The sequence below is a fragment of the Varroa destructor genome, unplaced genomic scaffold (assembly GCF_002443255.2).
Source record: "Varroa destructor unplaced genomic scaffold, Vdes_3.0 BEIS01000007.1, whole genome shotgun sequence".
Lineage (NCBI taxonomy): Eukaryota > Metazoa > Arthropoda > Arachnida > Mesostigmata > Varroidae > Varroa > Varroa destructor.
Window position 1 is genome coordinate 18,125,169 of NW_019211460.1, and position 72,089 is coordinate 18,197,257.

Sequence of the window (72,089 nt, forward strand, 5' to 3'; positions counted from 1 at the left end):
TATTGTAGACTGAACGCCTATTATGGAACTATCGTTGAAGCTACCGACAACCAGACATTTGGGCAAAAAATCGGACTCAATGAGACTTAACTACGCGTCGAGTTCGAGATCTCAATACTAACTAATAAGGTAGCATTCAACCCACTAAATCAGCGGCACAGCAAGTCTTATCCCTAAGAAATATTTCTGTTTGTATATTTCAGCAGTAATAATTACTCTGGTTCTACTGTTCTCGTACTACTCCGCCAGTGGATCACTCCGCCATTACACGCTGGCTAACCAGACCCGGTGGGTTTGCCCATTCGCGATTATACTCCATAGACCTTCTATGCATTCTGCTCGGGCTGCAAGCGGACTCCCTTTAGTAAATAAGCTTAAATAAATTGCCGAATTAAATTAATGGACGATAGCTGGCCATTCGATAGGAAAAGAAGTCTTTTCTATGGTATTATTCACTAAATGCCCGCAGTGAATGCTCGAAAACGTTCACTATTCATACTTATGCCATACGACTTACCTTCGGAATAGAGTCATATACTGGACGAAGTTTGTTCTCACGTACTTTTACTCTATGTATTTTATTTCACTGACCTGTTACATTTGCTCGCCTCAATTAGGTATTCACCTCTGTACTGACGAGCAGTACATCGGCTCTTCGAATGTTTGTTGTTGGCAATGGCAAAAAACAAACATCTTTATATTGAATGTAAATGCCCTCAGATTGATGACCATTAACATATTGCTTGCGGTCTGCCAGCTGAAACTTGGATCCTGTTGTCATCGAACACTTCTGAATAACCTGAACATGAGGTCTGGATGCTGAGGCGCAGCCGGAATCAGAAACAATTTTATCGGACATCGCTGCGTGGTTTCGCAGTCAGGTTCCTATCATGTCCAACTTGCTTTGACCGTTTCTGTCACTGGGCATCTAGAGCGAATGCTTATCTCTGTGATCAATTCACCGGGCTCCCCTACGAGCAAGAGGAATAACACTGGTGATGAACGACACGCATGCTGGGGATCGGCCGTAGCAAACGTCAATGTCGACGCGTTATACTATAGCGGATTCCCAATTGTGAGCCATGTTAATGACGCTGTCCAGTATGGGCAAACGCATCGACTTCTCGTTAAAGCGTTTATCCTTTCTAACTGTAGCTGGAAACGAAGGAATGGTTTTTGCATCTCAATTGAACCCTTCCACCTCTAGTATAAAGCAGAAAACAAGGATTGTTCCTGAAGCAGCTCAGTAATTTCACGCTGTTACATAACAGTAATCAGGTTCAAAGATATCCAGATATTGCTTGAGAAATTCGAAATGAAAGTTACCATCATTACGACGAAAGAGCATTACAATGTTGTTTTTGTCGCTTGTTATTAGAACCTAACCTAACCTAATTTAACCTACCTACCCCATCGCTGTAGCTTGAAATGATTAGCGGCTAAGGTAAGAGAAGTCAAATTGAGTTTGCTGAAAGGCCTGCAACCGGAACAACGCAGTGTTACGACAGGATAAAGCTGAAGCCTTTGGATAATAAGGATTCAGACTCGTTAAAGTACGCTACTGCGTTGGCCGTCTCGCGAAAACGTAAGCCTTATACATAAACTGAAGATCGTTGTAATCCACATGTCGTAGCTCTGGCCTCACCTTACTAACGTTAGAGATCGCATAAGGTGGCTACCTCTTTAAATTCGTTTTACACAGATATGAGAATTCGCTTATTTGCGAATGCTTCACCAAAAAGACTTAACATTGTGATCGATGAAAGATCGAAAAGAACACTCGTATAGTAATTTGAAACAACATTCTGTTGGGGAAAACAGAATGAGACCGATATTTCCCCCTGGGTTATTCCTGAAGCGAGCTCAAGCTCATAACGAACCTCTTCCCATTGTCGCCGGTAATACATACAACATAGACGGAAAAAACACAGCCAATGAGGACGTCGGCCTGTGTATTTCACCTGCATACTTATAGAATACAGTATATACACACGGATACGTGACGAGCAGTGTAATGTACCGACTATAACTCGCACCGTGGCCGAACCAATAAAAGTAACCAGTAAAAATCATCATAGAGACCTATTCGTTAGAAAGGTATACATGTCATGCGTGTGTGATTTACGTTTGTTCACTGTGTTAGAATGCATCAATATCCTCTTATGGCATTTCGTGTAGATTGTCGTATCTTTGAAGATTACGAGAACTCCTTCAGCCATTTCTACGCTGAATCATTACTACCAGCAAGCATATAGCCATTATTAACTAGGTTATCATATATAGACATCTTTCACTTGGAAGGTTCCTCTCGCTCTGTTCATAAAATGCCGCGTCGACAGGATTCTGGCGGTGTGGCTGAGTATTCCACTCCTATGTACATACGCATGAAATGATGCCTCATCTTTCCTTCAAGATATCCCGTCACCGAAAATTGTTCGGGCTCTCTAATTCGATGCAAATTGTGAAAGGCGTTCGTCTGAATATGCTTAAATATACCTGTTACACAGTACGGTCCGATGTGCTCAGTGAGAGGCACTGATCGTAGACTTGCCGCTGCACAAGACATTGTATCAAGGACACGGTTTTGCCTTTGTTGTTCCCACCACTAATTGATCAACCGGCACTATTTTCTGAAAATAATTGTACGGACAGACGGATTATTTCACAATTTATTTCGGCATGACCACATTTAGATTTGAAGTGACCCCTGCCCAACGTACAGGCTGGCACCGTCGAACGATTAACGCCGTATTTCAAAGCGGCTGTTGCTTATAAGGATTTTTTTCTGGGCACGCGACCCGCAAGAGACTTCAGAGATACCCTCCTCGTTAACTTTAATTTTCGCCAACTTCATTGTAATCCCTTTCTGTCGCCTTCGGCAAACCTGCAATGCAGTTGGCCTGATTATAACAGCAGAACCTGTGGCTTCTTCATCGTCTTATATAGTCAATCAAGAAAGTTTTGGACAACTGATTTGATCGCAGAAAGTACGCTTTCAATCACCACTAACGCCATTATCTGTTATTATCAAATTAATCTGTTTGGAATTCTGCGCGTGATCAATGTGAACATTTTCGGCGAACGGGAACACCATTATGGAAAAGGGCATTGACAGGAATGAAAACTCATCTTGTGAGAATAACATTGATGATCCAAAATGGAAAATACATCGATCACTAGAAGCGTCAACCTCAACTCATGTTAATGATTTGATCGAGTATAAAACGTGTGCACTTGAGTTTTATTGGTCGAAGTGGATATTGAAACTAGTAGTTTTTTTCTCGAGTGAAAACATCAGCTTTATAAAAATTTCAATCTGAGTATTTACTATAAATATGATCGGTGGCGCACACACGAGGCGCGACCTATACGGGTAATTCCTGGCTGTGTAAAGCTTAGTCTGTAATACCTGAACTGAATATAATCTTCCTCTAATTTTCCTTCGACAACCTACGTAATGTTTGTAAAATGCCTCTCAAACGTTGTCGCACTAGATAAAAACGCTATTCTACATGAACTTTTTTTGCTTCTGAAGAAGAATAAGATTAACTTTAATGTACAGCCTGTAATGAGCGTCGGTTGGCTACTTCCAGCTAGCATTTCCGTGATCTGTCACTATTGCAACAAGTCTAAATCGCTCAACTTTGAACTCTACGGCAACTATATTTCAGACAACTGGGTTACAGACGAACGACACGAACTCCTCATTCTCAGCGAGGTGCTTCTTTTTCATTACTGGTGATTAAATGGGGGCATCATAGTATCATTATTTTTCCTACTTACTTGGGATTCGCGAATATGCTACAAACAATTTCATAAGTTTTTATCAAGTTTGGTCATCGTTACCCTCTGACAATACTCATGAAGTGAACATGGGTTGATTTGTACGCAGGTTTTTTTCGTTGACCAAGTAGATAATACTTCATTTTCAAACGTAGTTAGTATATTCATGTAAGAAGGGTAATAGAGGGACGAGGAAATAAAACGATCTTCACCGTTGATTGTAAGTCAGCTAGCTACCTTTGAAAGGTATAACTGATATGAAAACAGTTAGTTAGCTCAAGCGGTAAGTCTGGCTTCAAGAAATTATTCTGTAATATTTTCCGTATTTATATTAGCAAAAACGGATAGGATTTATAATTACGACAATTGGCACTTTCTAGTATCCAATCAGAATATAAAATGTGACGCCCGATTAAAACACACCAGGTCACAAATCATAGCTACTTTATAAAATTTAATATGAATTTTGTAAAGAGAAAACACTTTTTTGTATACTTCTTTGCCGTAGTTAGATATCATAGTCAACGGTCTTTTTTTTTTTTTTTTTTTTAATTTACACCTGTACGAGTAATTTCTTAGTTTTTTTAAATCGCCATCCACTGGCGTCATCGTCTGCAACAGGCCTTGTAGATATTTGCTGTAAGGCTGCCAGTTAGTTTGCACTGTTTTTAAGTAGAAGTTGTTGACTAAACCTTGCCTGAGCTGATTGAATTCATCTCCTCTTAAGTCGCCAAAATACAAAAAACACCTATTGACGCCTTGCAAATCATTGCCGCTTCCGAGCACGATAATATTCCATGTAAAATTGAGGTCGCGTACTGTGCGCATATGTTAATCAATATAAACAATAGGTCAACATATTAGGTCACTCCACGGCCTTCTGTTATCGATTGATTCAGAAATTAGATCTATGAGCCTGTGTTGCGATACCTTATCCCTTATTGCTCCTTACAATCGTCACTGTCTACGCGACACATGACTCTTAACAAAGGTTTTGAACTAACGTGGCCTGTCAACAAATTTTTTAGTGTTTTAAGGGTGTTAAAAAACCTGTTTTGCCGAGCCGTGCCTATCCTATTTAAAGTTGATGGCATTACGCAGGCCTGTTATACACTATCTGCAGTATTTCTCTGTTCTTAGCCAATACTAGGGCTTTCTACAATTCTCGATATTACGGGACCTTGTCGTTAAATGGGGCTAGACCACTATTGAACCAACCGGCGTCCGCAGCACGACGATGTCGCTTGCAAATCTGACGTTTTGTAACTGCTACATCTTCGTTTAGCATAAATACTTACTAATTGAAACAACGGTATTTTTACTTTCTCTGAGGCTAATATGCTTTTAGGCAAAGCAAGAAATTCGACTTTTTCTTCAGTTTAGAGGATGTATCGATTTATCGAAGCCGAAGTAGGACCAACTGGCACGTGTCCTTTGGGCATTCTGACGTTTTCTGGCCATGTCATTGCAACTAGTAACGTTAACGGGATGAAGCCCCTCATAAAGCGTGAGGATACTCATTACCTACACGAGATTAAAAATAACTTTTTTTTTTTATAGTATGTTGAGATTTTACAAAACCTCGACTTTCGAACTTGATGTTCAATGTTGCAGAGTTTTCATGGTATGCTTTAAGTAAAGCTCTCCGACTTCACGGAGCAGCAAACGTTTGTACTTTTAATATTATTAGTTTGAGAGATCGTTTGCGTCCGTTCCTAAGCAACTGCTCATCCCGCCCGATCAAAACGATGCCAACGGAATACACTGGCTTTAGCCTTCAAGCACGCTACCAAATGACCGTCTCTTCTAATCAGTCTTTAATTAAAGTAGAACGAGTAAAGCATAAAATAGGGATTTCACGCCGCCTGCTCACGATATATATTCGGCTGTATCACCATATTATGTCGCCATAATAGTCAATAGAGATTGGCGTGTGTCTGCCGTTACTATTCCTGCTTTGTTCCCGGTATTTCGTTAAAACAGCTTGCATTTCTTAAGCATATATGTGAGTTAGGTAACCTTCATCGACCTAGAAAAATATGCCTGTAACCATATTCATGCACATACTTAGGGTGGTACAAGATTGTGTAGAGTTCATAATACTCTGTATTAGATGATGGTTCACAAACGAGCATAAATATTGTGAATAGTCCTAAAGGATTTTCTCATACTAATCCTTCCCGCAATGGGTCAAAAAAGCACGGGCAGCTCTCAGAGTTTTGAGCAAATCAACAATAACGAACTTTTTCTTTCATATAACGAAATCATAAACATTCACTGATTTTAAAATTCAATGACCCTTGAATCTGGGTGAAGGTTTTTTGGCATTGCCCAGAGTGATGATGCTCTTCTTTCCATCTTGTTTCCTCCGCAACTCATTTAGCTATTATTCTGCCTTGGCATGCGAATACTTAGATCTAGTTTTTGCTCTGCCGTTGCTTTAGCGTGCCCTCCCTTTTAAAAATTTTGAACGACTTCCCGGAGAAAACCGTATGGACTTTATCTTAGAAATATAAAAAATTGGTTTTTCCAGATTCAAAATTGTCTTCTTATTGCATAAAAGAACGAACTGACGTTTAAATTGATAAGATCTATAGCTTCTAATAATCTAGTGAGAGAATATTTCGTAAATGTCGTCTACTTGATTGTTTTTTTAATGTTTTACCCTGAAGTCAAGACAAATTGGCTGCACGACAGCGTTGACCTACGTACAAATTTACAATATTTGTCAAAGTTGTTTTCAAGAAGGTGTGTAATGTGTAGAATAATTACCCTATTTACTATATTATATTTGCGCACATGAAGTAGCATATATATATATATATATATATATATATATATATATATATATGCTGATAGCACTCTTACCTCACACTGAGTGTCTTTTGTCACAAATTTCTAGTGGTTAAAAGCTGCTTGAAGCAGCATACCGGTACAATTTGTGTGCTAAACAAGTTACGTTTAATTCTACGAAAACATGGTAGTACCTAGGGGTTGTTTATCTGCTGGTCTTCTCTAATCGTGGAATTCTCCTAACTGTCAGTTGCAATCACTGGGCATAAGGCAGTGATATGAACTTCTATTGAACAGATCCTTCGAAGACTTTCGACGGGTTATATATTTGATGCTGTTTGGGCAGGCACGTAAGAAACCACTTCAGGGGCAAACGTAGTAAATCAACAAAATGGATCAGTCTTAGATGGGCTTCGTAATTAAGAAAAATAATTTTTGAGCTATTGATTAATCGAACTAAAATACGATTTTAAAGAAATTAAAACTTTTAGCTGTATTATATTTTGTACAAATCGACAACCTACCTATACAAACTAGGACAATTGTGTCGCTTTCGTAGGTTTACTGATAACGTCAGATAGCTAGGAGGTAGGTCTATCAATAACAATTCAAAATAACAAATTATTTGTCTTTTTGTTTTCCTTGATTGTAACGGTTCATTTGAGTAGCTCTATATACGTATAGTCTTTCCTTAAATAGCTCAAATTGAGTCCCTTATCCATATATTTCCCTATTAAGATATATTTTTAAATAAACGCTGTGTAAGTGAGAGCACATTATTAGAGTCTCTTTTCGGGGTCCATTTATTGTTCGCGCCACGGCAGAGCCTTGCAAACATTTTATCCGGTGCCGATCTCTGAGAAAACAAAATTGGTATCATGAAAACGAAGACACGCTTCATATTTCAAAATAATTGTCTCTGCGTACTTTGACCGGAGCAGTAATACGTTTTATGCCCTGTTACAAAAAGGCAAATTCCTATTGCTAGTTAGATTACAGATTTTGTGCTGATACCTATGTTACAGAAAATGGTTCCGGATCTGGAAACTGGCATCGATATGTTCAATTTAGGTAACGTTTTTTTTACAAAGTCAGTGGTTATCATTGTGAGGCAAACACAGCGGGACGAAGTACCCCAGCCAGCCAGCCAGCCAGCCAGGAATAAGTTGTTGAAGTCAGCTTCTAGCTCGACATTTATGGGGCACCGCTGTTGGAGAAGCAACGGTTAAATATTTACAATCCCATCTTCACTCTGTCGTGGACTTCGACCTGGTTGCAGGGTCAAGCCAGGTCACAAGAGGGTGAACACTTAAAAGCACATCTTCGCCTCGGACTATAACAACGACAACTTCAGATCACGCAACTTTTAAACTTGCAACGCAAGTCGTATAAGGTGCATGCATGTTGGACGAAGATAAAAGCAGACGCTGCGGACCTTTCAACCACGCAATATTCGTAATAAGTCACGGAACATTAGGCTTTCTTTTTACGCCCAAAGAACTCGTTGAATGTTTGCCCATTATGTTAAACTCTCAAGATAAATGTTTAAATTTGAAATACAAACGCCTTTGACAAACGTTTGCAAACTTAGTAAGAGTATAACCGCTAACGAGAATAAATCAGATACGAAGTTTCATCAGATAAAATTCATTAGGTGACAAAAACATTAGGATGTTTAAGAAATGGAACTCAGTATCATCTGGCATCAACTATGGTTAGTAAAATATGCCGATTATTCTCTATAAAAAGAACTTTGTCTCACTTTTTACGATGAATTTAATGTATCTCCATTCGAAGAGTTCTGAATACGTCGTAAGATAGACCATTGGGTTAAATGGCAACATGGCACAGTGCGTTACTTCATCACTCTCATTCATTAAAAAGTAACTCATAGATGTCCCCTACCTGTTGCTGAACATTGGCTCTTCCAAATGGCAAAACGGCATCACACCTTCGTGTCGTTTTAAGCCGATTTGTCGGTTTCAATGCAGGCTCCGCATTTGCGAAAGGGGTCCGTGATCTTTTAAACCTAGCTGGTTTGCTTTATAGACTGAAGAATAGTTTTTCAAGGTATTCAGTATTTTGGCCTGAAACGGGCTACCGAGATGAGTTGAAGCTCCCTATTCTACTGGATTCCTATTGCTGCCAAGGTAGTTATTTGGTGCATCCTATTCGACCTTCTGGCTGGTTTGTATGAACAGTAAGTGTACTTCTGGCGAGCCTTAGTACTGGTAGAAGGTTAAAATTGGTCAGCTGTTCTATTTTAATTATGAGCCAACCTAATATGAGATTTTGTTTGCAATATCTGCGAAAAATGCTTAAATCCTGCACGAATATTCCTAAAATATCGGTGTTTGGAGTTCTTATAATACTAACTGAATTTTCTCCGTATCTTGTGTCTGTGTCCAATGCTGGTATTCCAGTGATAATGGCATTTTTGAATTATGGCTTAAGGCCGGGAAACGATAGAAGCAAGACGAGGGCACAAACAATGCTTGCGATCGGCTGAAGGACTCATAAAATGAGAAGTCTAAGCAGATCTGCTGCTAACGTAAAGGGAACAAACGCCAATTTTGCTAACCATTCGGAACAAGAAGATTCCTATTCTGTTGAACAGGTTTTTCTTTCAAAGCGTTCAAATATTATGATCAAATAATATGATTTGACTAATTTCATGTGACATAAGCTTAATAGGGTATATGCACGATCTTATGTATTATTATTACTAGTATAAGTAATGGCGTGTTTTCCTAACGACGTCCTTTTTTCAATTCTTCATTTGTTGTTGGTCAACTGTGATAGCTTTGTAATGAGCACCATTATGATTTTCAAATAGCAGGTGTTTATGTTGGGTAGTGTGTTGGGTGACAACAAAGAGAGTATTTCCTTTGATTTTCCCAGAAACCCAGAGAAAACTGTGTGGCAGGTGTGGCGTGTACAACCAGGCCTCTGCACGTTACGTTTATTACGTAAGGTTCGTTACATTTAGAAATGGTAGTAAATTTAGAAGATAACTTTGAACCATTTTTGAAAGACTAGTGTTGTTAGATAATACTGTATTTTTGAACTATAGGACCGTATTGAGCACGAAATGATTAGCCTGGGCTGATTCTTCAGCTCTTTTACACTAAAAAAGATCGTGAAATAAAGCAGATATCACGATGTTTTTTCTTTGGTCACCTGACGCACCGTTCTGAAACTCGGACCCAAAACAAAACCTCCTGATCTAGGCAAAACGATAAAAATCGCCCTGAGCAACACTTTCCAATTCGCGATTGTTGGGACGTAGGAAATTCAAGACAAAAAGCAATGTACAAAAACACACACTGATGGTACATCCAAATAATGTTACTATTTTAAAAGGGAACATCAATTAACATAGTGCATGCGTTCTTAAACGGCCAAGATTGCCGGTTCTAAGTTATTAAGCAGCCATCGAAAACACAACGTTGCATTTAATGTCTTTTTTTTCTTTCTCTGTGTGGACTACAGGATAATCTCAGGTCTTGAATCAAGTGTGATTGACTCTCGATGCTGATTCATACATGACATCTGAGGCCTGACACTAGGTGGGTGACTTGTCCCATCAAGTAGAACGCTGCTGCCATCCGTCTCGCAACATCTGTTTTACTGCTTTTTTTTGTGTTCTCCCGCTTTAGTAGACCCCTTTTTTTCTTCACTGTCCCTCCAACCCTGACCGTGACCGAGCAAGCAAACAACCAACGTGCTTATTTATATATTCTTTTCTTTCTTGCAAACGACAGCAGTACCGTACACATAAGTTTGGTAACACGCTGACCTGCTTCCGATGTCCCGACGACATGGACAGCCACTTCAGTGCTAATGCGGAACCTGCCACTCACGCAGAGTTGCGGCGGCGGCTTCTGCACATATGTAGTTTGGAAGCCGTATGACTGGTGTGCATGGTGAACGATGAAATATCTTTGGAAAGCTTGCCAGCGACAGTACTGAGGCATCACGAGCACATCTACTTGCGAGGGGCGTCGCAGAGCAACAGAGCGGCTGCGAACGACAAAAGGCTGCAAGACGGATCGGGCGCAAACAAAAGACTCGTTTCTTCCTCGTTCCCGATTCTAACTGTAGGTAGAAAAAGAGGATCGAAAAATAGACACACGGAAGGAAAGCGGATAAGAAAGAACTAGAGAGGAATTAGGAGGTTTGGAGCATCCTTACCACCCCCATGGCGAAAAAGGTACTGCAAAAAACAAAACATCCGAAGAAGTCCTATCCACAAACGAGAACAGAAAAGTATAGCCAGTGAACAGTTGGCAGCTAGCAGCTAGAGAGAGAAAAAGGGACAACGAAAAAAGAAGGAGATTTGTTGGTGGTTGAATAAGCGGAATAGCAGATGGGTGGCAGTTTGACAGAGCCCCTGTAACGACGACTGCGACCAAAGAGAAAAACGAGCAGAAAGAAACACCTCTCAGCAGTAGCAACAATATTTCAACAATCCAAAACGAAAAACACCAAGGGATCGGTCGGGTCAGACATCGAAAGGAACAGGACGTCGAGTCACATTGTCCAATGCGTCGTACACGTCCTGGACGTTTCTATACTTCACTAAAGCAAGTAGCGGAAAGCCGAGAGAGAGCCGGTATGGACCGTCAGAATACCCATGGAGCTGCGTACCACGTTCTAAACTCCTCGTGCGCTTGTCATGTCCGCATTGGCATCTACGGTAGCAAACGACGAAGAAGAGAATAGCGAGAATGCATTCTGCTCGGTCAGCTGGAGGTAGCTGTCGCTGCATCCGGAACTGTCCGACGCTCGGACGATGTCGAGGTGACGGTGCGGAACCAAGCTGAGACAGTTGTCATCCCTGCGTGTCTGAGTTTTGTGAGAGGCATCATGGTCTATCCTACTGATAATTCTATAACAATTCACGTCACAGAAAATAAGGCCGTAAAATGCGTCCACCGACCACTGCTGTAACAGGGATGCGGTTGTTTTGGAGGATTTGCATGGAGTGGAGGCATTTTTCAGACGAAGTGAGAGTCGAGGGCCATACACAAGCGTCCGTCCAGCTTTATTCGTTTAGCTTCGTTCCTATGGCTAAGAGTCTGAGTAGGTTTGTTGGGGTTTGAGAAAAAGCGGAAACGAGGGCGGTGGAATTGAACCACTCAAGTACGCAAAGACTTACGTCCTGTCAGTCGCGTAAGCAAAAATACAGGAAAAAGACAGGAATTATTTTCAGAGAGGCGTAACAGTTAGTGCGGAGCGGGTGTTACGTCCGGGAGTTGCAAGGGCGATCTCGAGCAACGTTCAAAGCTCTCATTCAGAACGAAAAAGAGTAATAAAGGGCTGACCCCACAAGCAAAGAGTAATCGAAAAGTGAGCTTAGAACTATAGTGATGCTACTTGTTTTGTACAACACACAGCGTACTATGATATCGAAAAATACGTAGGAGATTTTCTTTTCTAGCGGTGTGAATGTGTTTTTTTCCTGTTTCTACTACTTTAATTCGTTTTGAAGTTAATATGAGCTGTAATAGCGAAATGTAGATACGCGATTTTGCCGTCAAGCAAAAATCGTGTGCGTTTTGGAAGCTTTCTTTTGGAAGGTTTCCAAAGCTTTTCTCTGAAACTGATAATCTTAAGGCAGTCAATCTATCTACTGCGTTTCGATAGCAAGCTATTGGCAGCTGAAGAAGCATGTGTACTAGATAAAAATGTTTCCTGTTCATATAATAGGCCCATTTTCACACCCTACTTTAACAGGGCTTGCCTCTAAAGCATGGAAAACTACATCATACTCGAGGCTATGCCGACACCGTGTGAGCAATGCTGTCAGTAAGAACTTCTCCTAATTGTTTTAGGTACGGAGGCTTCTCCATGAATGCAATAAATTTTATGCGCGTATAGCTATAACATGCAAGATATTGATAAAGAGATATAATCTATTTGCAGCAACATGTTAAACAATAGCGGTGAGGCTGAGTTTAAAAAATAAGCTTCAACCAACGAAAAGTATTAGACTTTCAATATGTCTATGCCCAGGAAATTATAATACACCGGATTTGAAGCTGGCAGATGCGGCAAGTTTTAAAACATGTTTAGAAATCATCTTAGGATATTTAAAGTTAGCACTTGCTTACGGAAAAGGTCAACTAAGCAGAATACTTCCCTTCGTCACAATCAGATCTAACAATAACTCGCAGACATGTTGAATCTACAAAAACATAGCAGTTATGTGAAAACAGGCCTTCACTGAGATAGTTAGCATATTGTTTTAACAGCAATATACCTTTTGCAATAGGAAATTCTCTGCTTTCTAACGACACTTGGGATTTAGCTATAACGAATTATATTGCAGGACACCTGTTTGAAAGGTGTCGCGAGACATTTGAAGGACCTGAGAGCGCCGTGAGGATATTTACTTAGATAGTCGGTAAAAGAAATTGGCTTTTTTGCTATTGATTTTAGTAGGATGTTTTCCCGACGAAAACACTGACAATGTCCGTTATAAAGATCGTTCAAAAGTAGATACAATAATTTTTACAGTATTCAGAAAAGTGGTCCTGCCACTGCGTGTCCTAAGGACACGCTACTGCAGGTTTGTCGAATTAATGGTGCAACCAAATCTTTTTTAGGCCAACTTTTTTCTGCGACACGAAAAGTTCAGTTACTTATTTTTATTAAAAGTACATTTATGTAGCAGATTACATACGTTTTGATTGTAGGAGACCCAAACGATCCCTGACGCTGAATTCGTAAACAGGTTATGCTTTAACAAATGGTGTGATTATGATGGATTCTTCTCACCAAAATCACTTTCTTCTATACAATGTGATTTTAAAATTATATGTAAACCCTCTATATGTTCGGTCCAAATAAGCAATACCTGGCATCTATCAGACCTAATATATTATATAGTTTGTGACGTTTAAACGATTCGAGACGTACAAAAACAGCATAGGTCCTCGAGTAAATATTCGAACCTTTAAAAATATGCTGTGCTTTCCACAGTTTATACTTGCCCTGTCATCATTAAGTGCTCCTGCCTTTAGCCAGTGAGTATGCAAGTAAATTTTTCTTGAATGAACGCACTGCGTTGCCCGGTACCAGTGAAGACTTGCCCACGTTCCAACCTTCACTGGTGAGCCCCATCTGTCAGCACCGCATTCCGGCCGTTGCGTGTCCCTTTGGCGACCCGGGACCATGCAGGCCGCACTCTCTACAGCGTTTGAGTGTAGACAAGAACCATTAACGACGCCGCATGGGAATGCGGTTGTTACCAATGCTGCAACGATGGCAATACTGCTGGTCAAACGCTCTCGGTAGAAGGCTGCCCCCAGCGCCACATCATGATTATAAACGAGGAAGAAACTTGTTCAACATTAGGCTCCTACCTAAGCATTGCATGCCCTACTGACAGGGGTGAAACCTTTTTGTTAAACGAGAGCGACTGTCACCAGAAGGCAAAAATCCATGAGGCGTCTGGTAAATGCTCTGGTGGGGTCTTTTTAAAATGAACATAAATGAGAAAAAAACAATTCATTTTTTTATATATTCAGGAAATCGATCGATTGCGAACAATTTGTTTTTCAAGTATTTCAGTTTAATCCTGTTCATCAGGGGGTGGCGTACGACCGAAGTCATTATCATATTAATCTTATGTCATTTATGAATTTTACGTCTCAAGATTCACTCAACGGACAGAAAGGTCTAATATCCAAAGAGCGAAACTTGAAGGAATTAACTCCATATTTTAATTAAAGAAACTGAATTGAGTTAGACACACGCACACATATGAATCAAGCGGACAACCAGTAAACGTCACGGTGCGTGACGGTTTGAGCTGAAGATGATTCTAATCTTGTTCCTATTTTTTATTGTTGTTTAATATGTTTGGATATTACTAGGGTTTATTTTGCAAGCGTCCCCCAGCGCATTGGGCGTAATACAGGCACAAAGAGCTTTTGTGAGAAAGATTATGTGCATTGCAAGTTCACAACCTCGGTGTATGTAGATCTATTAAATGCTTCTCTCGTCTTTCGTTCTGATCTGTTAAATTGTTCAATCTCTTCCACTTCATCCACACCCAATCGATTGTCCACGTGTCAATGTCTCTTCCTGCTTGCTTCGCCTCAGTCTCTTTTGAGTTCTATTACTTCCAGTCAGCCCTTCCGGCTTGAACTACGATAACAACTACTACTAGTTGTACCACTAGCAGCAGCGTAGAAGCCACTTGAGCCTACACAGATTATTACTGGCCGCTTCCTATAGCAATTTCGATCCGTATCGTGTACATGTACAGTACCATGGCCGTTTCCTAGCAATGGCACTCGTGTCTCAAGTTCTTCGTCCCCACTTCCTGCTCAATGTCCTCTTCGATCCGTCAATTCCGTCCCGTCACATCAGTACTGTCATACAGCCAGTGACGCCCTTTCAGACAACTGCTCATCTCCCAGCAGCCCATTCAACATTTTCTGGCGTTGGTCAATTCGATCGTGAGCAAACTAAGTACGGTGACAATACGAACCCACAGACGCCGCGGCCTATGAAGTGTACGACTCTTTTCCAATTCGGAGGTATGAGATGCCGCTCGATCAAACTGTTCTCTCCAGCCTAAAGTCAGCTCAAAGCATTAGCCACATTGACGAGTCCGAAGAAGACACATATAGGATAACTATGTCGAGTGGTACTTAGGTCAGTATGAGGTTAGGTGGAGTTAGGTAGGTTTAGTTGGATCTTGACAGACAGATCACCCGTTTGTTCCCAGAGGCTGCTCCGTCTCCTGGCGTTGCGTCTCGTAACCTAACCTAAGGTTAGACAAGAACCAAAGAGCAGAGCCGAAAAACTGATCCGATCCCTGAGGACAGAATCCGGGATTCTATTCCTGCCTCTTGAGTGTTTTGCCTTTCTCTGTCCTTCTACCCCGATTGGGTCAGGTCTGATCTTACAGTGAATCTGACAGCAGCGTCAAATAACTTCCCGTCCTACTGTCGGTCTCTTCTTGTTCCTTTACTAAACCTAACCAACGTCCAACGACAGCTATCGATCCAGATCGTGTGCTAGTAGACCTAGCGCAAGAAAACGTAAACCATCCAGCGTTCAGCCTTATTTGTGAAGAGCGCAATAGATAAGAATAACCACTACGAGAGAAAAGGGGGTCACCCGACCGTAGTTAAGTTGTTTTGATAGGAGATGGGGTTCATTTAGAACCATTCATAGCACTCTTAATCAGCTAACTCTCTTTAGCGGCTATATAAGCGGTTGTAAGCAGGTATTTATTGGATGACAGTAAACGATCAGTGTTTTTCTATATCTCCTTACGACCCAGAACATTCAAATCGCACCGCAACTATTCGATAATCAAACAAATTCAGTAGAAAAACATGTAGCAACTGGTAAACCCGGGATTTTTTATTATTTTCATGTTTGGCTCTTTTTCTCTGTGATTTGAACAATCTGTTTACAGTTACATACATTAACAACAATTATAATTACCCACAAAACGCAACACAGCTTTTACTTCCTTTACATCAGTATATATTAGACATTACAATATACGATACCTGGATTAAACATCTACCCATCGTTTTAGTTTGAATGTCAATGCCAATATAAACTGCACCTTTGGGGCAGTTTAAAAGGACCATTGATAATAAGCACCAGGATATTGATAACCCATATATCTCTACAGTAACAAGTTTATATAGGGGCGTTAGGGCAAAATTTGTCTATATGTAATTCGCATAGGCGTATCACGTATTCATTTTCTGTGTTGGGTTTATCTGAAAGAAAGGTAACTAACACCGCTTGAAGCAAGTTTGTCGCAGTTGCTGCCGTTTTGCCCGATCAGACGCTTCAAGCGAGCAAAGCTCCTACCTACCTCAACCTTTATAAGGTACAATGATAGTTTTACAAATCGCTCCTATGGCGACATTTTTCAAATTGTTACATCAGTACGCAGCTAACAGAATTGTAAATTATTACATGGTAGCAACTTGACATGATGCGACCGTCACCCACCCGAATCTGCATCTGTAGTTGCAGCCTAAGAACACTGGTTTCGATATTGACAACAGCTATAGCAATAACACTAATAACAATGGAAATAAAAGTATCGGGCTATGGCGTCACACATTAACCGACGTATATATAAGTAACAGCTATCTAGAGCAAATCGTGTATAGAAGATATAAGTTAATAGTAGCAAAAAAGAGATTATTGAGAGATCACTGGTCTCCGGGAGCTTGTCTTGCCATTACATTTAGCCAGACTGGTCGTCATCATATTATTGTTTTTGTTACCACTACTGACAAAACTACCGGCGAAAATAAGGAACCCAGACTCCACTCTTTCTCCTACTGATTTTTCTGTCTGCATTTGAAAGAAGTGCCTTTCTAACGTCTGCCGCATGCCGCCCAGCGTTGCGGCTTGGCGCTCTGAAATGCAGTGAGTCGATGGCCATATCCCTAAGGTCACCATCGTCAGTCAGCGTGACTATTTCCTTCACCTGAACAGAGAAAGTGACGCTGCAGTGGGAGCACTATTCCTTTCATTCTTCCATTCTCGTTGTCTTTCCGTATAGCAGATCGTGCTGCAGGAAGAGCAACGAGAGAGCGTTCAGTGCCCTCGCTAGCACTGCCACCAAAAGCACGGTTGAAAAAAGGCGAACATTATTTATCATTATTAGTTCGAAACCTGCGTGCAAATAGAATGACAATTGGCCTATTCATTTAGCAGCTAACATACATGCTTTTGCCTTCTATATGCTTCGTCTTTTTCGGTAAGGGCTGTAAGCGCCACCAGTGGCGCTACTACTTGACGTCTTGTGCCCCCAACTTCTGCCTTCCCGCCTCTGGTGCCTCCTCCTTTTTCTTTCTCGCAGATCTTTTTTTACAGACAGTTTCAGCGGTAGCACTACCTTGGATCAAGCTGTGCCCCATTCTGTTGGGTTGGAATTACTAGTGCCTGAGCGGACCAGGAACCAACGGTCTTACTTTGGAACTTTAAGCATGGGAACAAAGAAAGACCCTTCTTGCTTCGGTCGTCTCTGTTGCTAAATAAAATTGCAACGAATGATTGCAACTCTTGGTACTGAAAAGCCATCGTTTGGTTTTAGGCCTTCCGTCTCGGCTGCGAGTCTTTTCGGCATTTTCAGTATTGTTATGGCCGCTATTGCCGCTCGTGCTTTTACTTCTGCTGCTTTTGCTATTGTGTTTTTAATATGATATTTGGTTAACATAGCTTTACTCGTCTTATACACTTTTTTGAAACCACATAATGCAGATGGTTGGGAACAGAAAACGAAAAGAAAAAATCTCGAAACCAATCACTGCTCTGACAATAGGAGAACTGACAGCTTCAGCGGTCGCAAGGATTTCCGTAACATAGATATATATGCGACATGGACTGGAAGCAGTGGGTAGTAATACGTGACCAACTGAATAAAACACCTTTTCGAACAAGGGGCGTGCTTGTGCGCCCATTAGTGCAAATAAAATCTCTTAATTTCAATAATAATAAATCAGACATTTCGCTATCAGACCGGTGGACAGATTCAATATCTATACAGAAACGAATGTCCTTTTTTACCACAAAAATTATTAATCCATTTTGTACTTTAAGTAAATATCACATTTAATTCAAATTGATATTAGTGTTTGGGACAAAACTTCGAAGTTGTCACGTATTTGAATAAAGGTAAACTTAATAGGACCAGTTACAAATAGGGAGTAAATACTTGTGCTGGACACCGTGACAGGGTTCTAATTATTTTTGCTCATCTAACCATAAAAAATTCTATCGATGTCCATACCGTTCGTGATCCTATTTCAACGTAACCCGTTACAACCTGACAGTTCCCAAACGAGCGTAATACAAAAGAGTTCTGTCTGATTTCTTTCAATATGTTGGTCCCACAATGGTCCTGAGCTCAAGCTTTCCCAAGAGACTTGTTTGCCAAATCGCTGCCTTCATCGCTAGCTCTTGAAATTGTAACGAAGATATGTGTCCCTGTTGAACTGGGATCGTTTTCCCCTAAACGTCTTTTTTAAAGAATTAAAGAACAAAACAGAATGTGTAGCGAAGAAACGCAGGATATTGAGAACGGATCCTACCCTTTGTACAGAAACCTTCTAACCGAGAACAATGTCCAGCAACAACGAACAAACTCTTTAAACGTCTTTACGGTAGCAAATCGGCCTTACAGCCGGCCAAGTTATTCTGTATGGGAAGCTCTCTAGAAATGCTGTTCCGAAAACTCTCCCGAAAAATTGTGTCACGCCACCGTGCAACTGGAACAACTAAATATCAACCAGGCCCTCGACTCTTTTTTGCCAGTTGTATGGCTTCTCAGTTCCGAGCGGCAGGTCTTTCTCTTCTTCCTGCCTTTTTTTTTCTGCCTGTAGGGTTCACATACGTACACGCTCTCAGTTCGATGGCGTCTTCTCCAACTGTTTCATCCATCGCTTCCGAGTTGCTGATTGCTCAACCACTTCCCGTCTTCCCAGATACCCAATCCGCTTCGCTGCTTGTTTCTTTGTTTTTGCGGCACTGCAATGCTTACTCTATCTCCCTCTTCGTGGAATCCTTGGAAACAGCCAGAACCGTCGACGGTGGACTGTTTCGTTGAAGTAGAACAGTGGCGTCCTGCACGACCAAAAGACGTAAGAAACGAAGAGGTTTTAACTAGCTACGACTGGGCAGACCTTTTCTATGGACGGGACTGGACGCTGAGAAAACAGGGTAAGGGAGAAAAGAGAGTCCTCTTTCTAGGAATAGAATCGAACAGGCTGTCCCTTTACCGTCGCCTGCCGAAAAGCTAAAGCTGAGGAATGACGGCAAGGAACACGAAAACGGAAACGACATCGAACCAAGTGGGAGGATTATTTATTTCCATTACTAGTTCTATTACTGCCACTACAGAAGTCAAACAAAGCTACGGCCAAGGACAGGACCAAAGGAGCCCAACGTCGAGTGCCAGAGGCTGATCCGTGGCATACTGACCTCCTTAAAGGAAAAATACATCGCCATTGGTGCATGGGACGTTAGATAAGCGCATTTGCTAACGAGACCTCGTGGTGTTGGGTAACCGATTGGCGGCTGTCATAACTGAGGCTTGGCTTGCTACAACAGAACAACAGCTGTAATGTTATTATTGTACATAGTTTAGAACAGGGAGGAGAGGGTCAAGCAAGAGAATGTGATAGCAGATGCTTAGTTTGAAATGAGAACTTCAAGCAAAAAGAAATACTTGGAGCATTAATTGTATGCAAAATGAGGCGGTAACTTTTTGACGGTGGCCGCGGAAAATGTAGTTAAAGAAGAGGAAGAAAGATGTCACATCTACCGGGGCAAAAAGTTGAGGGGTGTATGGAAGAACGCGTAGCGAGACGGATTTCAAATACTGAAGAGAAACGCTACGGCTAATTAACTTCCGTCTAGACCTATTTGGCAAGGATTTCAACAATGCTGAACATTAGCAGGTCAGTGTATTTGTGCCAGTCGTGAAAACTGACGACAGTGCACTTTGACAAAGATGGGCAAGTAACTATGGGGCCGCCATTTGTTCAGATAATCTATATGGTTCCTGCTGAATCAGCTACTTACGATCAGATGCATTTTTATTTGTTAATGTATATTCATCTTGACAACTTGGGCGAATCCGAAATTTAATATTCAGGATTATACTTAATGGTCAATATTTGTTGCGGATATTCAAAAACTTGAAAAACACAATTTTGTTAACAACTGTTTGATGTAGTAATGATTAAACGTGACATATCAACACTTGGCGCGACTTACAGGCGTCCTGCATAGATTACAAAAAATCATGATATGCAGTTTAGGGTAGTTTAGTATGGCAGCTTAAAAACGCAGGTTTATTTTTGACTGTAAAACCGAGAACTAGAATCCAAGCCCTTCATATAACACTTAAACCAACGTACACGGCTGCAGTTCATCGCTGAAGTAATTACTCTACAAGGATAACTGCAAAATAGGCTGCAAAAAGATCTAGCTCGCTCGTTCTTTACACTGACTACCTACGGGAGCCTTTCTTACCAAACTGTGGAGCTATTAATTTCTGTGTAAATATTCTATAGCAAAGTTTACATCATCTTTAAATGGGGAGAACATTCAACGCATTGTCCTGCTTCTTGTCGCTACTCGATATCTTATCAGTTGTAGTGACTAATGGCAGTACGCGTATACTTTGATTACTAACAGATTTAATAATAATAATAATAGATCATTTCTGCGTCCTTTCGGATGTTTTTACGTCTCAATAAGTTCTTTCATTAGATTAACATCGTCGTTGTAAGGCTGCGTTTCGAAAGGACACGTGGAAGCATAGCAAGCTATGGACTAACCCTGGCCGAGCTAAACTTCTACAGCCACAAAGTAGCTAAGTCCTGAACTTGCGCCGACTCACGCAAAGGGGGACATTGTCCGACCAGCGACAATGCACCGTTTCTGGCGCTCTTGGCCTTGGAAGAGTCTGCTGTGCAGCTGTGGGCATTAAAGCATTACCAAACGGCCACAAGGGCGAGCACAAGATTGGGGTGATGCAGATCAATAGCAATCCTATCTCTGTGTCTGTATATGTCCATATCGTATGCCGCTAAGAACAAAATATAGGTGTGCCTCTATAAACGGACGAACCTCTGTATAAGTACATTTTTCCGTTAGTGTTTTGTGTGCGAGTAGGCGTATAAAAGAAATAGCTATTATAAAAGCAGATATCTGATTCGGAATCTCATTCCCCAACTTGCGGCTACCTCGGTCCTGATAGTATGCACTTTCGTCTTTTTTGTATAGAGTCGTTGGATCTCCGTCGGCATGAAGTCGACAATACCTATCAAAAAGGTCGCAAACGACCAATAAGAATGAGTGATGGGTGAACAGAGTGGGCGGCTGGTAAAGGGGCTTTTCTGAGACGGCTCAAAAGCATAGGGCGTCTTTTCACGAAGTCTGGAAGACATAGAAGGAGGCTGTCGGCGACGCATAACGGCCGCAGCGTGTATACTGACTGCTGTTTTTAAAGTTAAGACGAGATGAAAGTGGTAAACTATGCGAATATGTATATTTTATTCAGTCATTACCTGTGATAGGGCAGTGGGTAACGTGTTTACTCACAAAACTTAAAGATATGTACTGGACAGGGTTTGAATCTGGGTGTAGAGACATTCTCGTTTCGTACTTGCAGGAAGCTGAATTGCAGGACGGAAGGGACGAAAAACATGTGTTCTTTTTGCAGATGAACAGGCATGGTTAATCGCGATGGTCTGCGCTTGTGCTCATCATGATTGTGCTGGGACTACAGCAACCTCTATTATTTGACGGCTCGTCTGGTTGGCAATACAACGGTTTATAATTGTTTATCTTAATTTCATCGTACTGATTAAAAGGGACAATATAAACAAGTGTTGTTATCCAGATAGTGGATGAAAACGTGTGAGCTTTTTATACACGTATATCAAAAACAAGTATGTTTTTTCGAACAATAATAATCACAATAAGTTCCCGTAAGACTAACTCGTTTAAGCACACTTTTGAACTTATAAGCTGGACAGTAGCCTAGGAAAATCTCTTAGTCACACCACTTAATCACACAATATTCTATGAAATGTACGTGATAATACACAATTTAGTCTCGTACCGGTTTTTTTTTTTATTATTATAGTGTTTCTCTAGATAGTTGAAGCTAGCCCTCCGGCCAAGTAGCAGCTTGTGCTGTTGAAAGAGGCCTCTTTTTTTTTTTGATTTCGCCGGTAGCTCACCGCCATTGAGGAAGACGATAGCGTCGAGAATTGATCACCAGTGCAGCTTAACTTGCCTTAAGTCGCACTATCAATCAGGATCAATTGTTGGGAATAACGCCCTCTCGATACTTGCACAGCTGTTGTTCAAAGGAAGAACACATAAGGCGCGTCTTTATGTAGTCTTAGTGGCCGAATGCTGGATGGATAAGGATTGCAAAGCGGACCGTACGCCAGGAATAATCTCTGCACTGTCGCATAAAAGCAGAGTCAGTTCACCTTCAAGGACTAAGCTCGTTCGCCCTTATGACTGCGTATCATACATTCATCTGAACATTGGCTTCTCTACTATACCTACACAAGTGATGCCCACGAGGTGACTGTTGAAGACATTTTACGCTCAATTGGGTAAGTTAAGACTGTTAATTCGTTTCCTTTTACGCTCGCTAGCCATACCCAAAATGATATTCAAGCTCCTCGTTTCCCTGAGGGTCATGGCTAGTCCTCTTATTGTATTAGGATGAATAGGCAAATGTCTGGCAAGCAGTTTGAACTGCTTGACTAGCCTAAGGACGTTTTTAGGGAAAGCGCCCGTCAAGTTTAATGCTCCCTAACTTGTCTTTGAAAAAATAAATTTTTCCTTTTTTCCTTACATCAGAGTAACGCCGAAATGTTCTTGAGATTACTATTTGTTCGTAGCCGAACGTAATTCAAGGAAGATCGTATAATAGCGTTAAAATTGATCTAGAATTCACTAGATACTCAAAATATGAAAAGGTCCTGACCCAGCTCACCCATGCTTTACTACCTAAGCTCCTGTTCACAATCCGACGTTCGGAATTACTGCTAACATTAGTTTATAGAAGATGTTATACATCACAAATAAAAGCTACACGATGATTACTTACCTTAAACGCGGTTTTTTGGCGGAACGATTAAAGAAGATTAAATTCGTGACGTAAGTTTTGCTAATACTAAAATGAATGCATAGCATTGGGTTAGGATTATCGGTGACGGGGCCCGGGTCTTGTCAAAAGTCTTGGGTCACTAGTAGTAGTGTGATGACGATGATGATAATGATGATGATGTAATACTTAACGCCCAATTATCGAGAAGACTCGGGACGGGAACATTGACCGCATCATTGCTTAATATGCCTTCTCATATTAGATGTATTCCAGTACAAAAGGATAACAATCTAACAATGTACTATAATTTTGTATCTTTTATTTGTATGACCTTTATTTATTAATCACTAAAGAACTGTGTTCAGATAATGTAATAAGGACTTGGATAGTAACTGATAATTTTCGTTGAGAGACTTCGGTCAAAAGTAGCTTTAATGAGAACTACACTGATTTATATTAATATATATATATATATATGTTAGTTATATAAAATTCTGATAATCCGGTTGGATTTCTGCTCAGCGCCAAAATTTAATTAAAGGTGACCTGAGTTTCATAAAAATGTGACACCAGAAACAGTCATCCGTAGGCTATAGCTGCTATGTTATAAAGAAGCAAACCGAGCTGATTTCATATTGGACTACTTACATAACTGTACAGCGTTCTATATCTGCATATATAACAGCAATGTATGTAGAGACGTCGGTGTGCAACGCTTACGGTAAAAAAGACAAGAGGTCAATAGGTTGGTGCCTCATGTCTACTTAACGAAATAAACACCCTATAATGCTCCCAAGTACATACAGTCGGTGTTGATTACTTCGTATGCTTAAGTTTGGGTTTGTTTCTGAATGACAAAAATTTACGGAAGCTTTAGAAAGAAGCTAGATAATTTTTAATTTTGATCATACTCATGTCATACTTCCGTTTTTTTTTAAGTACGTTAAGTTTATAAATGTGCTTCTCCATATAGATATAGCCAAATTGCGTGCATGAATAAGAATGTAAGGGTCTTAGTGAAATACACGTTTTCATCGTCGTTGAATTACTATTCCCAGTATTGTTGTCCTCCCTTCTTGACAATGCATTTCCATATGCCTGAATAGGACTTAATTATGCAGTTATGCCTAATTATGCTACACACTCATTAAATTATACAAGAAAGATGAGCTGTCTTACAAAGCACGAGGTAGGCGTACAGTTATTCAATTGGATAAAATGCTGTTTTTTCAAATCTCTTCCTTACGTTCCCTAACTGCTAAGGGCAGCTTTCGCGAGGTAGACTGTATTGTTTGCTCGTAGAATACTGCGCCGAGTTCCTCGTCGAATTCATTAGGTAACTCATAATGAAATCGTAGCAGAAGGGGGTGAAAGCGGATAATACTAAATTTGGAAAAGTAAGGGACCCTCTTGCAAAAACAGAAGCAGCACAAGGCTAAAATCCAGTTTATGGTAATATGGAAATCTATAGTATTATTATTATTATTATTATTCAAAACGCATCCTGTAAATGTCCTGAGCACGAATCGACTTGCTTATAAAACTCAATTGAAACCTGCTACAGACTAATTGAATCTTAATTGAAACTTTGACTTTATCATAGCGCATTAATATTTCCTATGTATGAACGTATTTTGGTTCAATCTTCTGTTACTTTTGTGTCGAGTCATCATAGCAACTAGATACGTTGTACAATGTTAATTGTAATATCAGTAACTAACACTTCCGACGTGATTTCCTGCTTTCAAACGTTAAACGATCACGCATTTAATCATTAACGAAAAAAGGAATAAACATATGTTACTCAAACTTTACCGCTACGGTGAAGCTAGCAACTTGTCTTCTCAATGAATATTAAAATGACGGTTAACTTAACAATGATCTTCCACCCTGATTGCATAAACAATCACCAGCCCAGCTAACAAAAGCGGATTCTTATTTAATCCACTCCAACCCCAAGCAGTGATAAACATTTACACAGTTTAACTGAGGTGATTCGATCATGAAATTAAAACGTAGTTCACCGGCACTTTTTATCCCACGTCCACCCTCAATGAAACAAGCTCACGTACACATGCCCAATCAGCACGTAACGATCGATAATGCTCGATGTACGTACATGTTCGAATCATTTGTCAGGGTAATACGGTACGTATATTCAATTGTATTGTATCATAAGCAAAGTATATTGTGCACTCTAACTGATATCCAATGCAAAACCTTGTGGACCTGCAACGTTTCACTGTTGGACAAGAGCAGGTTTGATCATAGAGTACGCCTAACTCCAAGTAGTTTATTGACTGTCTCCCTCTGTCTCAAACGATTCGCTTGCTTGCTGTCCTCTACCATCGTTGTGATACATCACCGTCAGGCCACCACCCTGTGTTGTTTATATAATTTCGACATTTCAAAGTGCATCGGTTGCAAAGAAGGATCACAGGCGTTGTTAGAGGAAGCACAAAATAGATTCGAGCGAACCACTGTGGTGGCGTTGCCTGCTTTAGGCATCCACGCTGACTCCACGTTAACACTAGAACGCTTTCATCAGGTACCACGGCGGCAGAAGGAAGGACAGTAGCTCAAGCGGTTCAGATCGATGGCACGCAGCACCGATGGTTTTCAAGAGGGGTCCGGCAAGAAACGATTTCACCTCGTCGTCCGTCGAGACCGGTTTGTTCATCGAAGCAAATAGCGCGGCTTGAATAACCGATCAAGAGTGTATCTTTAATTAGATTAAGTAAGGAATAATGGTATAGGATTTTGTGCTGAGTTTTACACTTGTTTAGAATGAACAACAGAGATTAACAATAGAATAGTGTCCGTACAAAAGATATCTTCTTATAGCGGTATTATGTTATGGTATTATGTAACTTCGTTACGAAGATTTAAATGGGCTTTCTCTAGTATCAGCTTATCTGTATTCCAGCATAAAGTCGATTTTGTCATCGGACTATATGTAAAAAGGAGGTTTTTGACTGCCATCATCACATGGCATCTACCGCTGATCGATGATCATAACTATTTAGTTCGACAGCTTATCGTATGACCCTGTTTTAACCCCACGATGTCGAGCGTTTACCGAAATCGTTAAACAGGAACCCTAGGCGAAATTTTTAAGGCTGTCATAAAGCCTCCCCAGACCAAATATAAACTGATTTAGTTTCTTGTTAGTATACCTTTCCGAGGGTTACTTAGTGTATCATTTTACAAACAATTCAGGCCGGATAAATTGTAGTAGTAAACTGCATAGTAAAATCTATGCGACAACTCAAACGGAAGGAAACAAGTTTCGGATGTCACGAGATTGCAGTATATTCATTTAGCACGAGCCTCAAGGTGTAAGCGAGATTACCTATCGTAGATTGCCTTTTTGTCTACTTGCAGAACTTCTATTGATACCCATTCGATTTGCTCCTCAATTGGATAATTATTTGGATAATCTACAACCCGCCTCGTAAGTGAACACGGTAATAGGCCACCAAGACGAACTGTAACTAATCTAACGTATCTTAGGCACTCAAAGGGACCTGGCCTATATTTACTTGCGGCTCGTACCCCGTGCGCATGTTTACACACTTTGTAGATTACACTTAGTAGGTGGTGGCAGGCTCATTGTAGATTGTTCTTATGTTTATAATAATAGAACCGTTCGTTATTGTCAGCCCTTGGCGAACACATCGGTGCTGTCCTCGAAACAGTGTCTCACTGTTCACCGGCAACGAAAGAAGCCTTAGTCTGCGCACTTTAGAGGAAAACTTCTCGCGGTTTTCTCGAAGCCAACTTAATGACGGGCCACAGAAGATCAAGAAAAACTCTTTCGAACCAGTCCGACCGACTTGCTATTGAAGCAGCTGGCCAAAAGCAGGCCATTGGATAGACAACGATTAGCTATTGTAAACCTAAAGGATAGATGACGAAACTATAGGTGTCCGCGTTGCTCAAAAGTCGAGGACTGTCAGGCGCACGTCGTCAAAAGAAGGAACTGGCGTGCGTTGTGTTATTTTAGAAGAGCGACAGATGAGGGTTGGTCAAGGACCGCTAAAGCCCCTAGTCCCTATGATACCTTATGAAGGGCAGTAGGTCATCATTGAACTATTAGAGAAGTGTACCAAACGTGTAGTAGGAAAGCTGCCCGTCGGGTCTGTGGTGAAGGGCAGAACGACAGTCCTCACTGCACCCCTCAACGCTACTCCTGCAAAACTGCCTTGGCTCGCAGGAGAGGCTGGCCTCTCATCTGTCGCCAAAGTACAAATGACTGTTGGCCACCTTCAAAGCGACCAGAGCCACACTATGCTGGGCAGAACGGGGCCAGGACCAGCTTGAACCAGAGTCCCAGTTCAGCCGGGTAACTACAGCGACTGCTGGTTGTGCAGACTTTTGAAAACTTTTTTCCATTCCTCGGCCATCTGTGAGTACCTGCACCAGGCCGTAAGAAGCTATAAGTATGGCTGTTTTACTAATACTCCGGTTGCAGCAGAACCGTACAACCATGCCCACGGGTGAAACTAGACAAGAAGATTTGATCTACGTGTGAGCAAAAGTTTGACTTCTGCGAGCCCTGTCTCAGCAGGAACTGAAAGGAAAAAAGTCGTGCACACGTCGGAAGTGGATTCGCAGACTGAAGCAGCGGCTTGACGCAACGATGCTTCGAAAGTGGGCTACTCTTTACATAGGTATTGATGTATTGGAAAAAACTGGTAGACGGAGCGGCGATAAAAATTAAAGACGCTGGTGAAAATATTAGCGCCCGTAGGCGAAGAACATGTAGCTATAACGCCTAGAGTAATGTGAAGAGATTAATGGAAGGTTAAATAAATATAGGTGTGAAGAATTGTACAGTAGAAAGCCGGTGCACCGTCTTCTACTATTTGTAAGTGACTGTGGTTCATTGCTTTAAAGTTGAATACCCTTGTAGGATAGCAGATAGCGGTAAGAATGCACCTCGTTTGTAGCTTCAGCCTAGCTTGATCGAAACGAAAATGTCTCTTTATAATGTTTGTATATTATTATAGAAAGGCGGTATTTTATGTATCCAGGCCCGTCTGTAATGTTTTTACGGTGAATTACATATTTATACTTTTTTTTTTTTCCTATTTATATTATTATTCTGTACTATTGAGATAAGTAGCGTTTTGATCGATTAACATGCTGCAAAATGATTCGAGTAAGCTTTCCAAGCATTCGTGAATCAGAATGGGATGCATTTTAGTTTATTTAATTCTAGAAAAAAATAACTATAACTTGTTATATATTTGGTACTAGAAAATAACTAAATAGGGAATAAGCCAAACGGTCCATTGTCACCGAATATAGGATACATAACCTAAATATGACGCTCCTTAATACAAGACAGGACATCTATAGTACTGCCTAAACGACCGTATCACTGTCTATTTCTCTCAGACAGAATAATAAATGAGAAGAAACTAAATTAATATAAACTTATCCGCGGATAAAATCAGGATAGATTTTTGCGCTTATAGCATTTGACCACGTAAGGCTCGCCCAACGGATTGACGTCGTGTCATCCTGCTAGGAACAGGATTATGCAAATGAGATATTGCTCCACATTCATATATCTAGCATCAAGTGAAGTTCCTTACCGATGGCCTCGTTGTGAAAAACTACTGCGGTCTCTTGGCCACGTTCGTATTCTGTATCGGCTCGTTATGGGCATCTGGCACGAAGCAACCGATAGCAGACAATCTGCAGTACTCGCTGTTTTGGTCCTGCAGTATCTCCGGCACTAAAGGATGCCTTTACCAGTTATGGTCTTGTTAGTCAGTTAGTCTATGTTGACAGGGTTACTGCGGCGATACAGAGATTTTTTGAAATCGAACGGCTTAAACAGGCCAAAAAGTGCCTCTGCTTTCGTTGTATGCACACACAGCATGCCCAGCTATAGCGGAGTCGTAACACGAAAAAGCTACAATGCAACGACATCCATTGGAAATTCGTCGAATATACTATAGACAGGAATCGTGGTCATGCGTAGCCGTATATCCGAAATATATATCAGAAATAGCCGTATACCAGCGACAATAATCTGCCGAGTGGACGACGATATGAAAAGTAACGAAAACGCGAGATGTTGAGAGAAAAAAATACGTGAATTCGAATTCGTAAGTTTCTTAACTTTACGACGTCTATCGTTGATCAAAGCCAGTGACAATTCGAACAACGACGGACGAGCACTGCACAAACAGTCAAGCAATGGGAAATCAAATATAGATTTGTTAGAATGAAATTTTTTTTTAGAATGTTCTTTTATTATACCTGCAGTGTCGCTTCACTGGTTTCATGGCCCGTTAGCTAGTTGTTGAGCAGGGTTAACATGGTTTCTTTATGTGCGCCACTGTAGATTTTGACAATATGAAATGATATTAGTTTCGTTAGGTAGACCGGCTATATGTATTCGGCCGACCGATTTTGTATAGGACACATTTTTCGTGTGTAAATTAGGAGACAGGGTAAAAGAAGAAGGTATGTTTTTCCTTACGCTATTTCTATGGCAGCGTCTACATATGTATGTACGTATGTGTATAATATATAGCTTATTGCAAATAAATTGTGGCAGGCTTTCTGTTTATCCTAGCAGACTTCGTTTATCAGCTATATTTGGTACTCGAAAACGCCAGTTTTTTTTGGACGAAACCGCAAACTATCTTCTCCTCACTACGGCGCAGGCAGGAGGTTTCCCACAATGTTTCATGTTAGACAAGCACTCCTCTAAGGTAAGAAAATCCGTTACTTGCTTATCTGAAATCGACGATTAAGGTTGAGCGCGTCTGCTAAATAGGTAGGTGAAAGTTTGTACATGCCATAATAGAAAATCAGGAGTAACTTCGCATCTACTTTTTTATAAGGAAATTACGAATTGTTCACGGAGATTCCAGGTACAAGTTGTATGCGCCAACCAAAAAGATTTGATCGGCGTCATCGAAATGTGTCGTTTAGAATGATAGCGGAAGCCTTCAGGCAAGCACACGAGCACGAAGCAGAACGAGAATCAAACTACAGGCAATTAGGACGGGTCTGGCTGGCTGAAATAAGTACTTACGGCCGCCTTGCAGCCCAGGTCTAAGTCTATATACTAAATATATTTAGTGACCTTGTCAACTCGTTACACACTACCGATACTAAGGCTTTCAAAAGCGGCATAAGCGCGTTATGATTTAAAGTTGCGAATGGTTTAAGCCCCAAATTGGGAAAATCTCAAAATAAATGGCAGCTGCTTTAATTAAATGCGCCTGCAGGGATGTTTCCGTAGTCGTATGTAAAAATGTTTTAGCCCAATGTCTGTTTATATATAAAAGCTAAGCGATTTTGCGCCAGGTCATCGCGACCATTTTACATCACTTTGACGCAAATCAATATTGGATCTGCTGTGACCCTCTAAGCTGCCTACAGTTAAACGGTTTTCTTTTTAAGAAAAGAAATCAATGCACTGACGCATTTAGCTGAGGCCAAATGGCACGTGGACACTTCGTATAAAATCGGACTCAACCGAAGGCTGAACTTAGTTCCGCTGAAACTATTACTGGTTAATACGTCCCCCTCCTCACACTTCACCTTCTGCAACCTCATTGAACAGTACTATGGTTAAATAAGTGCCTCGATGCCTACGGATCAATTGACCGTGGCCGCCTCACTATAATTAAAGTATTCTATGTAACTAAAGTCCCCGTGATAGCCCAGTGGGTAAGGTATTCACCCTAATATTAGGGATACGTTGCATTCTAGGTTCTAACGCGGGCATAGCATACCTCGTTTCGTGCTTGGGGGCAGCCGTGGCGATACCGTACGTAAAACTCGTCACGTGGAGAGACGTACCTCATCTATAAATGCTTGAAAGTCTCTATTTGTTAAAGAAAATCTACTTATATCACAGAATTCATTGAATTGTTTACTAATGTATTCAAGCAAAAATTTCTAAAATTTAAAACTAGATAACTAAAACAGCCGCAAAAACTGCTGCAGATTTATTATGATACGAATAAAGTTATTTTTGCTTTACGAAATAAGAAATTTTTGCTACATCATCTAGTACATTTAGCTAGCTAAGTGGACGAAGCAAAAAAGTACAGGATACAGAATTTTATCATTGTCACTTTTCTCACCCATTTTAACAGGAACCTTACAACCTCGCTGACAACCTTTCCGACAACACACGACTGAGCTGAGCCAGCCAGCCAGCCAGCCAGCCACCTAAAATTGTGCTGCAAACTAAAATACCTTAGCTACAAATTATTTAGGAAGCTATACGTACAATTGTTAGGAAACGCTAAATCCAGACCGAACAATTTGCTTCCTTATAGCAATTATCGGCGCGAAATCATACAACATACTTTTGCATCATATATGGCCATTAAACATAGATCCAAATGGCTGTTTTCCAGCACGGAGCAAAAAAACACGTACTCACGCCGAGATTCAAATTTAAACCATAAGACCGTAAGTACAATCGGAAAATACGTTATTAGCGCACAATGATGACGACGAGAACTTTGAAGTTAGGCACGTTGTTGAAAACGAACGTGTGTCGTTAACAATATAAGTTACTGGCTGGTGTCGAACAATTTCTGCTATTAGCTTGGTTCACTCAAGCAAATCGATTGATGGCCATTACGCTTTCGATTAACGGTGTTCAAGAACATCGCGCGTATTTTGCCCCCTTTTCTGCTTCGACAAACAACATCTTATACTCTTCGTTGTTATGTTAATTGAACTTCATAGGAAAATAATTTCGAGGCAGTGTTTCTCACGTGGGTTTGTTTGTATCGCCTGTGCGGTTTTTTCTTTACTTGTTACTTTAGTTGTGACATTTTCTTCAATGTCCGACGGCGCTAACAGGTTTTTGCTCTAGACCTGGCTGCCGATTTGAGATAAGCTCAACGACTCAATAATAACGCACAATTACCATTTGGCATCCTATTGACGCATATTGCCTTTGGAGAATTGGTGTTATGATATTGTATGTAAGTAAGATAACACATTTATTGCGTGAATTTCTCGTGTCTGCATTTCCTTCCTTAGTGTTAAGGCAAGCACCAGCGCCAGATATAAACCAAATTGAAGCCACGTAGTATTCAAGCGTAAATAAGTTTCCAGGACACAGTTTAGCTGTATGCACACGCACTCTCGTACGTAAGGCAGCAGGCTTATACGTGTTATAGCAGCGACGAATGACGCTATAGGAACGCGCATGGAAATTATTACGTTCATTATACGCATTGCATACGTGCATCAGTTCATGCACGTGTGATTACATAGCTACGCAATCGTGCAATAATTATAATAATGCTGCATCTCGAGCTCTTACAGCGTTGCACAGACGAACGGTCCCATCGCAGAGGCTTTGGGCCGTCGCCCGCGGTCCCGTCAATAAAAGTTCCTCTGCCGCTTCGGCTATTCAGCTTAAACACATCTATATATTTTATCCAATTATAAGATCAGACAGAGCGATCCATTCTGTTAGGTGGATAAAGTCAAACTACTGGTGATATAAACTGAGTATACCCGCAAAAAGCTCACGTTTAATTAGGAGTGTAACACATTATAATTTGTATGCTTAATCATACTTGGTGGACGTGTGAAGCTATGCTTTGTTTAGAAAAAGGCATCTGCACTTTAGGGGCAGGCGAATGTGCGAGACTTCACGAGCGATGCACGTCTGTAAGTGGACGGCAATGCTGTCCTTTTTATTGCTCCGTGAACCTTTTTGAGAGGGGGAAAAGAGATTACGTTCTAAGAAGGAACAAACTCTTATAATTACACTTATTTCTAAGAAAGATCGTACGTACCTTACGGCCCGTGTACCAGTTTTAGAGCACCCAGCTTTCGATCCGTCGCACTAATCCCATGTATACGTACATAAGATGCGTATCGCTTTACATTAGTTACCAGTGTAAGCTCCTAATACAATTTGTTCGAAATAACAAAAAAAAAGCGAACACGATTTAGCAATTTTCCAAAGGAAAATAGCCACCAATCGTCTGAACGCCTGAAAATTGCCCTTTGTTAATGGATCGCGCTAGAGGCTATGCGAACCTATTAGCCGGCAGCGTGACACAATATCCGTGTCGTGGCAACTTCCACGTCGACTTTGTGGGGCGGAAAGTAAATCAGTACTTGCACCATCTTCACAGTGTACTTGATTGCAGTCTATCTAATGAACAATCGAGCCAACGAATATATTAGCTATCCTCTAACTATTTCCGAAGCTAGCAATTCACTAGTGATGCGCAAAAGGCGGACGGCAAGGTACGGTCGAAGAATGGAGTCTCGTGGCCCTCTATATATAAAAAATTAGCGAACTTTCTTTCCGTGCTCATTGGGGAGATTTTACTGAAAACAAAAAAATGCTAATGACAATATTGCTATGCGATAATGGCTCCGTAATGGAAGCATGCACTATCAGAACTAAAAACTTACCTTCTTACTAGATATATCTTCTCTCTCTCAGCAAAAAAAATAAAACAGAAATAGAATCTTATGACTGTTAAAGAACTATGGAAACCATGGGCAGCGTATGCTGCCGACTGGAGCAGACGCGACTGGTGTTCAGCGGTCGACGTACAAAATGCCCACGAGGCACTTGAAGACGCCTCTAAGCGTCCCTATTTCGACAGCAGGCATTGTGTATGATGTAAAGCAGAGTGCTGAATAGCCCGTATGTTTGGGTATATGTGTTATTATTGATTCTAAAGCAGCAGTAACATGAGTCCATCAATAATATTAGCTTACAGTTTTTCCCATACAGGTGTTATAGGGTAACTAAGCTAATTGAAGAAATTTTTCGAAGCAATTAAAAGACGGCAATGTCGAAAACCGGCTACAAGAGACCTTTTCGTCTCATCTTGATCAAGTTTTAACTTTATGTTAACAATATAATCTGTATGGGCCGTAAGCATTGAAATGAAACAGTTTGCCCTGGTGCGCTGCGCAGGTGACACAGGCTAGTTGTGTTTCTATGGATTAACCTTACCTATGGATTAATGGTGGAACCTTTGACCAAACAAGCGTGATGAAAAATGGGGCATTTGAAAATCATCAAGGATCCATTCGAATCTACTCCTAGCACGTTAACACGTTTCCCACAAATGTCCAGGTGACAAAAAGTTCATTGGCCATTTTTCATTGCCGGCTAGAGCTTGTATAACTGCACGCGACTATATTTCTTCGAAGATTTCCAAAAATGCTTTTGTTTGGCTATGCAGAAGCGGATATGTATAGGGATCGGCATACGTCCATATGATATGGATAGATGGGGACAACTGCGCTCTCATTGGCTCAGATCGACATTGCCCTACAGTGCAGAACATTCTTGACCAAAATCGCGACCGTCATTTGGCAATTCGATGGTTGGTACTTGACGCGTCCATCGGAATTATAGGTCCTGAAAAGAAGGCTGCATGTCAATGCGCTGATCACAGACGTTGCGATGAAGATGCCCAGACATTACGCTCGGGTAAATAGTCACCGATTGTTGTCTAGGTAATATGCATGTTTAAGTAGCTGATTATGATAATGGTGATCATTTTTTCAGTGGGTAACGTTGTAAACAAGATGGTGTGCATCTTTAGAAGCGTTTACGTTTCGAACCATAGCGCCGAGCAATAATAATGACCACTTTGACCCGTAACTAGGCTCAGTAGGAGCAAACAAGAGAGGCCGCAGTGGTGAACAAGGCTTAATACGCGTGACGTTGAAGACTGTGTCCAATATAAGGCTCATAGAGACGTGCTTGGTCTGATGAGACGCTTATATTAAATATCATAAGGCGGCTCGCTTCGTGTACTACACACATAGTCAATATTCTGGGAGTTCTCATAAATTCGCTTTGGAACGTAACAGGCATTGTTCCGCCTCCAATTCAGCCACTGACGGTCGTTTTCATGTAAAGCCCCTCTGCAACGCCTTATTTCGTTGGCTTTCCTTGCTTTAAGTATAATACCATATTCAATGAGAATTTCTAAAAGATGTGTATCATAAAGTATTATCGTTGTACCAAAAACGTAGCGGCAGAGAACGCAAGAAGGCCGTTCTCCACTATGTAAAGGAAGTTACCACAATGAAAGTCAAAACTTATGCAGACAGACTAAAAAGTGTTCCTGACCCCAGTCGACCATGACTGTACTTTCTACACGAAATCAAGAATATACAAATTATACGTGTGTACCTTTAACGCGGTACCTTGTACAGTTAAGCCTCTGGCCGAAGGAGACAGGGGATCGCTGTTCTAAGATTTGCCATCGATACATACTATACAACCTGAGTGAATAAAAGTACATACTGTAAAATACTAACGGAGTCTGCCCACCCACTTTTTGCTGTGTGATCAATCCTTATGCTGTTTTTAATTGATCACGTATTTCGGAAACAACGGGTTCAACTGCATTATTATGGACATGAGTAACATGGTCATTTTGTCACATCCTTACGTATATTTATAAACAGCAACTGGCCTTCAAGTAAGCCAACGAGATCAGACCAAATAGCCGTTGCTATCGAAGGATTTCACTTAAATAAATTTCTATAAAGAGGGCAGTTGTGCGCGGATGTATTGGAGAGACAGTGTTGTCGTATGGTATATGAGAAAATCAGTACCAATAACGAACATCGCCTCGGTATCCTGCATCTCTCAGCGTTATAAATAATAAAAGGTAATAGCTTCGAGCGTTACTAAGTTGTCTATCCCGTGAAATAATGAGCACGTTTAAGTATAGTGATAAAACGGTAGTAATAAAAATCATCATCTGTTTTATTTTTTTGCGTAGAAGTAATTATCAGCATACGTATTGCCGTCTACGTTTCACTTGGAGGTCTATTTTTACTATGTGACGAGCAGACTACTGACAGATTTTGGAGAGAAGAGTTTAATAGCATATTGATATGAACGTGGATAAGCAATCATCATGCTTCCATTCGAGCTTACCTGGAAGAAAGATTCTTCCGTCGACGGTATTGCGCCGGCCGAACGATTGTGACTATTATAAATGCCTGATTCCGTTCTCAAGGTCGTCGAAGTACAACAACCGATAGGACGCGGATTACTCGAGAATGACTCAATCTTGAGATACGAACCATAATTGTATGTAAATTAGAGTTTGTGCTATTTCTTTTTTTATCTATGTATGCACTCATTACCTACAGAATGTCTGATCTCCTTAATGGAGTTCGCAGTGCAATTGCAGAATATGGCTGCAGAGATAACATTTGTTGTTCATCGTCGGCGTCTACTCTGGGCCTGTTTTCCCTGAATTACCATTATGCAGCAGTACACCTTGTGTAACGCCAACACTCGCAATCTGAAGTCACCGACTGGTCCTCGGAATCAATCTTATAGAAAAGTAGGCATGGAGTTTCTAATTGGTGATCGAAGCTCCTTCTTTACCTTAAACATAATGATCGCCCCGTCCACAGCGAAATCGATATATAAAAAAAAACTAGAATTTACATTAAAACGTAAAAGCGGGTATCTTTCGAACGAATGGGCACTTTTTATTACTAAAGACTGACACCAAAAGTTCGAGCCACGAAAAAACCACAGGGAAAAATAATTCAACTATAGCCTTAACCTTTGTCTCCGTTCAAATACAACGAGCGAACGGTATGAAAGTACGTGCCGCCACACCTTCATGGCTATCCATAACGTTAACGACAACACTGCCTAAATCGTTGATCATTCCCTTACAAAATGCGTTCATTCGCATGACCTACTGCAGCCATAAAATTGAACGCAGGATTTTGACAATAGCCTTGGCGCCCTTGTCGCTTTCCTTACGCCATCCTGGCTACCTTGACAGCGCCAAAAACGAGCGGTTACTGCGTGGTAGGTACTAGCCACGATGAAGGCATTTTATCAGTGACCAGCACAAAATCCGTACATCCTTTGTCTGATAAAGGGCCAACTGCGTCCTGCTCCTGGTAGATTCCTGTTAAATAAGAGCTAACGACAGTTCAGCTTTCAGACGCATTGCGAATATTCAACGGCAGCAAGGAAATTAAGCGGGAACGACGATCCAGCCGAAATCAAGTCCCAGAAATAGAATAACTGCTATTTAATGTCGTCAAGCGATGACTATTTCAATCGGTTAACACGTGAAGGTGCCATACAATTTTCAGTGAGATTCTCCTATACAACTAAAGGCCAATTAACACAAACGAAAATAGCTTTCGTCCTCATCATTTGGTGCCGTATTGTAAGGTGACAGTTATGATGGTTATTCCCAGCCTTTATGGCTATCATTTCACTAACCCATGTCAGCGAAATCCATAAGTGGTGCTATTTTTTTTTCATTTTGATTTTACATGTGCACATGTTTGCCCCATGTCACATGAAGGGAGCTTAAATTTTTGATGATTTTGATTAATGTACGTCTTCTACTATTCTCGTTGCCCTTGAGAATTTTCCTAATCATTTTGGTAAAATTCATAGTGTAAACACTTGAAAAATTGGCTAGAAGTACCGTGCTAATCAGACTGTCCCAAAAAAACCCAATTCTACATTTCATGGGCCTTTTTGCAGAAAAACAAAATAGCTAACCGAGCTTTGAAGTCCTCACTTTGAGAATTTTGCCGTATCGAAAATACCAAAATAACTTGCGGTTTTATTATTATTCTATAATATGCTAATAAAGTAAGCTAAATAATTAAAAATATTTTATATATTGGTCATACTGTTATATATTACAGCGTAAGAGTTTTACAAACGATGTGAGCGCTCAAAAGATCATCACTCCTTAATCATCTCGCCTGGCAAGCAACATTGCTAATATAAACTTTTAACAAAGTTTTGTCGTCCAAAGATGGTGTTTCTTCACCCTTCTATCGACGTGTGTCTCTTATGTGGAACGTAGAACAAGGATTCGGACTACGGCGAAGACCAGCCGTTGGGTAGCACTAGTAGTAAATGCTATAAATGCTCTCGCTCGTAAAATAGGAAGGGAATTCCGCTAGCCTTTACGGCATCTTAAGTCTTCGCATCGGAAACGGCCACAGCCGAGTACCCGTTCCTCAACGCCGATAATACTATTCGCGTACAGTGTCTGTGTATACAGGGACTGTTATTAGGCCTTGTTACAGCAGTCCAACCGACCAAATGCGGAATAGAACGTTGCGGAGATGGAGGTTAGTCTTTTACGCCAATAGATGTTTTATGATGAAGCCTTTACCAACCTGAAATAAAGCATTGAATTGAACAGGTTCAGGAGTCTTAAAGACATTTGGCAAGAAATTAATGACGCGGCTACAGTTGCGACAGCTTCCGACGAGCGCTGGAGTGTCGCCTACCCGAAACTATAAAAGCACTAAGAGTTCGCTCAAGAATAGTTATATAGAACCAAAAGTGCCCCTAGCTATGGTATATTGTATGTAGGCATTCAGCTGGTCAAAGCAACCTTTATTAGCAATCCATATTGTGCTAGCGTATGCCTCATGACTCCACGAATAGAACAGGCGTTTGTTTTGAGAAAACTCAGTATTGCTCATTCTGGGTAATTAATATGGACTTAGGATGAACATTGACGACCATTCATGTTCATGGAAAAGTAGCTTTTTTATGCATTAAGAGAAGATAGCGGTGACGATATATTATAGCACTATAATGATGAGTTCGTAGTATCTTTGCAGCTTATTCTCCAGGTGGTTCCTGAGAATATACACAATTTAATGGATCCATGCAATGATTCCTGACATCTCAGCTCGGCCACAACTGATTGTACCGGTTACATTCTCTATTTCGTCAAGGTAGATCCGTTTTCGCTTATCGAATGGATTCCTTTTTCACGTACTTGAATTTGTTCCCTACGGTATATTCCTATCACAAATGATACAATATTGATTACTGCTAGTATCTGCAATATTACCACACGTTTGTGTTCTTCCATTGCGCTATGCACATTCATTGTTAACTATTATACGAGCAGCCAAAAGGGAAGTCGTCGTTGCTTCATTGATTCGTTGCGGCACAAAGGACGTCAGTACTGCCATGATACGGCCTCGGCCGTTCTGCCTTTCCATCTTTCTATTATAAGGGGCCCAACGAGTAGATATGACAGGAGACCTCCTCATTAGCGGTGGAGTTCGAGGTTGAAGGCAGCTATTGCATGGTGTCTGCCTCCTGAAGTTGCATTGACAACCTCAGGAAAAAGATTGAAGGGGAACCAGATCGGGCCGCTACATGCATTGTAGTAAGTCCAAGGTAACGTTCGACGAGAGCTATTCGGAACCTGACGCTACTGAGTTGTCATCGTTAGCGAAGTCCGCTAGTACCGCTGTATACTGGAAAGCAGGGGGGAAAGAATCCCCCCAACAACGCTCCATTACCTAGATACGAAGTTAGATGAGCTAGTATGCTCAGCGTAGAAGTGTAGTGGTTTGAGGATATACGTGTTTTGGGCAGGTTGACTGCATTCATAGATGTGGAGAAATATGTGGAAGACGGGAGAGCGTTGAAGGTTCTTGTGGTCGGAGAGTGGGGGGTGTGTTGCGTGGGGCATTCATTCAACAGACAGAGTGTCTACCACGAATGTCTGTATCTCCCCGTAGACGTGGCTACGACGCCGTTGTCATTCAAGACGAGTGTGTCCGCAAGATGGCAATATGAGAAAAGCAGGAAATTGCTTGTTTGCTTGGCTGGCTGTTTTGTATAAAGCTGGCGTAAGGATCTCACGGCCTGCTACTTCCATCCTTTAGTAGATCTAGAAAATATCCTACTCTGCAATGAAAGGTCTTGCGGTAATTAGAATACTCATAAAGGTTATTGATAAATATATAACCCAAGTAAATATATGAATAGTAAAAAAAAAACGATAAATCACAAGCTGCATCAGTACTTGAATAACTGTGGAATTGTATCTCAGCAAAAACTAGAAAATGTTTATTATGAATAATTCTCTACATGATCCAAATTGCTTTTGAACACGCTCGAATCCATCTGCTATTCATTTTCTAGTAGCTCTCTAGGATCACTCGCGGCCTCTAGCACATTTACTTCATAATACAGCGAAGCGCATAGCCCCTCAGTAATTACAGGGACCCGCGCTTCGACCGAAATAAACAGAGCCATAAAGAAATAACGCAGTTGATGCCTTTAGGCTATAACGCATCATTTTTATATATGTTCACTCATCCCAAAAAACCGCAGTGAGCGAGTTTCAGCTTCCTCCAAGGACAATTTGTCTATTTGTGACTATGGCTCCTGCTACCTATAAGGATATCCCTTTACGGATTAGTCCTGCCATCTTTAAGCGCTTAGCTTGGCGGCAGGTGCTTTTAATCAGACAATTGCATTAGGAGTCCGTAAGTAGACAACGTGATAGTCAGGGTCTTCACGACTTTGTCTGAAACCCCTCCTTCAATACGAGTATCACTATACACAGTCAATTCTGCTCCTTAATAAAATAGGACATATATGAAAATTAGGCCCATTGAAAGATCCCAGATGGCGCAGTTTTTATGGTGTTTCTATTCGCTCGTCCTTTCTATTGGGCCTTCAGAAATAAATGAAGATTTGCTTTCAGTCGACTAGCTCAGGGTGCTGGGGAATACGTCTGATTCAAGGCAATACGTTGCAGTGATACATTCATTTTGGCGCGTGCGACCTGATAAAGTCTGATCGGTCGCTTTGTTGATAACGGATTGGACAACACTAGGAAAGCCACTGCATTAGATATCTTTGCTACCACGACGTTGGCGTTTCAGATTCTTCAACCAAGAACAATTGAGGTCTGTCTCAGAAGAGTATCATTTCTCCTACTTATGCATCTATTATAACCACCATTCGTTGCGGCCACAATTGGACGTGAAAAAAATTTACTAGTCTTAGTCAAAATGTTTCTTTAGTCCGTTATAAACGTTTTTAACAGTAATCATGATAAGCTACACTGATAATGCATAAACTCGCTGCAGTATCGCATAAATACGCTATATACAAAGTGATTAAACGTAATCAAAGTTTAAGCTTATAGCAAGCCAAATATGTAAAATGTTAAAACGGTTAAAATATCCAAAAAAGTACCTAGTCTAAAACCTATTGAGGCTCGTTTTTAACCTTTTTTTTAGATGCATGAAAACTGGCAATCCATATGCACAATCGCTTTCGGGCAAAAACGAAGTTTCCAATTTTGGTGGTAGGTTCGTCCAGCCCAAAGAGATTAGCTAACACGCCATTCTCGCTCAAATCCCGAAAACGATACATTGTTTTCTGCCATGATGAGTTTGTTGTTTTATTTTAGAAAAAAAGAAACACGTACCCATTAGTATCGAAAATGACGTATAAACACATGCCCGTCATGTCAAACAGCCCGCCAAAGGTTGTCCCCATTTAAGCACCACACTTTGCATATATATATATTTTCGTGGTAAGTTGCGAAATATCTTTTATGTATTTACTATTAATAGCAACACATGTTGCCACTACTCAAAACAGATTATGCACACATATGTGACGAGATGTATATATTGCCATATTACTGCGTCCTTATGGGTTTTCGCGTAAGGTACCTACTCCGTTTTCAAATTGGTCACTTTCTGTAGAATCTAGCGGCTGCACCTAGCTCACGTAAGCTAGATTTAAGGGAAGACCTATTATGCATTGTGCGCTGTCCTCAAGGAAGGAGGATGGCAAGCTCGGGAGCAAGAGCAGCAGAAGTAAAACAAGTTGCAACAAATAATACTATTTCTCTGCCTAATCTTGATGGTCAGTCACCCAGTCACTAATTCATCTTGCGATATAAGCCCGACTTTCACGACTTTAATTTCCTCTTCACCGATCTCTTTTTGCGTTGTCAAAAGCTTCTTGGTCTCCTTGCGCTAGTCTTCAATGCATCTTGCAGGGTCGCCGCTATTGTCCACGATGCCACATTTGTTTCGAGGTCGCTTGACGATCTGTTCGTCTTTTTCTATTCCCGTCGTTCCTTTCCAAGCTATTTCTCCAATCATTCCTCCAATTGTGGTCCGTCCCGCAGCTTTCCGTAATCGTTTGCTCGGCTGTGGTCCCTTATTGATGTTCCTTGTCAGTGTTATCCGAGCGCGCCTCCATCGCCGGCTATGTGTCGTTGAGTTACCGCTGGTGCATGGTCACCACCGTAGGATTAGCGTTAACAACTGCAGTGACAGTGGTCGTATCGTAATTGAATTACGGGATAGTTGTTGACCCAGATGGGGAAATGTGTGGCCAAACGATGAGTTCTAGTAGTAACAATAGTCGTTGGCTCTCGTCTCGCACCCAAGCAGCAAACAGCCATCACAGGCTAAGGCCCACGCCATAGATCTCTGGGTAAGAAACAAAGAGACACCACTTATCTTCCAGTTGACCGACCAACATGCACCGGCTATCGCCTTGTGTAGTTCGCCATGTTTTTGGTTCTGGCCTATGGTCTTGTTTATCTCTAATGCATAACGGTTGATGGTTTCCTCCTTGAGTCAAGAAAGAAGGTCAGACATTTGTACCCTCGTTTTCTTCTTCTCTCTTTCTCATTCTTCCTTTTTGTTTCTCTTTTCTCTATCACACTCGAACAAGCAATTCAAAAATTGCCTAGCAATGTTTAATACTATCCAACCTGCATTCATGAGCAACCGCAAATACCACCTTGGAAGTTCACTGCTGTTCGTTGTGGAAGATTTATATACCCGACGCAAGCTCATTCTCCGATCCAGTCTGTCGAAGTGTTCAGCAGAGACACGGCGATGAATCATCGATCTGTTTGCTAGAAGTTGATAGTGGCTAAACCACTATAGAGAGCTAACACTCGGATAGAGAGAGGACAGTTCAAGACCCGTTGGTGACCAGTGGAGGCCGAAGATCCTTCTTCAGCTCGTAGCCTGTTGTCATATATCGGTTTGGTAGATTTGATTACGGCGAATAAAACACTTATTTTCGATCTTCACTTGGTTTCTATTTTCTTTGATGATCATGAGCTATTTGATTATGCTGTCAAATGGTATTTTTAGCTCCGTGGGATGAAATAGTGCCCTTGGCAATAGCTATGGCAGCCGTGTATGATGGCTCATATAAACGACCAGGACGAATGTATGTATATGCCTGTATTAGGATCAAATCAAATCAAATCGAACCTATTGCCGCTACGAAACTGTGGAGCAAAAAAAACACATCCATAGGGTTCCGACTCAGAACCTCAGTGTTCTAGTAGAATTTCAATGAACTTTTTAATCTTGATTCAGCTTGAAGCTGGGTGGAAAAAAATTAATATGTAATTGGTGGAAATTCCTTGTTGAAAAACAGATTTCTAACTTGGGCTTTACTATCCGACGCCCTATGCTCAATTTATGTAAAACGAAGGAATTTGTTACTAAAGAGAGGTAGAACGCTATCCAGTGATAAGGATTTTTGCACAACAAAAAAAGAGTCGGGTTTACTCAGATGGTGTACATATCTATGGCACTTGTAATGAGGAGCCAGACTTTTGATAAAGGGTAAAGGTCAATTTTTGAATCTTGTACACTAAAGTTCAACATTTTCTAGTGCAACCTATTTAGCATGAGCTCAATTCGCAGAAGTGTCTGCGTATCCGATAGCAGCATCTAGCAATTAATTATACAGAGTGCGTTGCGTATTACGCGGAGGCTATCTGAGATTTCTATTCTGGTGTTTCTCTTATATCAACAATTTTTGACAACCCATTACCTTGCGGACTAGAATTTTATATCGACAATCACCTATTTGAACTCAAGTTAGACGCCAGCACATTCTAGTCGCGCCCCGTCTTCTACTGTATTTAATGCATGAACATAAATACGAAATTCCCGTACTTTATTCTCAATCATTTGCTGACTTACGGCGGCATTCGCTCGCAGCACAAATGCGACAGGCCTAGTCAATCACCAACAGCATCCCGGCGCTACTCTTTTTTTTGGTTTTCATTGATGTCCATTACATTTATTGTGACACTATAGTCTTGCTAGCTCACTGATGTCCGTTCGTCATGAATTCTGGGTTAATATATTTATAAGTGCCCACAAGGCTGTCGTTCCCAAAACACTATCCGGTTCTGGGGTTGTTTCAACCGCGTTAGAACGGCTTGGTTGTGGCACTTTAGCGGCCATAACAGCCGCTGTACTGGTTGTTATTAGAATAGAATCGCACCGGCTGAGCGCGCGGCTCCCTTGTCCCTCATCGCTTCAAGGAGAGAGTGTTTTAATTACAGTTGTGAGTTGTTATTTCCGCTGTTACCGGCTGACTGGCAGAAACAACAGTGAGAGAAATGTGTGCACCTATGTCATTTCGACCCGAGCTCTTTCCTCGCCTCTAAGTACGTTGTCCTGCCGCTGTGTTCCCCATTATGATTAGTCAATGGCCATAGCCTTTGTGGCTACGGAGCACATGTGGCGGGGCTGCTCTGCCCGGTCTCAGATACAACGTCGTTAGATAGGAAAGCTCGCTGGACAAGACTAGGATTTAGGGGGGTAAGCGACTTCAGCATCCGTACACGGCCTACCTAGGTACAATGGAACAGAGAGGGGAGGTGCCGGTGCATTTATGTACTGCCGTGTAATGCGTTTAAATCGCTCACAACAGTAAGTCCGGATCTGTACGGCAGAGCAAGCCTTCTCGCTGCATTCGTTCGGTCTATGCAAGGAGTAACTAGCTGGATGTGTTTCTCACTTCATTGGACTACGACCATTCATAGAACATGGTGTGCTTTCAAAGCTACTCGCTGGCACAACTGAGCCGGTCAGTTTAAATCCGCTGTCTAGGAGTTTCAACATGTAACAAGAATCTTTCAATACAGCTGTGGCCTTTTGTGCAGTTCAAAGAGGTGATTAAGGCAATGGTCAGATTTGAGCGGCAATCTTAATGGAAATACGTGGGCGGACAACAAGAACACAAGCGTATATGCAACAGTGGGGCCCTTAGCGGTCCTGTACAGAGGCACGAACCTGCTGCTCTTACTGTTGCTGCTCCTATCTTCAGCCTTTAACATCATGCATCAACTACCACGACTGATGCCGGTGATGGTTTTGGCCACACAAAGGTGGTCGTAGCGGCTGTGGCGAATAAATGAGCGTCAGAGTGTGGCTCACGTACCGTGCGTATATCACGCAACGTATCCTTAACCACATATCTTAATAGTATTAATAGCGTGGCTTTTATAATGGTGCGCAGTCCGCTTTTGGAGGGATATGGAAAAAATGTGCCCCATCTTTGACTGCCAAACTTTATCGGGCATGTATATTGCATAGACGCTTAATAATGTTACTGGGAAGAACTGGATTGTTTGCGGCAATAGGTTCCTAAGTTCGTAGATTTTGGTAGTTGTGATTTGATCTGATAGAGATTACATCCTTTTCCACGTCTTACAGAAAGATAGAGGGTCATCCACTATTATCACAATGATGCTTATCATTCTAATCATACAAAGCGTTTATAAAAGGCGCGCAGTCCTCTTGGATTGATTTTCTTCTTCCCTGCTGATTCCATACGTTACAATATAATTCTACTGATTCTTTCACGGACCTTGTCAAAAACAAATAAAGACTACTTTATCGCTGCAGTAAAGCTTCTACTCCTACCTCTATAACCTCGCTTATATGGTAAAAATCGCCCTTTACTAACCCTTGTTTCGTCCACCTGCCTTTCTTCGCCAGCGAGACCCTTTTTTATTCTGTTACTTCGCTCCATATTTCCTACCACACAGAACCATAGTCGCACATGTGCTATTCGCAACGTCTAGTACACGAGATTTTCCTTCGTAGTATTTTTGGCTACCCTTTTTTTCGACGGTTTCTCTCAGTTCTTCCTTTACTCTTCGGTACGGCTCTTGGCAACCGTGGTGACGGTGGTAGCACTACTGTATTAACGCCTCAGTCGTGTCCGCCCCAGCCCGTTGTGCTGTGTCATTGTCGAGGCCACTGGCTTTGCGGTAAAGCTGCGATGACAGGAAACGGAAACGTTAAAGGAAGCGCACATGGAGAAGACGTTTTTCTTCTTGGCACGAACGAAGCAACCGGGAGGACCGAGTTGTAGAATGACGACATAAAGGGAACGAACCAAGCGACGAGCAAAACTAGCAGCAGCAACAGCAGAAGGCCGCATTAGTGTTACAAGCAGGAAGAATCCTACTAGAGGAATGGAGATACCACGAAGAATATAGTGATAAAGAGAAAAAAACAAGTAAAAAGGAGGAGAGAGAAGCTGGTATGAGCGGAGGTCGGGAAGGTAGACCGATGCGATTGTTGTGTCCTTGTTCTGCCATTGCTGCTTCTACTGCCACTACTGTTGTTGTTGCTGCAGGTAATTGAATTCGGACCTGAATTTCGCACCCCTGAATTCCCGGGTGTCGACGAATCTCTTACCTGTCCTGCTAACACTATCACCCTGCAGACCCAGAGAGCAGCAAGCATCCAGCGGCAAACTAGGCGCCATCTTACCGTAGTCTGGACTGTATCTGTGTGAAGTTCAGCATCATAGCAAAGGATAGCGAAACGTAGACCATTGTCGACTACAGCGTTTACATCGTCCCCAAGTCTCAGTTGCATTCTCATCCATCACGTTACCGCACGTCAGCGCCCCATTCTAGGACGCTAGGTGGCTGACTGACTGACCGGTTAAGTTCGGCCTTCTGCAGCACTCAACCTCCCCACCTGCAACACACTTGCCAGTTCGCTGCGTTGAGCCAATGACGAGCACTAGTCCTGACCGAGGACGCCTGAGATACGACGTCTTTGCCGCCCTGCTTTCCCGCGTTATCTATGTCTTTTCTTCGCTTTGTTCTTTCTGGCTTCCCTCCTTTAATGTCCTGATGTCCCTACTCATACCGAGAACACTCTTCGTCGATTTTCTCGTACCCCCAGAAAACTCCCCAGCCGAACCATATCTGAACTTCAGCAGACGGGCTTCATTTTTCTACCTTTTTTTTTTTGTTTTTGGGGTTCGTTGCAGTTCCACGAAAACTGGTAGACGGTAACAGCTGTGTAGATGAATATGTATGTTACAGCTGGCTGGCACAACGAATGTCCCTGTAAGGTGCATGTATAAGCGCGGAATGCATAGCGTGTTAGGTAATAACGCTTTGCTATGATCACAGACAGTAATCATAGCCTAATATTGATAATGTTGCTGAAGAAGCGGAGTGTAGTATGAAGTTTATGATCCTTAGATCCGTCGCACATGTTCTGAAGAAGGCAGGAGAGACAAAAATATTCAATGAGGTAGCTTATATAGGATTAGCAAAAGTCCCTTATTATTATAGTGCATTTATTTCTACGGCGAAGAAGCTAGGTGTACGATTTATGGTAAAGACGGGCACCCGACAGGGCTACTGAAGTTTCAGCTCTATTGGCAGAGTTGAACGCTCTTCGTAGCAACCCTTCATATCTTTTTTTCTCAGTAAATGTCTCGGCACCGACTTTTGTTATAGAATCATTCACAAAAATATGTACGGCGTCAATTCCGCACTATTGCATGTATTATGTACGGCTTTTCAATTAAATTTATTTGTTTCATTTGCTCATCATCATAATGAGGAAGCTGGCTTTCCATCGCGCGCTTTGTCGAAGTCATCCACCTGTGCTCCTTATCATCCCATTGTAATTTGTCGTATCTTGTAATCCCTTAAATAGATTCTAAAATTTAGCAAACAACAAGTAACTAGTATTTGCACATAGACATGCTTATATGTAAAGCAAATACTCCATCGTGCACTCCTACGTGTCGCGTTCTACCACTTCTGAAGCCGACATAGATGAATCACCCGCCCTGGGATGCGTGTGTGGTAATAACATATAGAACTAGATAGCGTGTCTAGCCAACACAACACGCATCAGTTGTCTGGATAATACCGACGGCGAAACTAACGTCGTCGTGTATGTCTCATCACGAGTACCTACATGGGGTACCAGACATTTGCTGGAGGTGCCAGTAGAAACAGTCTGCGGCGTGATGAGTGTTCCCAGTGAGAGGGTCGTCGTTTGTTTTCGAAGTTAAGGGATCTAAACATCCGTAATTTTCGTATTTGCCTTTCGGATTTTGCCGCGCTTTCATCGAGCGTGCCAATAAACTGAGTGGCGCTCATCTATACATCTCACCATTGCTCTGAATTGACGTATCGCGCGATTGAGCAAGCAGCAAGTATCGTCTAGAAAAAAGTAATACATTAAGGAAAATGGCTGGTAATATCTTATACATCGTCTAAGGAAATTTCGTTTTGTGGTTGTAATACATTAAAAAAATTTTGCCAGTTAGAAAAAGATATTCCTCGCGTGTCGTTTCCACCATCTATCGCATGCTGTACGAGGTTTAAGTAGGATTTAAAAGTGTGACACTTCGGAAAATCTAAGTAAGTAAGAAAGTACCGCGAACAATATCACAGTGAAATAGCTGGCAAACGAAAACTTCTAACCCTTCAAATGCATATATAATAGCTTCAGTGTCTGCTAAACTGAGTACGCCTAAACGGAGCTGATCAGTGAACCATCCTATAACTTTATGGAGGCAGAAACATTTTGCAGCTTCTTGGCTGTTTAACGATCCCGTCCTTTCAAACAAGATAGGTCGAATTAGAAATAAAGTAATTTGTTGAAACAAAAAATAAATTTCAATATAAAGTAAGCGATCATTACGAATTACAGTACGAAAATAAGAACTGAGCAACAAGGATATATATTTAAAACGAAGTTTAAACGTATCTCTTATCAAAAAACATCATTAATCCAAAATTATTTAATGCCTTATTTTGCTATACACAAATACAAAAGAGTTACCTAGTTATTAATTTCAATTCTATTTTTTGCTTACTTGTTCGTAGTCCCAACTGTAGGCAAAACCCAAAAAGCGATTGCTAGTTCTGGGGGCTTCCATCCTTCTGCTGTCAAACATTGGGCAAACACTTCCAACAATGAGTATAATCATCCCGCGACTTAAAGCAGTGATAACCTTCATAAACTATTCAAGAAAAGGGACACTTTGAAATTCAATGTTTGCAACTATCAAAGTTGGAAAAAGTCGGATAAAGAAAGAGATGGAAAGATAGGCGCTGCAAAGGTTCCTGAGTTATCAACAAGGAATGACGTTTATGGCTCATACGCACCGGGTGAAGCTTTCTTATTAGAACGGATTGTGATAAACATTTAGTCTGAGGCTGAGTATGAAAACCAAAAGAAGTTTCTACGAAAAATATTGCCTCGTTCTCTCTGTAACGCTATAAAAACCACGAAAAGATCTTTTAAAGCTTGTTCTTGTACAAAGCTGCGAACTCCAGCGTCCAACATTCACCCAAAATATGACACAGGCCAACTTAAGATTATAGTTCATTCTATGGAGACGCAACTATCAGACACGGGCGTCAGTGTTTTGCTGGCAGTCCATAGAGGTAACAATTTTGACCTTCTGGTAGCAATCACCCTTTTATCATTTATGATACATCAGCATCATGCAGTCAGAGTTTTTTTTTCATTAGTGTTTTTTTTTACTCATTTGAATTGTGTAAAGGCAAATACAACGAAATTTCAACAATCTAGTTTAACATTTCTACAACATTTTTGCATGTCTATGGCGGTGAGTAAAACCATTTTACGCTATGCTATTATCAATATATTGGCCAACAGACAATTACTTTTAGGATTACACAATTACTCGTCCGTCTCAAACAAACATATTATTTAAAAAATAATTTCCTCTTAATAATAAAAACTGTGCACCCCTTAGTTTGATCAACCACTTTCTGCTATGCCATTCGGAAGATTTTGCTTGAAGAAACAGGGTAGTTAAATACGAAGAACCACTGTGCGTTCTGAGATAGTACGTAAACGACGGGAGAAGTGTATACGGGACACGTTTTAGTTAATATACTTAGACTTCACTGCACTTTACTGATTAGCTAATACTGTGTTCCATATTCCTGTTTTTAGTAAACACAGTGCCGGTAGCAGACGACTTTTCGGCGTCCAACAACCCAAAAATTCTCAGTTATTCAATTTCAACACATTCTATTGTGCAAGGCGATGATCCAGCCGAAGGCTTGTTTGGATACAACCTCAAAGCAGTTGACTAGCCAAACGTAACAGAACGTGTTTTGCAGAAGCATAGGATACGCCATTTGTATGAAAAGGTTATCTTTATCAAACTTCAAAACAGTTCCCAACGTTCCGGGCTGCTCAGACTCAGAATGATTAAAATGTCCAGCGTTGATTTAATCATAAGCAAACGTCTAACACGTAGTGAAACTTCTTCGAAATTTAGAAACCGGTCCCAACGCCGTTCTGAAACAACGGTGATATGAGACATGCTATAGATCTACGATTCTGCATCTCGCCAAAGCCGAAAGTCATCCATTTCATAACATACGTATAATTGGTGAACGTCTAGGGTTGCACATCACAGGGGCGTGGAAGACGTAATAGGGGAGGGGTAATTAGTACTTCAAAGCTAATTCGCTGACTCACCGCCTAGACCTCGAGCACCTTACCCGGTTCTCCCTGGTGAATTCCTTTATACTCAGCTACCATACAGAGAAGCCGCCGCCTCGGTGGCGGTGGCGCAGGAGTTGGGACAGTCGGAACTCGCTGGATTGACTGTCAGGAAAGCTTAGGTTCTTAAGGCTGAAGTTCTGTACACGACTCCCCGTGTCTGTGTCGCTGTAAGTCGAAGCGTATATATGAGAGGGCGGAAGTCGGAGAATATGGGACTGGGATAATATCTGTGAGGCGTCAGCATTTGAACGGAACTCGGTGGGCAACAAAGGGGCTGCCACATAACATGACGATAAAGATGACGCTCACGTGTTAAAACAAACCGGTATCATAATCTCAGCTGTTGAAAGGCTGTTCACGTGAGTGGGGAAAAGGATGTCGACTCCAAGGCACGTTCCTTCGCTCATTAAACGACTTAAAAAGTCGGTTACTCAACAGTTGGGACAAGAACAAATCAACAGCATCCAAACGCAAAAATAAAGGGTATTCGAGTTGTTCTTGGAGTGCTCGATGGTATATTGTACAGCTTCGATTGTAGCGAAGAGTAACTAAGTACCGAAAAGAATTGGTGAACACTGAAAACACAATAGCTATGCTTTTTGACATTTTCTACTTGTATGTATAAGATATACCTTTGTCCAAACAAAGATTTACCAATTTAATTATCTATTATTTAAAAATTTAATTATTAGTCAAGCCTAGGTTTGCCTTTGTACACAAGATTAAGCCGTGAGTCAAGTCGGGCTGTCTCGATCTAATCCGCACCAACGATATTAGGTGGTCATCGCTTTAATAGCAAGCAGCTCTGGATATGCTTTGAGAAAAATAGATCTTCTCAAAGGATCGCTCATCCGGGTAAGGTTAGGCAATAACATCGAGCCGTATTTCTATTGCTTTAACTAACTTGAAAGTAATGGTTAATTATTATAATATTTCCCACACGGTAAAGTTTGTTAGATTTGTTGTTGTAGGAGTAAAAGACATGCCGTAAGTGCTAAGCACTGGAGCTTCACAAGGGTCTGAAACGCAATTACAGGCCAGTAAGGCCATAAGCGAACATGAGGAAACGTTCATTTGAGCCGCTACGACAAATACAGATTTAATATTAAGTATTATGGATATGTGTATATGTTGTCATCGCTAGGATCGTTTGATTTTTTGCAAATATTCGGTTTCCGCAGTGCTCTTACCTCCAGTATCACCGGTATATCGGAGTAATTAGAGGGTGATATTCACTATATAAAGGTAGGGCGAAAAGATATAGACTTAAAAAGCGAGAGAAAGTCAGACCGATGCTGGAATTTAAATATAATAAAACAAGAATACTTTGGGATCTTTTCTGTATCGATATTATGTGAGCCATAATAGTTAGCAAAGGATATTGTATACCGGTCTGCCTGCATAGATAGAGCGTAAATATCCATGTAGACACGTTTTTTTCTTTGTCTTCTACGTGGTACGTTCTTCGTTTGCTGTCTGAGAAAGCATTCTTCCAGCAGCAGCAGCAGCAGCCGCCTCATCAAGCAGCGATTGTTCGAAGTCCGAATAGCTTGAGTAGCGTACGATCAGGCGGAGTGCCAGCCAACCGATCTAAATAAGCAAAATAAACACCGCCTTGCGTCCAGCAACGTATTGCAGGAGGTTGGTTGTCCCGGATTGATCATTAACGTATGCTAATTATAATCTGAATAAACGACCTATTTTACCACCCACACACAGGTTAACTCCACATTAAAGAACTATATAGGTAAAAGTAGTGTAAGATTGGATTCCGATGTCATCGCCGTGTAGGCGCGCATCGTCGAAAAATGCTCATTCACATATATATATATATATATATATATATATATATAGAGCATAGACACAGTACGATGGAATGCCTAACAGCGACACCATTCTCATCAATCTATTTTGTATTTGGACGGTTTCGATTTAAAAAAAAAAAAAAAAAGCAAGCCTGCTTTAAGCAATGCAGAGCCGACAATTCCGAGGAAAAACACGCTGTTTTGTGATAATAACAATGTATGCTCGATAATGTTTGGCACTATGAAGGGTAGTTCTGCTATTAGGAACTTTAGCATGTGTCAACACACGATTAGGAATGTACATAAACCCCGCCATAAGTATGTGCTCACATACTAAGTACATGTGAATCGTGAAAACGGTATCGGAGGACGACTTGTGCAGTATTGCTTACTGTATACTTATCTAGAACGTAACAGCTCATGTATAATATTTTGGTTCATGCCATTAGTGTCTAGACACAGGCCTGGAACTTGTTAGAAAAATAGAGCATTTTCATAAAGTAAGCTATTCATCGTTCCCTGTGGATGGCGCGCTGTAGAAAACAATCATTTATCATCTGATTTTCTTCTGATCAAGCTAAAGCTTCGACAAAGACCATTGTGTACGGATCCGTCCGAATATGTCCTCAGCAGAAAAAAAAGCTATTGTTTACCATATAACGTGTGTTTATAAAATAAAATTTAAATAAGAAGTTTCGGAATGCAACGGATAGAGATAGGAAGCTATCTGCGCGCGCCTATTAAGCCATTGCTTTGTAAGCAATCGTTAAAGCCACGGAGCGATGTTTACATGCAATTCTATGTCACGATTTCAATATGAAGCTGATTAATTGGCAAAAGAACGAGCAAATGGGTTGGAATAAAAAAGATTAAGTTTCTGTTTTGGCTTCGCAATCAAGACTTCAATCAGCTGCATACACTTCATATCGAACGTGCGCTGGCGTCTGGTCGGTTTCTGGGTCAACTAAACGCGGATCTATGAACGAAGAAGCTGTTCATTAATGGACGTAAAGCGGATATTGCAACCAGGTCAGGGCAGGCCTTACTCTTTTTCTTCCCATCGACAAACATCTATCGGTCACTAACGGGTCTTTTACTTCTGAGCCGAAAGTTTCTGATGCCAGCTAAACAACCGGACATATCGTCCCGTTGATTTTCGATCGAACGAGAGTGAAATAAGCAAAATTTAAGAATGCACATTAGTGTATGTATCTATCTGCTATGGCATATTACTTTCCGTTTTTTTTTTCTGCAGGTAACGTTTATGTAGCATATTTACTATATAATATATGAGCCCAATCATGAAATACACCTTAGCACTATTTTACCAACGTTAAGTGTCAGTTACCTATTACTATTAGATGATATATTACTACGTTGCCGCGAACTATATGTATAGACACGTTTCACGTAAGTTATGACTGACATACGGTACGAGCTGAAGACAGTTGCTGTTATAGGGACATGGACTTTGGCGTCACTAAGAAATGTTACAGACGCGATTCTGCCAGCAGAGAATCCTAGAGACAATTCCCTTGAGTGGCAATGGGACAAGTTACGCAATAGATGAACTTTAAGGCAGGATCAGAAAATGGATAGGACCAAACGACAGGGTCGACACAGGACATTTTAAAAATGTACTCATTTTAATTATTTTGTAACACCACCACACGCTGTTGTTTTTTTACTAGCAACAACAACTCTAGTTGAGCTTGTTTAAGGCCCCGAACTGGACTTTTGTAACCTATCTGATCAGAGTAGAGTTTGATTTATGCTGCGATTATGGTATGAACCCTTTAGACAACTTTGTTGATGCAATAGATAGTAAATACAACTAAACGTTCTTGTATAATACTGCAAGGAACTCATAACATACCAGGTGCTGGGGCCATACCATACTGTTATCTGCAGAGTTAAATTATGTTAATCGTGAAACTGTCTACTGTGTGAGCCACTTCACCGTTAGTACCATTTTTCTGGAATAAAAACAGAAATATATTATCAAAAACACATCTGAACGTTCGATCAACGTGTAAGAATGTTGACATTTACCACTAAGCACGTTAAAGTGCAACTGTAGCTGAAACTAAAATTTCCTAGCTTAACCCTTTCGAAGACGAAATTTCTTGACTTCTTTTTACCGGTCAGATATCATCTATGACAATCCCTTTTTTTTGATGTGTAAATTTCTTCTAAAAAATTTTGGGACAGTCTTTAAAACAGGTGTTTTTGCCATCAATAAAAACAATATTACATTTAGCCCTTCACCTCTCACCTGAAGCAAAAAATATAGAAAAATAAAAGCCTATTATATGAAATGTATACTGAAGAACTCAGAAAAATACGGCGTATTTAGAATCCCAGAGAACAGGTAAAGTCAACCTCCTACGCTAGAGCGTTCTGGTTGCATGCACAAGCGGTGGTATATACAAATGTAGGTGGCTTTATCTGTAAAATGAAACCGGCAGTAAGCGCTTTTTCTTCAGTTCACCTGAGCTTCAACCGATGACTTGAGACGCCAGCGAAAGGTTCTCTCCCTTCCTTCGCTATGCTATCCATAGTCGGAGTAGACAATAACCATGTTGATGACGCTGTCACTCAGCAAGCTGTGTCTTTTTAGAAACGCCACCAGACTGTGGCGCCTCTCCATCGACTCGCGGCGACGTAACGCCCATCGCGCGCTCTTGTTTGCCCCGACCAACTCAACCAATGACAATCTAATACACTATATGTATGACGGGAGTATATGCAGACGCCACTTTGTGTCCCGGCTCGCACCGCCCCATAGAAATTCTCTTTTCGCTCTATGTCAACATGAAATCAGCGTAAATCGGCAGAAAGTTGTTGGGGGAGTAGTGTGGTCATATGTCACCCCTCCGCAAGGGACGTACAACTACCGACTTTCTCCGTCTCTCGCTCCTTTTCGGTGTCATTCTTCCTCAATTTCACTAGCGACCTATCGCCTAACTCAAAGGTTGACGAAAACCTTGGGCTCTTTACAAGGTGCGCGCTGTTTACCCTCGACTATTCACGTGCAACCGACGCAGTTCAGTGCTTTACGCGGCCAGCAAAGTCGCCACCGCCTCATAAGCCCCCCCTGCCTCGCTTTTCAATTTATCCCCAATCTATGACTAGCCAGGAGCCCTAGCAAAGTAAAGTGTTGTACCTTTGTAAAGTGTGCACTTACGTACGGCCTGCGAAATGGTTTTGGGGTAAGTGCTCGAGTGAAGACTACAGGACCTTTGTCATGTTATCACTGGCACTGGGCAGCGAGCCAAAGATTTGCCGAATAAAACTGCTCTTCTGGTGACATCAATGAATAAAGTTGATCAAAAGGGGGCTCGCAAAGAGGTGGTGACGCAATGAAGGACTCTGGCGGGGGCGGTTCGAACAGATGGAATCGGCTCATACCAGCCGAAAGTACAGTCTTACAGGAATTGATCGCAGCACACCTTATTTTATATACTTCTAGAACGTGAGTGGGTCTATTGAGTTTCGAGACCTCGGTGCTAATTCCTAATCGTCGTCACCACCATTCAGCTACGCCTCTTCTGCTTCACGTCCGTTTCATCGTTTTATTTTGATCCGTTCTCAAGGTTTGGCTGTTCTTTTGTTACAGTTATCAGCTTTCTATTCTTGCGGTTGTCTTTTTTTGGGATCTGCCAAGTTTCTCAGGTCTGCATTAGATACCGAAAAGCAACTCGACTAATCTACTACACATTTATTGCCCAGCAGTAATAAGAAGCTAGATAAGAAAATGGAGATGTATGGAGTCATTCGGAACTAAACGTGATGTAACGTACTCTAACATTTAAACTTTGCAGATATAATTATTTTACTGTAATTAAGGTGTTATTGTCTATGATCATCTGCCGTTTGAATGGCAATTGGTTGATCTCACTGTTGTAGAAATTTGGAATATGCGAGACTATGAGGTCCCGAAAGGTTCAACATCACGTTGGAATTTTAATAATGTTTCTATTAAGAAGTCATCGAGAATTAGAAAAAAAGTGCCATCTGTGGGAGCAACATCTGAAGATTTATGAGGGTGTCCAGCTTTCTTCACCGTGATTTTTAAGGTGTGAGGTCTAGCCCTGTATAGTAGTTGTTCATTTCAATTAGCTCATTTTAACTACCTAATCTAATTTGAGTCCTCGTAGTCTCCTCTAATTGTTAATAGCAAACCGCATATGTGTTCGACAAATCGGGACGCATGGGACCGTCGTAAACAATACCTGCAAAGAAGCACCATAGATCTTCGCAGCTGTACATTTTCTGTACGATGATACCCCGCCGAGCCTGTTACAAATCACAAAATTCGGCGCAAGAGTGAATTATTGCTGAAGGGCAGAAGCAAGAATAAATAAGCGTTTCCTCCCCTCTGTTATTGGTCCTTGCTCTAATTATACGACAGCGACTTGTCTTGTTTTTTTTTTACTTTATTAATTCGATCAGGATGAACAAGTTTAGTATTTCTACAAACATTAAATCTGAAGCCTGACACCAATGCACTTTGAAATGGGTCGATCTTCTTCACAACTCTTTTTTCTTCCTTTGCTTTCGCAGGGCATCTTCTACGAGACTCATTTTTGAGTTCGAAATTTTTTTGCCGGAATATTCCGGATAGCTCACGATGTTTTATGTAGTTGAACCTTAACCAAATATAAAGTTTATTCGGCGAGCTATAGTTTTAATTATAGCCCCATAAACGTAAACCACTCGCCTACTAAAAACCTGAGTGATGATATGCTATTGAACTGCCTTGGATTTCAAAAAGTATGCATCTGAAATGAAAAAATATCGCGAAATGTCTCACTGTTATAAAATAGAGTCATTTCCAAGTACGAGATTAACGTTTGTCCCGTTTCATCTTATATATATATATATATATGTTAGGTCTTTTAGTATGGTATACGTAGTGTTTTTACCAGTTTCGAGTTCTCAAGCACAGAATAGCTTCGAAACGCCATACAGCCTAAATGCCAAGTTATTGTTATTAGTCAAGTCCACATTTCGAATTTTAACTGAAAAGGGTTTTATATTGCGTTCTTTTTTCAGTCTATACTTCTAAGTTGGCATCGCTATTTTTGCTGTAAAAATTATGCCCATATGGCCTGAACGTCTTCTATTGTCCTGACGAGCCAGCACTGCGAGTTTTTTCAAACCGTCCATCTCTAAGTGGGTACACAAAGCATGCAATTCGTTACAGGTTGATGTATTTTTGTTTCCTCAAACAAGCCAGACCATGAAATAATGAATGAGTGCTGAGTATTCGACGAGTCTTATTGCCTAGCGCTCACATCACTTCGCGAGGGCCCTTGCTTGCCCACAAACATACCAAAGATCCCTTCCATCTCATCAGGATTCCATTCCTTCGCTGCTTGAACCTGAAGTCGCCCGGGCTCGCATTCAACTTATGCATACGACACGAACGACCAGGGGGTTGCAGCAATCTATTGTCACGTGCATCACGGGCCCCAGACATCCATTGCGCGCTGAATAGAGCCAGATCGTTCATGACCCCCTGACGCCTTGGCTGTCGCTGGGGGGTGACAAAAGCTAAGCCAAGAATGCCTTATCCTATGCTTGGTTTGCGCTTCTGTCAACATTCATGATATGTCGCGCAAACGGTACGCTAAGAGGATTCTTTTTAAAACCATAGTCTCGTCTGTACGCGTTGCAGCTAAAGCACATTCTCAAATTTTGGCAGACTTGAAAAACGATGGCCATCGGCCCATTTGATGTTGTATTGTGCTAACAGGTAGACAATACGCACTGGGTTATTTTATAGGTATATGGGCTAAGACAGAAAGTCTATGAAAACGTCTATGAAAATGGGTAACAATTTTTCTCAGCTTACGTTCTTGAAGACCACATATAGGTATCCCTGTTACGTCCCTATTACCGTAAACAATTCAATACACTTCGAGGTATCGCTGCTTCAGGTTCTATCAACAACACATAAATGATAAAAGAACTGTGTGAGTAAAGAAAGTTAGATTATACAATTTTTTTTTTATACTTAGTGCGCGCTAATAATCGTAATCTGCTTATCTTATTCATATAAATGAAATACTTTCACTATAATTGTTCTAGTTTTTTGCCCATTTTTCTTCGAGACTCAAAGTCTACCTTTACCCCGCCATGTAGTTCTTATAGATTCTTCAGGCCTTTAGAGCCCTGCTAACGCGATCTCTATACGGAAGAAACCGGATATTAGGTTAGAGCTGGGCACTCTAGGGCCAGGCTGGTATTTTGGACAATCTCTGAATATTTAATATAATGCCACCTGTAACAAGTTACTGAAAACCAAGCTATGTGAAAGAGTTCAGTTTGTTACCTTTTGTGAGATTCTATTTTAAGGCTAGATACTATACTTACTGGTCTATGAAGAACGTATGCTGCATCTACAAACAACGTAGCCATGATATAGGCGTATAGTGATAGACTGGGATATCAATTATTAGTATAAAGCTATAATTTTGTATTGATAATTTAATAATAATCTGTATCCAAGCATATCAGTCGATTATCACAAAGGCACATACGATACTTTTCATTGAGTTGAGCCTCAAAACACAAGCAATTCAGACCGCAGGCAAAAACCAAACAAGTATTTAACCCGCTGTATTGAATTATACAGGGATCACAGGTCTCTCGCAGGCCTATCGTCACACCGTCCATGTTTCATTTTGATGACGCTGGCAAAAATCAGTTCATACTTCGGTGCAGAGCAGTAGCTTGAAGAATCATGTCAATGTATAAGCACACTGTAGATATAATCAATGAGATTCAACTCTACATATTTACACCCTAATGATACTGATCTGAGAGCTAACAACCGTACATATATCTTCTTTTATTTCTATAGCACAAGATCTATCCTATCCAACCAATCAAAGCCACCACAGTGGTTCACTAGGCAAACAAAGACCACTTCCTTATGAAACTCGCAAATCTGTATAACCAACATATGCGTCTCAGACCCATTGAATACATCTTTTCTTGTAAGTAATACTCCATTAGTGAGAGAATAGATTGTACATAGGTAAGAAAGTTACCCGCTACAATGTGTCAAAAACCTTTGTCTCGAAGTGAACGTAGCGAACTGCTGCCTTCCGTGAACGCTAGAAGATGAACTTCGATGGACAGCCCTTCTCCTGATCGTGGATCAGAGCAAACAAATCAGCAGTTCCAAGTCGGCTGACCAGTAGCATTTATCTGAAAATATCATAATTTAAACTGTCGAAACGCATGTTTACATAAGCTTTACTCATAGATTCTACGATGAATAGTTAATTAGGATCCGTTAGCGACTAGAATTGGCTGTAATTCATTAGCAACACTATTATTACTCTGACTTTAAAACGTCTCAGCAATTATCCGAGGGAAGCCTATTTAATATAGTCCAACATACCAAATACTACTGCGAGCCCACACTTGTTACTGGGTAAAATTAAACAAGCCTTAAATATAGCCGTCAGGGTATAACAGGTGAATATAGGACTACATGTGAACGGTTCGATAGCTAGTCTCATACTCGGCACCAGCTTTCGTCTGCGTCAGCCAAAGGCAGACAGTCGAAAGTTGGTGAGACGAAACGTGAGATGTGAATTGTTCTTTTTCCAACGGGCAGGCCAAGAAAACGAAGATGTGAGCATCGGCCATGACAACGGTGTCAGGGAAGCATTCCCTTATCTCAGCCCTCGTCCGCTTTTCTCCTCTGCTGCAATCTGACACATCAATGGAACTTACTGATCATGCAACAGCCGCATCTGTATCCCGCACGTCAAGCTTCTTTGTTTCATCAGATACTTTTCTAAAAAAACAGACAGCTACGGCGACAGAGACGGTAGGCTTCAACGCCATCCCAGCGAAGTTCGCGGCGTCAAATGTCCATCCGTCGTACTCGAAACATTTTCGGTGTCCCTTGACTATCGAGGGATGTCCTGACTTTTTATACGTTCTTCGTGCAAGTGGCATACGTAAGGGAGACGAGAAAGAGATCGACACAGATGTGTCTGATCCGCTTCGTAACTTAACGAGCGTGGGGTCGCCATACAGGCAAACTGAGTACGTACGTGTGTGATATCTGGTATATTTGAAGTATAATATGTACTTGCAGACCTACGTAGCTAAATTTTGAGCCAGTATTAGCGAAGGTGTGGGCGTGTCTAGACGACCTTCCCGATACGATTGCGAAATCGATAGTGTATAAAGTCAGTGTTTGTTTGTCCTATTTGAGAAAGTACCTAGAGGTGCCGTAATTTGGACAATGTCTCGATGGTAATTAATAACTTCATTAATCTTAATCACGAGGCAAAAATTGCGATAGAAAACAAAATGAGTAACAAACTATATACGGCTGTATTTAAGACGTGAACACGAGGTGTTCAATATCCCTTCGATGACGAATACCGTACACGCATATGAAACGAATGGAAAGGATAAAAGAACCGACGACAGCGGGACCAGTGAGTATTCTGTTATATGGTAAACCAAATTAAATAACATCCATAACTAATTAACTTCGAACAGTACCACGCTGTTTGTACTGAGACGTAGAAAATAAAGTGAAGTTTTTTTCACTTACATATATATATATATATATATATATATATATATATGTATATGAAAATAGGCGCGAGAAATCTACAGCTCGAAGTACTTCTGTGGCTGGCCCGAACTTTTGAGTTAAGCCAAACCGAGTGGGCTATCTGCCGTTACCTCTGCCTTTACTCTGGCTACGAGCTCTGGAACTTGCGCGTATTCAGACGTGATCCGATCCTATTTACATGAGGCTAAGTCCGAGCACAAGGTCTGTTCAAGCTCCCCAGTGCTGCTCGCGACATGAATATGTTACTTAAACCATAGCCTCAGATCTTGACCGTTCGGGTCGACGTTCGTCTCTGCCAGACGGCACCACACAGTCGTACGTGGGTCACAGCCATATAGGCCAGTAAGAGGACTATTACATACTACGCCGGCAGGAATGAAATATTTGCACGCATACGAATGCATAGCAACTGCGCACAAGGCTAATGTCGCTGTCATAGCCAGTCGCAAAAGCCCTAGTTTGACCGTCTCACCCATCTCTGTTACGGCTAAATGAGGGTCGTAGAACAAAAACGAAACGAAAAGCGATTGGTTTTGATTGCCGCCATGAAACATTCCTGATACTAACTTCTTGCTAGTATCATTTCGAAATTAGTTAGGAAATAAAGTTAAGCTTGACCTAAAATGGCGAGTAATAACGGTCCATCACTCATATAAAAATCCTCGTCATTTTATCGAACTTTACGTAACGTTAAATTTATCCATTGTTCTTGTTCGAATCAATGTAGCCATTGGCTTTACAACCTCCGGGCTTGTAGGAGACCTAAGGTTTTTTAAATTTTATGAAAATATATTGTGAAATTAATATTCATACAGTAACAGACGGCAAGGGGCGGACGTTGGGTTTAATTAAGTTAAATGTAATAAATGACATTTTAGCAATGATTCATAATCGAACATCACATAGGACAATCTCTAGATAACTGAAGACTTACGTCTAACCAAAGAAGCAGGTTTTCAGTGAGGAATAGCTAACGTGAACAAAAACCAGCGAACCAGTAGATTGAGAATTGAATATTTCAGGTTTTACGTTTTCCATTGCCATTAAGCATTGTTTCAGATATCAACATCTATTAACGGGTATCTGCGATTTGATGCGATGGCTCAGACGGCCGAGCCTCTGTTGGAACATTGAACGCTGGTTCAAGCCTGGCCCTTGCAACTTGCTACAGAAAAAAGAACATTCGCTACGAACTTTAGCTAGTATTTACGAAACCTTTTCTTGGGTTTAAAAGACATACATAGAGAAATACATTCCCATAGACAATTCATATCCTTTTATCAGATTTTAAAAGGGCGCAACTTTTCGACGATCCTTGGTCGCGCGTGCCTTAGATAGATCAGTACGATTAAGTACATGTTATTGATTTTGCGTTTCTGTGATGTTGACGGTTACTGAAATACGATCGAATTTGCTTTTACAATTGCCCCTTCCAGATTCGCTGCTCCTTGCGCACTCAGTTGGATGGGATCGAAGACAGAACACTGGTCATAGAAGAGGCGAGAGTCGAGTGGAACGCCTTAAGGGGTGCGCTAAGCTCAAAGTCAAACAGTCGTGCCTGTGCTGACGTTGGTTTGACCCCGCTAGTTTTCTACCATTTTGGCGGCTTCCCACTTGCATGATCCTAGTCAAAATTCAAACGCACAGAAAATGCCTTTTCTTACGGTACAATACAAACCATGCACACGAAGCTTCACGAAGCATGTTCCTTTAAATCGGTTGTGCAAAACGGTCACAGAATTCGACCGTCAATAGTTCGCGAATTTTGCATTGCTGTGCCCTGTTGCTGTGGCGCGAAATTTAAATTCTGTCGTAACTTTCTGCACTAATTACATCACAATCAGTGGTGGCTACGGTACAGACACAACTTTGATGCATTTACCGACGGTGGCGGAAGCCGAGCCAGCGTCATCATTGCCACCGCCACAAGTTTGTACTATAGCACCACTGTCGCTCTGTCTGCTTGCTTAACATCTTTAATGCGCACTCTAAAATGGCTTGTCTCGACGGATCGCATCGAGAACGCGAGTTTTTAGAATCGAGACTGGCATCCCACAAGGTTCCACATCATATAGACGCTAATTCCACTGCTATGGCTTAGCTCAGTCTGGCTACATTACGTGTGGTCTCTGCGAGAAGACGTGGAAAAGGCGCTAAAGGGAAGAGGATGAAGATCAGAAGACGTCTGCCAGTTTGCCTTGTGCTGCCGCCGTCGCTCGGTGGCAACGGTAATGTGCTCGTTTGCGACGTACTCTGTTCACGCACGACCGGAAACTATGGTTAAGAGTGGAGTCGGCTCGGGGTTGCCGCAGACGACACTAGTTACGTTTGCCGGCAAATTTTAAACTTTGAAAGAGATTAAGCGGGCTTTTGGGTCTGTGTCTCTTTTTCTTACTTCTGCCAGGCGGTGCTATTGTCTCGTTTGCGAAAGGGCTCGGAAATGCCGCTTAAGGGCTTTCGGGTACGTATGCGCTGTGGACTGTGAGGCTGCTATTGCAGACCGTCGGTTAGAGTGCGCTGGCGTCGGAGATAGACAAAAGGACGAAACAGTGAGATGGGGGGTTGAGGGGAGGTGGGTCTCTTTCTTTTAGACTATAATGGCCGATTCATTGCTCGCTTGGCGAGGCCGTGCTGTTGGCATCGCCATACAGATGTCGAACGAAAAGCCGTTGTTGTCGTCGAGTCTAACGTGATACTGGAAGCTGCTGCTGCTGCTGCTGCTAAAATCTGCTTCATCCTCTACATTTGGACAAGAGGGTGGAGCAACTGCGGTGGAGAGTTGCGAACAACAACAACAAAAAAGAAGCCGTAGCAATATCGACAATCAAGATTTATTCTATGATAGGTCGCGGTATCGGCAGTCGCAGTTGCACCGGACGAAGCAGAATGGCATTGTCGGCGTCCTTATAGTTTCTGCTACCATCTCTTCTATTGCGGCCGTTTCTACTGCTGCTGCTGCTGCTGCTGCTGCTGGTGTTGTTGTTGTTATTGTTAAATCATTCTTCAGATTGTCGCGGCGTACGTTCCGTATTCAAATGCTGGCCATATCGCCTGATCCCACTCGGCGCATGGCCCTAGGCATACATAGGCGTTGTCATTTTCTTGCTGCGAATGCTTCTGTCTGCTTGTATATGTGCGTTTATCTTTCTTTACATCAATGTATGCTTTGCTGCTATATGTGGGCATATGTAGTTTGCGTAGTCCGCCGACGCTCTTCGGAGCCGGTCGTGCCGTCCTATTTCGTTTCCTCTCTTAATCACGAAACAGCAATTCTGGCATGGACGCATTTAAGCGGGCTGCTTACGCATTCGGTTCTTTCTATGTTCCGCTGCCCACTTCTCACTGTGTCTCTCTGCATGAAGGCGTATGCGGAAGTTGCTAGGAGCTCAGGGGATTACAAGTATTCGAAGGCTACGACCACGACCAGACCGCTACTAGAACAGCCGCAACAATAACAACAGCACAAAACTTGGCCTATGGCTAATTCAGGCCAGTGGCCTGTAGCCGACCGAAGTCCCGCCAAGAAAAAAGAGTAAGAGAGAGAGAGAAAGAAAGAAAAGCATGTATGAGTAAAGCAAGAATGACGAGCTGAAATTAGTTCTGCATATGTCTGTCTATATCCGTTTCTGTGGCTATGTATATGTTTATGTACGAAACTGTAGCAGATGAAACATAGCAGAAAAATAAACTGTGACTGTTTATAATTTACATCAGATTAAGGCCATCGTTAGCAGAATCGGCGTAACTGGAACAGAATCGCCAGGATGAACTTTTTTATAAAACTTTATTCGGATTTATCATTAAAACTAAAAAGACACATGCCTGTTACAGTAATATGTAGTGGTATGTAAGAACTACATACCGTGCCTTTTTTGTCACGTTTGTCCCAAAGATGTCTGCATGTGTTTGTTGGGTCTGCTTTTTTCGTTTCCCCAAGTCTTTTGCAAGAGGTCGTCGATGTGTAGGATTGGGCCCTATCGCATCGATAAAACCCTCGAACTCGTGCTCTAGAGGGACCCGGAGAGGTCTGTAGGAAAAGAAATAAGAGCTGGCAAGAAGTGAAGACGTAGAGCGCAGGCAGAAGGATGGGTCGCCGGGAACTATCGATATTCAGTCGATTCCTTTTCTTCTCAGCCACCTGCGAACTTTTCCCTGTTCTCGTCGTCGTGCATTGGGACGGTGAGGTCGATGCGAAAGCGGTCAGCGTAGCCGGCGAACGCTAGCTATAGCGGTGAAGATCTGTCAGTGCCATACGAGCTTTGTGCAGACTGCTTTTGCTGCCCTTATATTTGGTAGTTCTTTGCCCCGGGTCGGTTCCTACCTAGCACTAGTAGGCCTTCTTTTCCAGAGCAGACATTCTGCACAGCCAAGGTAGACGGTCAGCGAGAAGCGACGTTAGCAGCGCCAGCAGCGGCAGTAGTAATAATAGCCGGAATCTGTCGATAGGGAATACAGCTTACCCGTAACGAATCACAGCACCATCTGCTCCAACTGGCTATGTTCAATATATTGGCGTGGGAGGAGAAACGCATAGATAAAGTCTTGCCAGTTCGAACCACTGCCACCGCAAGCAGCAAGTGTATCGCGGTTACCTTCTTCTATTTGATTATTTCTTGTCAATTTTCATTCTGTTTCTAAGCAGGTTCCTTCTCCCGTTTTTTTTTATTTGTTTTCCTCAGTTCCGATTGAGGCACGAATGTCCCGGTGCGTCTTGCCGGAGCGCCGGGGTCGTGTTTTGATCAGTCTCAGGAGGTTGGCTGGTTTCATTCGCTGGTGGTGATGCTTTCGTTTGCCCGATCCAAAATCGGGATCTGTGGATTTCAGAAGTTGGTGATTCGATCGATTCGGTAGAAAAGCCTAAGACCACCGTCTTGAGCGCAAGGAATGATAATCGAACTGTGGGAAAACTTTGTTACGAGCATGGAGGAAAGTCGAAGGTTTTTTTTGCCCTCAGGGCTAGACGGTAAACCGTATTTAATTTAAGATGTACTCTAATTATTGTTATTGTCATTAATAGTGATCAAAGAAACATAATCGGCCTATAACGAAATGTTTCTCTTGCAAAGGAAAATTTAATGTCGCCTCATGGTAAGCATTTAAGTCAGCGCAATTTAGGAAGTGTGTCGCGCCTTTAATGAGATTTTAATAAGATTAAGATGCATTTATATAAAGGTAGAACAACATACGTATGTTGTCAGGAAAATTCCGTATAAGTGTATATTACGTACCCCCATCATCTCTGTGTTGTTTTTTATGGAGTGTTCGCATTTCAGAATGATGGATTATGATGACATTTTCACTCTCACCCATGTAACTCCGATGGCTGATTTCTCGGACTCAGTAAAATTAGCGATAGCCTGATACCTCAGGCTCGCGTACTTCAACGCCACTGGGTTTGAATTATAAAACCTATAGTTCTCTAAGACTACGCTCCGTCAGATAAACATGCTAACAATAACCAAGATTGTCTTCATTCTAATCAACATCATTATCACCATCAAGGTCCTAGTCATTATTAGTGCTATTTGCATAAAAGAGAATAACAGCAAGTCACTCGTGTTTGCTTAATTCGGCCTTTTTCTTGAGGGTAGTGACCGCGTCGTGAACCACAAACATGTTCGCTGCCACGGCTAAAACGATGGATTTTGGATTGCGGCGTCAAGAACGAGTCGACGCTCTGTGTAAAGATCTAGTTTATTTAGCTTCGGAACCACTACTTAGTTAGTTAGCTATAACTCCATATGCAAATGCTACACAACATCGTTGCGTAAGTCGCTACCAATACGAGGCGGCTACGGAGAGCGATGTTGCCCCATCGAAGCGGCGCGCAGTTGCAAAGCGTTGACCGCTGAAGGGCGCTGCTGTCGAACAGGGCGCCAGTGTCCCAATGAACCAGACGAAGGAGCTAGCTAATGCTAGTAAGTGGGGAAAGTGCGAAAACTAAATACCAAAAGCCCGTCACAAAGACTGCTTCTCGAATACGAATATTCATGAAAGGTGGATGGACACCGTGGTGGAGTTGGGAGACCTGGCGGCGGGCCCCTCGGGAAGAGCAGCAGCGGTGGCGGCGGCGGCGGCGGCGGCGGCGACAGGCATTGGTTTGCGGTTAAGTGTCCCCTGGGGCGATTTGGCCGCGTTTGGGGGCACTTTTGTGTGTACCCGGCCATGTATGTATACAGGAGGCTGTGTATATATGGAAGCATGGGACTGTGTGTTGCGCGAATAAGGGGCATAAAGGACAGTGCTAGTAAGTGGTGGTTCTGGCCACGGTAGCGGCGGGAGACGCGATGAGTGATCTTACGACAAAGTACGGCGACGCCGATAGAAGAACTCTTAATTGCTTGGAGAAGGAAGAAGATACCCCGGCTAGACGAGATCATGCTACGTTCAGTCATCGATGCAACAAAGGACCCCTTGAGCTGTCGAAAATTGACAAGGCGATGAGGATAGCGGGTTTCGTGATTCGCTCATTACGGGTTCATACATGGGTCGGAAAGTGGCTTGAAGATTGTCTTTGTCTAAGCCCCCAAAACGATTCACTGAGTTATTATCAAATCACTTGATGGAAAATCATATAAAGAGAGCCCAATCCTTATTGCGTGTGTTGATCGTAATATTTATGGCAGATGGAAGCAAGCTAAGAAAGAAATCGTCAGTTGCAGAATGAAATGTTTTCAGGAGCGTAAATACCAATCAGAAATTAATTTTTAAGAAAAAAAGAAAAGGCTAAAAAAGATTTCTGCAAAAAATATTTACTGAAAACTAGTGTTGAACGTGTTCGGTCCATCTGAATTGATATCGCTGCAAATTATGAAGCGATAAACGGATAAGATGCAATGTATATGATATCCTCTGATCTCCTAATCAAGCCGTCAATGTACTTTATCTGAAATTGAATTTGCAACACGTGTTCGAGCTGAGTTTATGAACGGCTAGCTAGCAAAAATTACCCTAATTGATGAACCTCGTTGATGTTTCAATTTTTGCTCCTTATGTCAAAAGAACACATTCAGCGGGGTATACTACCTAAGGAGCACAATGCATATGGATGAAATGTATACATAAATATGAATGCATTCATATTGTAAAAACGTTACTCGTGTTAATTAGCTTTACAAGGGCGAATCTGTGGTACTATCGTGGAAACGGCTTACCCACCAACTAGGTCCTTTCGACGAATCGAGATTTAACAACCCTCCAGGCGTATCTCCGGGTCTCGGTCAGACAACAGCGCACGGGTGAAGCACGTTCTATCAGAACTGGGCCGGCGGTAACTCTAGTAGTATCACTGTGTTTTTATTAGGTTGATAGAGATGAAACATCGGCAGGCCGAATGCGTCATATACCGTTGTGTAGAGAATACTTACAGATGATCACGTGATATAAGGAGACGTTTAACATGACGTAGGAACTGTGCATTTCTGTCTTTTCTCTTTATAACCTTCGTTGCTATTTATAGGGCTGTGAAAGGAGCGGGGTGGAGCGACGACACTGTCCGGTCAAACGAAAGGCTTGGCGATGAAAGATTGCGGTTTATTTGCTGATATCATACAGGTTCCCATTGACAGATGCGCGTAATTAGTGGGTAAGGCGACTGCAGAAAAACTGATTTGAGATAAGACTGAATTATAGTGAGGTAGATAAGGAACGGCGCAGACCGGCTAATTAGTCCCAAACTGGTTTAACGCTCACGCTGCCCCCTACTGAGGCAGCAATAAAAGGCACGCACAGATTGTCTGTCGTTCATGTGGCAATGAAAAAATCATACTATCTGTCTATCAGGTATAGAGCGAGACAACTACGCGTTGAAATGGGATTGAATTTTGTAAGCAGATCCGCCGGAAATAAGAATTCTCGTAAAGTAAGACGGATCGCTTGGCTGCTTTAGGGAATAGTCGTTCATACGTGGATAGCCAGCTGTGTTCGAGTAATCTGTATAAAAGCATCTTTAATACCAAACCTATTTCTTAAAAATGTAATCCATAGAAAAAAAGACAGAAGCTAGTGTCAAAGATATGTTAAACTAGACGTTATTTAGTTTGTCTTACAGGGCGGCGATTGAAGTATTTCAGTCTTCAATACATTAGCCGCTGTTATTCAATTACCTCAGTAGCTCCAAAATCTAGCACTAGACGTGTCCTGGTACGCTCGGAATGTAATGCTTCAGCAAGCGACAAAATCTACAGGATCCTGTTTCGCCAGCGGCTTTCTACTACCGGAACCGTTTAAAAAAACTATTTGAGAGGTGTTTCGACCCGCCGGTACAAGACGCCTCCTTCACACTTTACGCGAAATATCTCATTTTCCCAATTTCAGCACCATCAAACGTCGACTCTATTTGGTCTTGATGGCAATGCGATAGTGTCAGAAGGTTCACTGTTACTCTAAACCGTTCACCATAAGTTCTCTCTGTCAGCCTCTTTTTTCTTTGTCATTCTCTCATATCAGGAATAATGAAGGGAACCACGGTGCTACAGACTTTAAAATTGCTCGCTCAATCTTAACGGAAGGCGGGTCGATGTGGCGGGGCAGACATTCGACGTAGGTGTAGCCTGTGAATTCCTGTTGATTAAAAAATTGTTGTAAACGAGGTTTGCAGTCAGCGGAAATTACGTCGCTCTTCCACAGCTGTATAATATCATTACAGTATAAATCGACTAATCCTATATAATGGAAATAAACTACACAGACTGACTCTATTATGCTTTATTTAGAACTTCGTTCTGGTTACCGATTTATCGCCGAGAATAAGCACTTCTGCGAAACGAAACTTAAACGAGAACTTCTTTATAGCTTAATCAAGTGGCCAAATTGGATGGCCGGATGTACGCACCATGTAAAATTAAGCAACCGATGCACATATAGATATACCAATTCATTTTCTCTTTGATGAATATTCGAATGTATACGTTTCCACAGTTTATATCTACCTCATCGTCTATACCATGCCTTCGGGTGAACGGTGTTTTTCAAGATATTCCTTCCTGCACGAAACACATGTTCTTAGGACTAATATATTGAATTGCATTAGAACTGTATTTTTAACGACCGACGGCCAGCTCTACATTGAATGACGTATGCAACACTTTCGTTAGCGTTTATGGAGATTAGGATAAGGGGCGTTAAGGATAGAGCGGTCGGTCTCCTCCGCTTTTCGCTCCTCCAACTGGCAGACGCAGCAAGGGATTGATTAGAGTCTTAAAACTTTTTGCCGTTCAATTTTCTTACTGCAACCTTAGAGGGCCGCGTATGCATGCCGCTGGGCCGAGCTGACGTGGCGGTCTTGATGATTATGAGACAAAAGATTGGATATTTTTTGCTTTCTTTGATGCTCCTCTATCCAGCTCTCTTGGCATCCCTTGTCCTCTCATTCGCCGTGTTGTGTTCAAGTCTTCTTTATCTAACTAAGCAACGGGTGAAGGAAGCCTGTAGATGGACGGATAGGGGCAACAGAACCGTCAGAAGGAACGCATGAGGGGGCGCCGGCAATGCCCTCGACCGCGGGCGAGTTATGAGGAGGGGTGAAATATTAGTAGCCCTTCGAGAGGTTCTTTCTGACTTGAGGGTGGAGCGTTCACTTTTTTACATGGCACCCCAGAAGCAAGGGCATGGCTTCAAGAGACCGACGTTCTTAATTGCAGCTTAGCTGCTGCCAGAAACGGCAGACGGTGAACTAATGTAATGGGGCTTGATAGTAAGACGTCGGCGACTTTAACGGAAGAAAAAATGCAAAGTGGCAGTAGCAGGAGATCGGCACAAGAGGATAACGAACCTCCATGGCTTACTATTACATCTTTATTTTTATTAGTGTTGGTTTTATTATTTTTTAAATGCATACTGTTGGAAATAGTAAAAATAAATTGAAAATACTGTTGACAAGAACCCTGATGGTGTAAAGGGGTAAGTTTTCTCTGTCCCCTATGTATTTACACGTCCACTTATCACGATTATTTGACTGTTTGAACATGGTAAATTATGCAAACAACAAAATATTAGATTAGATAGAGACGATTAGAAGTACAGGCTATTGAATAGGTTGCGGTGTGCGCACTCATTTCCTTTACGTTCAACCCTGGTTCCCGTGATGGCCACTAAATGAGTTACTATATATATATATATATATATATTATGGAAAGGACAATGCATACATTACAGGTGGAAAACAGTATTGGTTTGTGGTTTTACTGGAGGCCAGGCCATATTCATAATCCTTATCATTTTTGTGTTTCGTAAAAGATTACGTAAGTGCAAATATTATTTAAAGAAAAAATGTGTGCCATATGGTCCTAGTACGCATTGATAAGTGATCAGCTAAGTATTGCTTATGATAGAAAATTTTCTAAAGGTTTAAAGCTTTTTTAATTTCATTGGCCTGTTATTAATTAAAGGATGTTAGTAAACATTCTTCTCTATGAGTGCGCATGTTTATTTCTAAAAATAAAAATCTACTTTTATGCAATCAAAACGAAGCTTATGGAAAGGCTGTCTACTGTATTATTAATGAAACATATGCTTTAAAACATATTTCAAGCTACGGATGTGTGTTGATAGGTGCTACATCGGCCAATTTTAGGTAGTAAAAATATCAATCATTTTGAAGTAAAGACTTGTATAAAAGTAAAAATAACATATGCATGCGTGCATATGTTATTTTTAAGTCCAATGGTTCCCGTTCCACGTACTTCTCCCATTTTCCTCATTATTGCCCATGTGCTGAGTCTTTAAACGCATCCGGTCTCTAAAGTGGCTATTGATTCACTATCTAAATAATTATTGCACTTCGCGAGAGCAAACTATATCAAGTAGATACATGCACTGTAAAAAGTTGCATTACACCAGACCGCAACCGTTCGTACGGCCTCTTCTCTCGGACTTTTTTGCCTCTTGTGAAGATCATGCAGCGTGACGAAAGTTTTGGTCGTTCTTTAGCTTGCCCTCGTCTCAGGCTGCCGGCAACCTTTTCAAATGGCATGAGATTTTGGCCTGGCCTTCCGCTCGCTCACTTTCGGCTGCATCTCTT

The 72,089-nt window shown here is 41.6% G+C and overlaps 2 long non-coding RNA genes across 8 annotated transcripts; one reads left to right on the forward strand and one right to left on the reverse strand.

The window, feature by feature from the left end:
• Window positions 1–25,429: 25,429 nt before the first annotated feature.
• Window positions 25,430–28,089, forward strand: LOC147754405 (uncharacterized). The gene is made up of 2 exons (XR_015317472.1): window positions 25,430–25,885; window positions 26,878–28,089. It is a non-coding gene; the product is annotated as an uncharacterized LOC147754405 (long non-coding RNA).
• Window positions 28,090–38,111: 10,022 nt separating this feature from the next.
• Window positions 38,112–52,361, reverse strand: LOC111254150 (uncharacterized). 7 transcript variants are annotated; one of them, XR_015316866.1, is made up of 5 exons: window positions 52,037–52,361; window positions 49,877–50,812; window positions 48,975–49,121; window positions 48,068–48,315; window positions 47,653–47,791 (listed from the first exon to the last, which is right to left on the reverse strand). It is a non-coding gene; the product is annotated as an uncharacterized LOC111254150 (long non-coding RNA). The 7 variants fall into 7 exon arrangements; XR_002674949.2 differs by lacking the exon at window positions 52,037–52,361 and having other exon boundaries at window positions 48,975–49,044; window positions 50,644–51,122; XR_015316868.1 differs by lacking the exon at window positions 52,037–52,361 and having other exon boundaries at window positions 48,975–49,041; window positions 49,877–51,122.
• Window positions 52,362–72,089: the final 19,728 nt, after the last annotated feature.